The sequence below is a fragment of the Diorhabda carinulata genome, chromosome 3 (genome assembly GCF_026250575.1).
Source record: "Diorhabda carinulata isolate Delta chromosome 3, icDioCari1.1, whole genome shotgun sequence".
Lineage (NCBI taxonomy): Eukaryota > Metazoa > Arthropoda > Insecta > Coleoptera > Chrysomelidae > Diorhabda > Diorhabda carinulata.
The window spans coordinates 19,029,709-19,101,797 of NC_079462.1; the positions used below are offsets into that span (position 1 = coordinate 19,029,709).

At 32.5% G+C, this 72,089-nt stretch overlaps 1 protein-coding gene, 1 long non-coding RNA gene and 1 pseudogene across 2 annotated transcripts; 1 reads left to right on the forward strand and 2 right to left on the reverse strand.

Annotated features, from left to right (window-relative positions):
* Positions 1–5,161: 5,161 nt before the first annotated feature.
* Positions 5,162–30,744, reverse strand: LOC130891347 (uncharacterized). The gene is made up of 3 exons (XR_009058886.1): positions 30,596–30,744; positions 17,433–17,609; positions 5,162–5,786 (listed from the first exon to the last, which is right to left on the reverse strand). It is a non-coding gene; the product is annotated as an uncharacterized LOC130891347 (long non-coding RNA).
* Positions 30,745–47,507: 16,763 nt separating this feature from the next.
* On the forward strand, positions 47,508–48,296 carry LOC130891583 (uncharacterized). Its single transcript, XM_057796411.1, has one exon. It carries the CDS (start codon positions 47,508–47,510, stop codon positions 48,294–48,296), a length of 789 nt encoding a protein of 262 aa, XP_057652394.1.
* Positions 48,297–55,388: 7,092 nt separating this feature from the next.
* On the reverse strand, positions 55,389–57,313 carry LOC130891584 (28 kDa heat- and acid-stable phosphoprotein-like; annotated as a pseudogene).
* Positions 57,314–72,089: the final 14,776 nt, after the last annotated feature.

The window sequence follows — 72,089 nt, forward strand, 5'->3', positions numbered from 1 at the left end:
GATTGCGATGAATTCAGGGAGTTCTGAAATTTATTCAATTAATCAAAATTGAGTTTTGTTGTCTATCTACTATCATTTTCCTAGCATAGAGTTCGCGTATGTCCACATTACTGCTTTCAAGCCTACGTTTGATGATGAAACCTAAGAACAAATAGCGGTATATATTGACTTTTCTCATAAATGTTTGTGAGAAGATTACAATTAAATTCATACTGAAAGAGTTAGAGTTACTCTTTATATTTTGTTGATTTATATAAATTAATAATATTTATCGGTAAAGTTTCTAGATACATTGTATCAGTTACTGAAGTTTGTAACTGAAATCGCTAGAGCTAGATCATTAAACGAACTACTACTTATAAATATATCGAAACGTAGTGGAAATTTCACTGGGTCTGATTTAATTGAACAATAATTTAAAGGAGTAACAAATGGCGTAAGGGAATCATAGTAGATAGTCCATATCCAACGTTTTGTGCTAAAATAAACAGCGCGAGAGAATAGTAATAGTCAAAGTTGGCCACAGTTACTTTATCAAGTAGGCTGCTAGAATTCACAGCGCTATCTACTACTTTGCGGTAGTTACGTAGACATCATAACCAGTGGCGTAACATAATCACGACGTTCGATAGATAGTGTTGGACGCGAACATATATAAAAAAGTGGTTACCTAATAACCAATCTTTCTTATCATAAGAAATAGAGACTAGCGTCTATAATAACTTTAGGAAAGATAGAAGCTAGTATCCAAACCGGAGGTGTACCTCATACTACTGAAGCTAGAGTAGCCTACAATAATGTGATTCAATAGTAAGTCATATGATTGCGCATATAAAAGATTCTTATAACGAATCTTGTTAATTTTTGTTCCCAATAATGTTTTGATAGTCTTTAAATATCTTCAACAAATTCTATACATATAGAACATGTCAGAAGAATTTTTTTCATACAGTTATCACAGATTCTTCCTTCCTAACTTCCATTTGATCCTATAATCTTTATCTTCTTATAAATATCTGACTGTTTTTATCATCGATAAATTTTCTTTTCGACTTCTCCGCGGCCATTTAATATTTCTACCTATATATATTTTTTATATCAATATTTCACGTTTCTTCTCAATACATCTCAGGATTAGGCCACTTGGCCACTCCTTCCTTTTGCATATGTTATTTGATATTTTCTGTTATTTCACTATATCACATCAGACATTGAATATGTGTGTGTGTGGGTTTGATAGATTCATCCATATTTGACTCTATTTTTATCTCAATTATTTCCGTATTTACGAACAATTACAGCCTTGTTATTTAGACAGTTCTGCCATTTTCTCTTGAAATAAATTTGCCCCATTAATGTCATGACCATTTGTAGTGAAGCTACGTGTTCTACTAAATATTCGTATTTGTACTCAAAATACTAAAAATGGATCTAAGCTTTATTCAAATATAGTGCCTCATGCTTATAAGTAAGATACATTTTTCTATATCATGACTGAAAACCTTATTACCTTGATCCCAAACGTCGAAGAGGTTAATTTAAGAACGTATTTGGAGGAAATTCTTTTATTCTTGATGTGAAATCAGCAGCTATACTGCAATTAAATTGTAGTTTCCAGCTTTTGCGTTAAGATTAATTAAAAACTTTATATCGTCATCTCAATTTGCAATTCTCTATTTCTTTATCAACATTATGATACCATTAGATCGATAATTTTTGGAGGCATCTAACAGAAAAATTCGTAAAGGCTGAAAAACCCAGCGCAATTAAAAAGTATAAAAATAAACCTTTGCAGCTTCAGACCGCCTTTTTGTTTAAAGCTATCCGCACCCCCTATTAACTTACTTGAACTGTTTTTCTTCAATTCTTTTTTAGAAATTGATATCTGGCCACCATTCAACACATTCAAAACTTTTTCGTCTTTAAGTTTTTTGTATATACTACATTTGGGGTTATGGATAGAGCAATCGACGATATAGCAATATCCAAATTCTATTAGGCTTAGAACAACTTTTTTGCATGCTTTTTTGCAGTTTTTGTTTCATTTCAGTACTAACTAAGGTTTATTAGTTTGTAGTCGATAATTTTGAAGTTAATTTGTTCTCATTTGCTGATTAAGTTTAATTATAAAAGGCAAGTAAATTGGAAGAGAATTTGGACTAGATTAGAGGAATAGCAATGATGCAGTCTTGACCAAAAGATCATTAAGGTCTCCATAAACCCGTCTACCTCCCTTGGTTGTATGTTTATTACTTGTTCCTTTTTTGAGAAATATGAGCCAAGGTGTTGCGTTTTCTTATGGACAACTTGACAATTGCAAAACGGATGTTCAGCTGTATATGTGGATTCCTTGCTGTAGCAAAAGGTATAATCGAAAACTTTTCTTCATGTTCCGCAGGTAATTCTTCGACGGATAATTTGTATAACTTCTTTTGGAGTACCCCAAATCCGCTGATTGCTTCAAATTTGATCAATCTTCTTTTTATAACCAATAATTAATGATAAAGCATTTTATTAACTCAAAAATGTTTCTCAAGTGATTGAAATACAACTAAGTAATGATGTGAAATATCTTCTAATGTTATAAAAAAATGATTGTTGTTTTTTATAACTATAGAACAATAGAGATTTATAGACGAAATATTGAAGATCAATTATCAATCGAGATCTGGTATTTACAGAGTATTTAACAATAATAAAGAAGAGAGTTAACAGGGACAATCGTAAGAACAGATGGAAAAATTGACGAAGAGGTAGCCAATAGAATAAATGAGACAATATCCACATATGTAGCGCTTTACAGAATATTTTTCAAACAAAAAAGAGACAACAAAACGTACAAAAATGAGAATCTACGAATCAGTACTTCCACCAATGCTGATCTGTGGTTGCGAGTCCTGGGACGCTAATCAACAAATTGAATCAAAAAATTAGAACACGTGAAATAAAGATACTGAGAATAATAGAGGGTATGAAGAAACTCGATAAGGAATGACATAATTAGACGTGAACAGTTGAGATGGTTTGGACACATAGTGAGAATGAAGAAAACAAAGAGAAGAGGATAGACAGAACCAGAAGGAAATATAATGGAGGAATAGGAAAAAACCTGTAAAAATGAGAACTGAATTGTAGACGAGCTAAACAGGAAATAAAATATAGAATTAAATGAAAAGAACTATCAATTCTATACCTAGAAGAGGTTGCGGAAAAGTAAGTAAGTATTAAATAACTAACAATAATAAAACTATAACATGAATTTCCCATTATTATATATTTTCCTTTTCGGGATAGTTGTAGCACACCACTGATGTAAAAGAGAACATTTTAATTAAGGTGATTAGGTACCGCTCTCAGAGACTTATGTATACAAATAAATTAACTTTAAAAGTGAATTAATTGCTTCTTGCGTTTAGGACGAGGCACGAAATTAACGTGTCTCGTTTGAAATTAGACTTGTTGAAATTTCTCATTATGTCTCTTCTTTGTTGTACTCTAGTTCGTCTGAGGTTTTCCTTTTTCTCGTAGAAATGAATTGTAAACTGTCGGGAGATTGAAATGAGGTTACTCTTTGCTTTCCAATTTCCGACAATCCTATTTCCCTATACAATTTAAATGACCTCATAAGACGAGAGCGGTAGGTTTTGTCAATTTTTTTTGTTAAAAATTTTAGGATATTTATTATTCAAATTAGTATTTCATGTGATTTAAAATGTGTTAATAGAATTTGGTAAATTATAGAGAGAGATGCTATATTGCCAAAAATTGTCACAATTTGTAGGCAAAAGCATGTAAAAATTAAAAAGCAAATATAAAAATAACTATATAAAGATACAAATACAATGAAATTTCAATATACAGAAGGAAACCACAATGAATAACAAAATAAAAGCTAATAGTAATAGGTAATAATTAGTATTTAAGTTCGTAACAAGATCAAACCAGTATGCAGCATGCCAGGAATTAAATATTATTATTAGAATAGAAGTCGTTTACAAAATAAAAGACACTTTTCAGTAAATTATTGCGAAATGCGGGAAAAGATTATATGGATTCGATTTCAATTAGCAAGTGATTGTGCATTTTTTTGCATTGTAAAATATTGATCACTTAACTAATTCTGAACGCCCTATTTCTAAGATCATTCACAATGGACCATGTTTCTTTAGAAACATTACGAGAATTGGCGAGTTTCTTATTATAATAAATATCTTTGGAAGGTTTTATTATCTTATGCTAAATTTTTCTGTATAGTTTCTCATAATTTTTGAAGAAGACATTATCGGAGAATTTCTTTAAGTAAGAGAAAGATCGCATACTGTTGGCAGATATACGTAAACCTTTAGTGAACCAGGGTTAATTTTCTTATGCTTATTTTCAATACGCCCGGGGAGAAAAGAATTGGATGCCAAACTAGTTAGTGTTTTATGAATCTAGAAAATTTGAAGTCCACATCACCAGAGAGCATGTTCCAGTCAGTTGTTTGATAACGATGATCGAAGTTTTGAATACTTTTTTCCGAAAAGATACGGCATAATTTGCGAGAAGCATTTTTAGTATTGGATTTCACCGAACATTTTGTTAACACTGCTTCATGTTCGGAGAGACCTGAATTAAAGACAGTACAGTACAGATAGTACAGTACAGACAGTACTACTCGACATAGTCTATAGTACAAGAACTGGTCTTAATTATTCTGGTTGGTGCATGCATATACATGACTATATCAAAAATTGACTGAAGACATTATTGACCAGCACACACACTGAAATGATTAATAATGAGATCGCCAAAAATAAGTAGTTTGCTTTTTAGATGTAAGGACTCCAGTAAGGTCAGTAGTTTGTGACAGAAAGTACGTACGTCAGCGTCAGGTGTTCTATAAATACAAACAATATAGAGGTCATAAGTCTTATGGTAGATGATAGAAATTTCGAATACTTTCTCAGATATTACGAGTATATCATTGAACTGTCTTATTTCGGAATAGTCGTTGTTTGGGGACATGATTATAGTATTTCCATGAGATAAATTAGTTCTATTGAATCTGACTACTGTGGTATAGTTTTTGACAAGATCAGTCCCATTATTATATACTAGGGTTGCTACTTAAGTTTGGTGGTAAACAATTAAAAACAAATATTTATAATTGGATGTGGCTTTATTGTTTTTAAAAATATTCTCTTCTGAGATCAATACAGTTTCGCATGCATTGGAATCAATTGTCGAAGCATTTTTTTCCATTCCTATTGAGGTACCTCCAAAATATGTGACTTGAACGCATCAACCACTTCTTCAGGAATATTCTATTTTTGATCTACCGGAATAAGAAGAAATCATTGGATGCCAAACAGCGGATCACCCATCAATTCAATGTTTTGACTGTTCAAAAACGTTTTTTTTTGAACTAATGTGTGAGAGCTTGCATTTTCATGGCGGAGAATCATTCGTCTCGTGCGATTGGTTTCCTTGATTTTTTTGATGACTTCTGACAATCAAATGCTGGTGTATCATTTAGAATTGATCTTTCTACGTTGACCTAATGGAACAGTAGCGACATGTCCAGTGCTTCGTGAGCGAACAACTTTTGTTGGATTTGGCTCATCTTGCAATATTGAACGTATGCGAGTGGAGTATCAGTTATAGCACTTCGTCGATTTTTTCTGGAACAACAGCCGATTTTGGACAACCTTCACGAAATTTATCCTGTAGCGAAGAGCGACAATGATTGGGACAATGATTCGGAAAATTAGCGAAGCACGGCTGCTCGAGATGGTATTTCAGCACTAAAAATAAAAAAGACTTGATTGGCACCAGTATGACATCACGTTCTGAGTACGTTCACCTTTGAAAATGTCAATCCTCATGCATGTCAGATTTGACATATTCACATCAGTATTGCCCTATCTCAAAACTTAAGTCCCCTTGTACCTAAGAATAGTCCGGTTAAAAATACGCTTATTTCTACAAATAATAGGACAGTCCACTTTAATTAACCCCTAACAATCTACTTTTGCAACATCCCAAATTACAGCAAGTGTGTAGCCACCTTATGAAAGCTTCCATCTTGGTGATATTGCCAAGATCAATGGTCATATTTTACGAAAATTGAGTATAGCATTTTACTGCTAGGTATTTTTTCTGTGTTATTGGATGTTTATTAATAATTTTTCTTAACTCAGTTAGTGGAGTATTTTTATATGTGCCTTTCTTTCGAGTGTAGAGTAGAATGTAGTGCTTTTTATAACAGAGGTTGTTTGAGAGTGACACTTGGAAATAAATTTTATGTTCATTTTCTTATGATACTTCTTTATTTTTATATATATTTTGAATTTTGTATAACCACGATCGTGCAAATTCCAAATTTCTAAAAAATAAAAAATCTTGAAATATAAAATTAACATCTATTAGTTGGGGATCATAGCAGAAGTTAATCTTGATTATGATAAAGTATTGCTTATAAAAGCTAGGGATCTTTTCATTTGTAATTTTCTTGATCTTAATTTTTGTCGAAAGCTTATATCCGTCATTGATTCTCAGAAAAAATCAAATATGTAGCATTATGACAAATACCTAGCAAATTAAACATTATTTCTTAATCACTTATGAAATGATTATGACAATTGGCAAGAGAGGATATCCTGTAGGTTTCTTCGTGAAAAAAGTATATGAACATTTTCTCAATTTCTATATTTTTGAAAATCTTGTGTACAGTTGCATTTCATATGCTGCAACTTCATAAATAATTAAATCTAAGCTGCTTGTCTGCTTTTTGGTTCTCCAGCCTTTCTCTTCCCTTGACAAAATTGTGCATAAGACCTTCCAGTGGAATTGTATTCGCCATGTTTCTTGATTTTAGTCCAGTTAATATGCCATTTCTCATTTTATGCTCACAATTTTTTTCCAAATTTAATCTACTACGTTTATATGAACGAAAACACATAATTTTGTCTTTTGTCTATATTTTACTATAAAATGAATAATGTCGTGTAATTTGGGCGTCAGTCTGATAAATTTGTGTAAGAATCCTAGCGTCAAGCAATTTGAGGCTATTTTCTAATGTTTCCGAAACGAATGCTTCCCAAATATGGATATAAGTAAATTAATTATTACTCTGGTGTATGAAATTTAGTGTCTCTATGTTAAGACGAATCCTGATTATAAAATGTGGACATGCTCTTCCAGCTTAACATCTCCACCTGCATCAACTACTGATGTGGCAGAAGACCTACCGAAGCTTTGACCCCTATACAGATATGCATTTGGTAACTTTAAGTATATCCAAATATATTTTTACCAATTTTCTGTATTGTACCGTGTAGATCATTTAAGAACAACGGAGGTCTGGTCACTTTAGGTGGACAAAGGTCAGCATACTTTTTAAAAATAACAAAATACATTTTTCCATTTCATGTATTGCATTTTGTTACTACGACTAGTACCCTTTATGCCTATGATCAATGCAACCTTGAAAAATTTTTTAATGTAGCGTAAAATTCTATAATTTTCACGTGTAATAAATGTTCTGGTTTTCTTCGGTTGATAACTGTTTAATTGTCGTATGAAAAGAGCACTCATATTCAAGCATATCTTTTCTGTGTTATATTATTATTTTTTGTGCTTCATATTTATTATAATAATAATGGATTGAAGGACAAGAGTCAGAGGGATTTGTAATGAACATAGAGTTACTGTTATACAAGAAATTTTAGAAATTTCTTTTGGAGTAATTATTCGTGGATATTTTGCACTATAGTTTCTCTACTCAAATCTAGTGTCAAATATTATACCTTAAAATTCAAGATTTTTTTGATAATCGATTCAAATAATCAGACTATTCTTATGTTATTTTATCGAAGGTTTCACTATTCATATTGTTTATCGAGGATTTGGACAAACCACGAAAGCAGAAATTCCAAACAAACACTTCAACGCTCAAAATTTAACATCAACTTTTCTCAATCTAATTTCCAGGACGTAACTAACCGCATTCTATTTACTTTGGTAAAACCAGGCGCACTGTATAAATAATGGTTGAAGCAATTAGTTAAATATTAGTCTGCATTACCGACGCGGCACTGGCAAATTAACTATTGAATTACTTATGACCAGCATTATTACTTGTTAGTCAGAACGGCCTTAGGTTAGAGAACTTAATGTTTAAAGAATGTGCCATTTCGTTCTTTAAGTAATTGGAGCATTTGTGTTCATTTAAAATAAATGTGATTAAACATTGAAAGAAAATATTTTGCATGTAGAGAAAAGAATATGGAGGGTTGGTTACGATGTTATACCTTCAGTCTCTGAAGACGGTAACATGGTTATCGAAACGCGAGTCAGACAGTGTAACAGTGTTGGTGTATCAGTATACTATCTATATATCTAAACCATTAGAAAACAACAAAGATTTTACAAATAAAAAGTACAAGTATTGTTTGACCTGGAAGTAGGAATAGTTGTTCGAAAGTAAACAACAACAACCTTGGATGAATAAATCAATAAGAATCTGGCTCTAGTCCTCATTAAATTTGGTGAATGAGCAATATTTTTCACTATTGATAAAAACAAAATTATTTGCTTAACCAAGAAAGTAATTTTGGTCAAATGTTTATGAAAATATATAAGCTAGGCAACATCTCTATGTATCTGTATTCGTTTGGGGTGAAATGACTGCTTTTGTTTACTAAATATTGAGAAGGCATTTTGAATAGATTTGTTGAAATGAAATATTTTTGAATATCCAGATATTGTTTAATTGACATATTAGTGCTAAGACAATGGGTAAGACGTTATTTTTATAAAAAAGTGGATTATTTGAATCCTAACCTTTCATTCCATTGGTGAATATCAGTGGCGTAACTCGACCTTATTTGTTGATAAATCGATTAACTTCTTACAATATAAAATTGTAGATTTCGTACGAAGGTAGAGCAAAGACAAAAGTGGCTAGATGTATTGAAAGTACAGGAAAAATATTTACCGAATTATTTGTTGCTCTCATTTCAAAGCAGGCGATTTTCAGAGGAAAGAAAATCGTGACATAATTTTTTTGAAAAAGAATGTAATCATAACATCGGCAATAAAGAGATATATTATATTTAAAAATACAGTTTATGGCATTTTATGAAGTATTATTTTGATTTAATATATTCATTTTTGAATGTATTTATCAGCATTTTACAAATGGCAATTTTACATCTCCCAACTACATTTTAACGTCCAACGATACAAAGTATCCAACTTAAAGTCGAGTTCCCGCTTCTATAGGAAAGTCGGAGAGGGACGTGAGATTGGCGGATTGCTGATGTCAGCAACCGATTATGTGTGAAAGCTGTAATGTGCAATGTCCGCACAATTGCATATTTATTTGTATTGTAATGTTTTTGTTATACATTTAAACTGTTTTTAACGATGGGGAGTTTCTTATTTTGATCACTAAGACATTCATTTATTTACTGACTGACTTGCTGATAAACAATTGCCTATTTATACCAAACCAATTTCTCGACAGTTGGGTTCTAAAATGTAAGCAAACGTACAGGGTTTTCTAGAAACTGATTCTATAAAAACGGTCATAACATACTATAAATAAGTTATAACAAAATTCAAATATTTGAGGCGCGCTCATAAAATTTTTGATTCTATCAACTTATCGAACTGGACCGGCTTCACCGTCCATGTCGTAGACAAGTTCGCGACAGTATGTTTTGATGAAATATTGATTTGAACCAATCGTTTTTCTATAGTTTTGTTACAACTTCGTTGATTTTTGATAAATAATGAACATTGTTGTATTTACATTGTTAGTACAATCATTTTTTAAAATGCCTAAAAATCTTTACAGATATTTGACTACCTTTTGCATAAAAGAGCAAGATTCCTTAGATATGAAGTTAATATTAAAATCTTATACTGTTTCAAGAAATCCTCATCATTTACCAATTTACACGGAAACATAATCTTAAGATAACATATCCACTGATAAATATACTCCTTCAAAGAGGGGTATAAGCGGGATAATTACAAAGCCAATTCATTTTTTTGACAGCTTGGAAATATTGAAGTAAACTAGATTTTTGAAGTAGTAAATAGTTGGAAAGTTCTGCGTTAGTGGTCAATAAAAAATTCAATTAGACACACTGAACTGAATGAGCTTTAAGGCCGTGCAACATCATAAGGAATGCAGAATCTAGCGAAAGACAGTGAATCCTTTTCCAAATACATAGAACTGTAGATATTCAGTTTTTGTTGAACGTTTATATGAAACTAACAGTTTTCACAAATATTTTTTTGGTTTCATCATTGCCGAATAGAATTATTGATATATTATTAAAATAAAATTTAACCAGCAAATGTTTTTTACTTTCAACAATTTAACCATTTGTTTCTTATAGTTTCAAAGATTCCAGTTACCTATATTCTTATTTTTTGTGCGAATAAGCCATGATGATGTTTTCATTAATCATATTTTGACAAATCTTTGAAGGAAAGTATTGTATGGTTAGTCTTGGTCTCGCAGACCTAAAACTGATCTTTTTCATGTTTTTTGCTTTTTCTACAAGACCAAGATCAAGACCGCAAGACCAAGGCCAGTCTTTCTCAGCATTTGCAATGTAAAAAATCTCACGGTCAATTCCGTTAAATCAAAGATTTAACAAACCTACTTCATTAAATTTATTTTTATACCCTAATAGATGTTCACTTGCTGAACATGTATCAAAGCCATTCTATGGAGTATCATTTGCCAGTGTAATTCCCACAGAAAATATATATCAAAAAAGAAACAATATATATATATATATATATATATATATATATATATAAATATTTTGAAAATTGTTTTTTGAAATATATGAGTTTAATGAATAATGCAAGGTATTTCTTTTTTTTCAAATTTTTAATATAACAAAAAAATTGCCTATCTACGCCACTTATTGCAGCTAACTAACCATACCGAGTTTATCCTAATTACGTCCGATAATTAGCGTCGCGACGCTTTTCTACCGGCGTCTCGGGTGCGCCGCAGCGCAGCGATGTTGTTTTGTTTCTGCTACCAACGCCTACTAGTATCCTAGCAACGACAACGTGAGCATCGCATTCGCTAACTAGATGTTTTATGGATTTTCGACCGTCGGCTTTTTGGATCATCATCAGGGTATTTTTTGTGTCCTGATAATTATATCGGTGTAGCTCAGAAGCGTTTCCAAAAGGGGGCATTCGTTTAATAGACGTGAAAGCTTTGATTTAATAATTGGGAGATTATGATTTATCGAGGAAGTAAGGTATGGTGTACTTCTATTAAATTGAAGGGCTTAACATAATTGTTGGCTCGAATTACATGGAACTTAATTGAGCTGGAAAAATTGTTATAAAATTAACGTATTTGTTATGGATAGAAACATTTTTTCGCACTATACATTGCCCACTGTATATACATAAATATTTAAATATAATTAGCAAACTGAAAATTTATGGAATGGAAAAGAAATACAGAAATAAAATAGAACCGATATGCTGCAAGCTGTATGTTAAATCAGTCGAAGTCAAGTGGAAGTGATAGATTTGGATAAAATGGGAGAAACAGATAAATAAAGCTAATAGAATTTGAGGGATCAGAAATAGATGAATAATGATTACATGGGCATGAGATGGGCATGGTAGGGAGAAACTCTAAGAAGCCATTGGTGGAGAGGGAGCGAAGCAAGACGGTTCGAGAAACATTAAGGTGAATGATAAGGATTCTGAATAGAAAAATAAATTAAACAGGCAACGAATGTACCATACAGAAATTATGAGTCTTAGACGCATCTTTGGCTGAATGCCGAACAATTGAGATAGAGATTGAGCGACAATCCGCAAGACATATTTCGCTAAATCACAACGCCTTGGTAGCAAAAAATTCAAAGGAAAGATAGCGTAGCGCATTTATGAAACCAAACTAGAACTCTTTAAGATTTTTTTCGCATTTGATCGCAATTCCAGTCGGTAGTATTGTGGGTATTTTTTCGTAATTGCCGCTGAGGCAGAACGAAGGAGAAATGAAATTGATGTTCTTAACACAATCGTCAACACTATTAAAAAAAAAATAATATTAATATTAAGACATCTTTCGCTTAATCATAACGCCTTTGTAACAAAAAATTTAATGCAAAGATAGCGTCTCTAGTACCGAGTGCAATTATGAAACCAAACCGGAACTTTTCAAGATTTTCTTCGTATTTCATGTCGATTCTGTTCTCTTGTCTTCTGAGTATTATTTTTGGAATTGCTGTTGGGGTAGAATGAAAGAGAAATGAAATTGATGTTCTTAACACAATCGTCAACACTATTAAAAAAAAATAATATTAATATTAAGACATCTTGCGCTAAATCACAACGTCTTTGTAACAAAAAATTTGATGCAAAGATAGCGTCTCTGGTACCGAGTGCAATTATTGAACCAACCCGGAACTTTTCAAGATTTTCTTCGTATTTCGTGTCGATTCCGTCTTCTTGTCTTCTGAGTATTATTTTCGGAATTGCAGCTGGGGTAAAACGAAGGAGAAATGAAAATGATTCACAATCGTCAACGCTATTAAAAAAAATCTTGATTTTATTCTGGAATGCAGAGAGAAAATTATATGCATCAGCAATCCTCAACTCCTATAATTGAAATTCTTGTTTTTTTGAATCGTGTCACACTCGTGACAAATGTTGACATTATATTCTATCGTTTCTTCAAGCTCTATCTTACAGGTTATAATAGAAAAGTGGGTCACAAATTAAACCATGAATAAAACTATAGGACAGATGTAAATTGATTGTCAAGGTAATCCCTCGCCTACGTATCTGTATCTGTAGCTATGGAACAATATGTTATTGGTTTCTTGGCACGTATACCTCAAATTTGAAATAAACAATTCCCTGTCAATTTGCTTACGTTTATTGCTAGTACTACTTTCGAGTGAAGTAAATAATAGAGAAATCTATCGGTGTCAGTTAGAGTAAAAAAGGCTAACAAAAATTATTTGTAGAGCGTTTGTAACAAATATGCCACCATATTGTCTTCAGGTTCAATACATGTCGTACCTAAAATCGGTTTTTTGCCGCTAAAGTCTTTTTATCTTTCCGATATATCACCGATTTTAGTACAATGCGACTTTAGGATCTTCCCGAAAATAAACATTGTATAAAAGTTTATTTCATATTTATTTCCAATAAAATAATTCACTGCATTTTTTTAATACACTTCGTTATTTACGAACATTTATTAACACCATAATAAAAAATAATCGTCAATATTGCTTACAGTACAGCAAGTTAATTTTCTCTGTCTGTTCAAACCAGAAAGATAATAAACCAAGATCAGGAACTCACAAAAATCGCTCAATTTAGCAAAAAAATTTCCCTCGATTTGATTTCAACCGCAAACACACGTACACGCAGAATTTTCCTCGGCGATAATAAGAGCAAATCAAGCGAAAAAGCCATCCTCTTTATCCACAAAAATAAGTTAAAAACTTCTTCAAGCTGAGCAAACCGATATTTAAACATACAAAGACGTAACTTTTATAAATTTCTTTTTATAAAAAGGGATCCACAAAATGGATAAATAGAATATAAATTCTACTTGTTAGAATATGTTATTTCATAATTTTTTCTATAAATAATTCATTCTGTTACCTTAAACACTGACAGGAAATAAAAAAAGGAAAACTAGACATGAGGACTGGAAATAAATGAAATTAAGACCAAGTACATAATAAGCACAAGGAAAAAAATAACATAGAAATAAGTCAGTATAGATTTGAAAGACTGAAGAGTGGAGGCGCCATAGTAAATAAAGGAAATGAAAGATAGGAATAGATAAAGAATAGTATAAAAGCTTGAATACTAGGACCAAAGCGTAAGATGAGAATGTGAGTAACCAACTGAAAGTGATAATGGAAGAAAGCCGTGTTCATTGTCTCACATCAAGAAAAAAATATAAGAGCTCCATATAACATCCCTCTCCTAATGCGAAGCTGTTATGTCAGCATTTTATAAATTTTGTCATATTATGGTATCTTTGAATAATTTGTCTCATTATTTGAATTTCTTTTAAAAAAAAGATGGTTGAACTATGTTATGATCATCTTGAATGCCACATCGCCCTATCATTTTCTGCTGTGTTGAGTATGGACCTCTCTGCATAACGTTTTGGCTCCATATATTGATTTGGGTAAAAATAATTTTGGTTCCTATTTATATATCATATTGTATATTTGTAGTGATGCTTATTAATTGAAGACATGGTTTGAAGTATTTGGTAGTTTACAGTGTATAGTACATTCTAAATTACCAATATGTCTTTGGTGCTTTGCCAACGGATATTCCATAATTCTAATTTCATCACAATTTGCGTTACTATAATATAAACAAGATCATATAGCAGAAGAATTTTTTGGTAAAATATTTGGAATATTCAGTTGGAATTAATAATTCTTATTCAGATTTTCTTAAACCATATTATAACCAAGAACAGAATTAATAGTAGAAATTTCTAGATTCCCCTGGAAACTACTTCCTTGAAGGAGGTGAAGATTCTCTCCTCCATCCAATTTAAAGCAGTTTTCCAACTCAAACAATAAAATTTGTTCCACACCAAATTTCGTCAGGTATTAGAGAAAATAAAGAAATAATGAAGTGTCCGTATTCCCTCGTATAAACTTTGCTTATTTTCTCGACCAGAATAAAATTTTAACAAGTAATTTTTTAGTTTGAGAAAGTTTGTTTAGGTGTTTGAATTTTAATGAATTAGCTTGAAACCTGTAATTGGTTTAATTGAAAATATTGAATGTGAAAATAAATTTGATTTAATGCAACTACAAAAATTGAATATCTGTCCATATTATTATTAGCAGCGATTTAAAACGAAAACGAAAAAATATAGTTTTGATTAGAATAATCTAAATGGGTATAGACAAGCAAAGACGTGTTTTTAGTACATTTTTTAAATTTGTGAATTACATGGGTTTAAAAGTACCTAATGGAAAGAAGCAACGAACTTTTTAATGTTTAGTTAATGAAGGAAAAATTGCAGATGTATAATATGTGAGAAGTGTCGGGTTTATGCTCACGCAGATTTTAACATAGGATGGATTGAACCCGTTAGTATTAATGTATTGGCAACTGGAGCTAACTGGAAAAAGTGGATTCCATAGTTATGGGATCCAATAGATCCTTTGGGTGGCAGTGTCCGTTGAATTTTACATATATACATGGCTTTGATTTACATTTAAAAAAGATCCAAACAAATGTATTGTATATAAGAAGAGGTGTGACCGAAAAATACAGCGATTGATTTTTATAGCAGCAATCACTTACACTACATTTATTTCAACTAATATGTCTTATACTCTCATGTTTTAAAATAGAAAGTGACAAATTTGAACTCATTATTTTGAAAACAAGGTCAGAAAACATGTTCACTAAATATTGAAATCTCTCTATAATTATGGTTCTAAGATGAAAAGACTTTTCATGAATAGTTCACCTTGACATAAATAGGCGAGTCAAGTGAAGTTGAACGTCAAGTACATATTTTTTTTATTGTGGGACATTGTGCAATCAGAATTCATTCCATGAGGAGCAATTGAAAATGAATTTTCAATTTTACAAAAAGATACTGAAACAGATGCTAAGAAACAGATCTGAAAATGAGTGAGACGCTTTTTCTTCATCATAACAGATACACAGGCAGAAGTTATTTCAGATTCACTAGATTTAGGATGCTTAAATCTTCTTATGTGTTCACATACGTCCTACTCACTGGATTCAACACGTACAACATCTGGTTCTTGATGAATATAAAAGATCTGTTAAAAGGGAAGCGTTTTGAGACCATACTTCTTGTAGGCTATAACAGAGCAGATTATTAAATTGAAAAAAGCTTACCAGAAATGTTTCTAGTAATGCATTTTGTACTCAACATATACAGACCAAAAATTGAAGTCAACATTTGTTTACAAACAGAAATAACTTATACAGTGATATATGTAGAAACTAAAAACCTTCTTCTTCTTCTACTTCTTGGAGATCTGTCGATCTGTTAATTCTGAAGCTGCCTCTGCATCTTTTCCTGAGAGGTGGATTGCCAACTATCTTTCCATCTTTTAGGTGGTCTCCCGGGAGGCCTTGAGCCGGGCGGGCTGTTTTCTAGGACTATTCTCGGAAGTCTGTTCTCGTCCATCCGTCTTACATGGTTGTACTACTGCCTCTTACGTAGTCTTACCCATCTCACAATGTCTTGTATAAACTAAAAACCATATCTAATAAATTAGAATATGATTCCCAAGTGTTCATCAATGTTCCATTTTTGAAAATTACCTTTGAATAAATCCTAAATATCAGTCTATACAGTGAGATTCAAATGAAATTACATCCAAATACGATATATGCATACGGTGATCATTCATTATTCTATGATATAAACCCGGTAAGTATTAAACTTTATATTTATAAATGTTTCTTTCTCGTATGTTAATGAATACGGAAGTGAATATTATTATAAAAGATGAAGATATATGTGTTGAGAATTACCAGATATTTCTTTTACTCGAAGCAAACCAAACTATTTCTTCTAGATAAATTGTCGAAAGCGATTACGAAAACAACCAATTTCTTTATAAAAAAGTCAGTCTCCTTTGAATATTGATAACCCGGCTTAAGACTTGTAAAATAGAATTGATATGGAATGTTTGACGTCTTCTTTTCAGTACCTTTTTCAAAAGTATAAGGGGTTTAAAAGTACCGAATGGAAAGGAGCAACGAACTTTTTAATGTTTAGTAAATGAAGGACAAAAATGCAAGTATACAATGAAATATATGAGCATAAATTTTATGCTCACGCAGCTTTTAATGCAGTATGGTTTGCGTTAGTTAATGTACTGCCTTAGTAATAAATTTAACGACCTTGCACTCGCACGAAAAAAAACCAAAAATTTTTAGATACTAGTTCTAAAGTTGAATTGTATAAATAAGAATGGACAATGAACAACAAAATGGTGCACTTTCTTCATAGTAGTGCTTTTGGTTAATCTTGTAAAGAAATACAAAGTAGAATTTTAAAAAAAGTGATACGATAACTTGTAGGGAAAAGGAAAAAAATAGGATGAGTTGGCAAGGAAATTTAATTATGAAAATAATTAAAACGGTCATACTTTCGAAAGAACCACAACTAATTTGAGAAATAAGTGAGGCAATTTGAAGATTTGCTCTATAATGAATAACTTTTTGATATATCAGCGCATCGACAATGTTGATAATTTCTTCATCGTCATCGTCGCGTTCATCATATTTAAAGTGCTAATCTTTAATCATTATATCAGAACCTTTATATTGTAAACATGTAAACCATCTGAAAAAGTTACATTCCGATTCTCGGTTTCATGTTAAATTGATGTACAACCTACCCTTAGAGCGCTGGTGACGTTTAAAGTTTCTTAGTAAACGCCATCCATAAAACTTGAGAAAATCGTTTTAGGTTCAAACTTCATTTGTAAAATTGGGCCTCAATCAACTTCTGAAGATTCTCAACTCTTTTCGAGTGATCTTGAGACAAATCCAGGAAATTGTCGTAAGTCGCTTCACTGAAAAAAAAAATACGTCATCCGTTTTTCGAGCAATCAGAAGTCATGAATTAAATCAGTGTAAAACAACTAATTTCTACGGATAAAACATTTCAGGAGAATCCGCTACAAAAAAAAAAGGAGAAAACTTAACAAACTAGCAAAAAGCTCAGCCCCACCTTCGAGCTCTCAAACTTTCATAATTCTCACAGTTTATTATAATCGTGAGAAAAATAAAACCCAATTTTGACGATAAAAAAACAATTATGTGATCAATCATCTACTGCGGTTGGCCAACAACAGTCAGTCAGTCATTTTAAATTTAAATCAAACGAAACTACACTGCAAAAAGTTTGATAAAAACGTAACTAATCGATGTAATCGTGAATTAATGATGACGTTGAAGCCAGAAACTATTATTGAACAAATATTATATTGAGGGGAAGTTTTTTGAGATGGTATATTATTATGTAAACGTTTTTCTGCCTCAATCTATCTCTTTTGTTCATAATTATAACGTATTACGTGAATGAAGGGTTTGACGAGGCCTTTGAAGGATGGCAAGTGTTAGTAATTGTATTTTGTATTATAGAAAATCTACTCTTTAATTTTTATCTGCTACTTCATATATTTGGTCAGTTACGATAACATTCGCTAAATGTCGAGTTATGTACTGGACTCCTTGTAGTATCTATTTTGAATCTGCAGTATATGCTTCAACATTTGTAACATCTGATTATGAGCAGATTATATATAACAAGTTTATCAGATTTTTTTTCATCGTTGTTACACAAATTTTTCATTATCATTTGGTGTTAGTAAAATTGTTAAAGTTGAAAAATAGTGATGAGTCCCTATTGGACGACAAAGAATTGGTTTCTGTTATAATATCAGAAGAATACAAAGAACTCTTTGTTTAAATAGAAAAGAACTGAAATGATTAACCAGTAATAACAAGAATTGGATAGTAGCAAGTATTGAAATAATTTAATAATATGCGAAAGAAATGAAGAAAATTGAAAGTAAAACAGGTAATAAAAAAATTTTATTGAGTGGCAACAAAAACTTATAACTTGGAAGATGCAAGAGTAAATCAAAGAATGCTGGTTAATCTTTTATGCATTTTTTCTTGTAAATATATAGCAAATTTGATATAGTATGTGTATGAGTGCAGTATTTATCCATTATAATCTGGTATTGTACGAAACACTGTACTGTACATATTCCAAAAAACATCAACTTGAGTTATAAGCTTTGTTGGTGGGTCAAATTAGGAATCAGTTTAGGGCCGATTGCATGCGCGATCGGTCTTAAAATAAATCGGAATTTGGTACACGAACAAAACTATAGCTATTATTCATTCATCGAATACAATACATAGTCTACAAATATCAGGGAAAGAACCCAATATGTTATTAATTTTTGTCATTATTAAACTATAATTAATAATGTTACTATATTTATTAAAAGTGAGAATTTATCTTTCCCGTCATCTTATTATGGTAGTTGAGCTAGTAGTATGTTACCATTTTGTGTAGCATAGTTATTCCTGTGAATCACTTCCACAATTTTGCTTCCTCGTTTTGACTTGTTACCGTTGATGTAACTTTCGACATATTCGGTTGATTTCAAGCTGTGATACAAATGACAGATGTCAAATTACCAATTTTCTAATTTCAAAATAGATAGTTTGATGTGGTATGAGGTGGTCACTCTGAAAGTTATTTTCTACAAATTTTATGAATAATCTAGGTGTCTTTGTTTGCGTGACAGGGATACAGACTATGAAATTTCCGTTGTAATCTTCTATTATATCTCAAATTTTCATGGAATATAACTTGTATGTCTGGTGAACTCCCATTTTTTATTTTCGCCAGTGTAGTCTGAGTTTTTTGGTTGATGGACGTTTTAGAAATGCTTGTAGCTCCATATAATTTCCAACTAGACCCTCGACTTCAATCTTCTTAACTCTTTTACTTCCTTCGGTCCTTTGCTACTTCTCCATTCAATCATTACCACCTCATCTATGACCCGCTTGACTTCCTGTTGCTATTTGACGGCCCTCTTCTTCTTTTCCTTCCTCCTCTTTTCTTCAGCACTACTCTCACAATTCTCTGCTGTGGTAATCTGTCAATGTGACCTAACCATTTATTTTAAGGTTTTTGTATATCACCATGAGCTCTCTCACGTCTTCTCTGTCATTTTGACACCACCATATATTTTTCTTATCCACATTTCCAGTTTATTCTAATCTTCGTCATCTTGCGTGTTTATGATGCATATAAAACCAGCTGTCTCAAAATTGTTTCATTCGCTCTAATTTTTACTACTCTTGAAAAGTTTTTTGCTCCCAGTATTTTTGATAGCGATCCTGTTACGTTTCGGAATTCTTGTATTCTTATTTTCTTCTAGGTTTGTAGATATTCTGGTTACTCCTAGATAACCGAGTAGATTAACTTTTTCAAAATTATTCTCTTTTCCAGTTGTTATCCATTTCGTATTTTTGCTTTCATCTGTGACTTCAAAGCGCATCTCCATGTATTTTGTTTTATCTTCATTTATTTGTAAGTCAAAAAAATCTAACAATTTACTAATACCCCTTTCCGTTTCTCTTTTCGACCTTGTTAGTAACACTATGTTATCGGCATATGCAATGTTTTGTTGAGATATATTAAATATTGATAGATTCATAGATTCATAACGATGCTTTTTTCACCATAAATTCATACGATAATTGTCCCATAAAAATTCTATTGCTGGTATTGACTCATTTTTATGAGATTTTACAATTTTTTCGGGATTTCTACTTTTTTTTTTTAATTGGCTCATACATCTTTTTGTCTGTGTGAGATCGTTTAAAATCAATGAAATGAATATGTATCCCCATATTTTGTTCCTAGTTGCTGTTTTGTGTCAATTGTTGTTCGCCTGTTCTAAAACCTCCTGGTATTCCCCAACTAACTTCTCTTCATACTTCCTCGACGTTTTTCGTATTACTTTGGCGCTTCTTTCATAGACTGTATTTAGTAAAGCGGTCCCTCCATAATTTTCATACCTGGTCTTTTCCCCTTCCTTATAAATTCTCCAAAAAATGTCTTCAAGTTGAAAAAATTTCTACACATAACCAAACAAAAATAAATGAAAATATCCATTTCCTACTGTTGACAATACATTAACATACAGGGTGTTTCTAAATTCATGCGAAAAAATTCAGGCAAAATTTTCTGAGCCCACTCCTTTCATAGATATCACCTTTAAATAGTGGTGACTGAAGTTGAATTATTATTATTTTTCCTAAACGTGTACGGCAATCTATGACACGTAGGCATTCATGTATTTTGGCTAGAGATGGTCATTTTCAGAAGTTATTATGAATCGTATTACGTTCTAGATCTTTACTGTTTTCCACTCAATTTATTGAAAAAATTATTAATTATAGTGTTATTCTTGTCTGCTGCTATTGGTTTTGGAAAAAAAAACAAAACAAAACATATTTTTGAATAGAACAAGGATTTTAAGTAATAATAATAATACTTTTATTCTATAAAACTTCATCTCGAAAAAAGTTACAGAATTGCAAGTTTCTAGTATTACTGAAATTTTAGGAAAAAAAAATGAAAATTAAATTTTAGTCACCATCTTTCAATGGTGTTATCTCGAAAAGGGGTTTTGTTATAGGAAAGACCCATCTTATTTTCATACGCACAACCACTTTCTGAATGTTGTCGTATGGATTTGGAATCACCCCGTATATTCAGAAAATAACCTCAATAAAATATACTGTATCGGTCTCTAAAAAAAATTGTATCTTCTTTATCTGTCCGTGCGAGATTTAGGAAACAATCACCGTAAAATGGGGAGAAAATGAAGCAATTGAAAGGCAATTTATCATCGTCAAGGCAGGCCGCAGTTGACAAAAGAAGGATACGTTCTTGCATGTGTGTTTTGTTTAGAACTGTGTTCGCCTGTTTGAGGCTGATATCAGGGGTCGACAACGACATTAGCGTTTGTTTATATTTCATCTATTAAATCTGAGTAATGTCATAAAAGAATCCATAAGTTAAACGTTTTTATTTTATGTTCTAAAATATCAACAGACTATTAAGAATAAGAGATAATTATAGACAATAATGATTAGAGGTTACGGCACTTAAACGTCAATATGTCTAATAATGACAATTTTATTGAAGCTATTGTTACAAATGTTGTTGGAATTGTTTTCTATCTTAAAAGAAATTTTTGAAGATAGTAGATGAATACAATCCCTAGACTATCTCAAAAAACGATCTTCATCATTTTTACGACCGATAACCATATTTGCCTTTTTTGAAGCAAGTTCAATCTTTCTAATTAACTTTTTTGCCTTATTTTCATTTCAGTAATGTAGTGAGAAATTCAAGCTTCATTTACAGTTATGAATTAATTAAAAAGACTGATTTTGCTTAATCCGCGTCAATAAGAACAGGAAAATCATAGTGCAGAGTCTTCGTATAGTGTTTAACTCCTCTTTCAGTTGCGCATTTGAAAAATCTGTGCAACTATTATCAAACCAAATGTCCGTGAATGGAATATCCTCCCATTTGTTTGAGCAAAATATCAATACTAAATTTTCCAATTAAGTACATGCAATGATTACATGTGGGATTATTCACTATGGTTAGTAACCATTTCTGATATCTTCATTTGTATCATTTGTATATTTATTTGGCTTGTCTCAATATTTTTTAATGAAATATTTGTAATTACTTCGAAGAAAACTGAGGTTTTTGCACTCCTAACTCCTAAGTATTTTGCTACAGAAAATAGCTGAAAAGTTTAGTTACTTTCAGAATGACATCTTTGAAAAGGACACGTATATTCGAAGAAGAAAACTATAAAAGTCCAACAAAAGCAAAGCAACATATTGTTGAATAATTTATTTACTACTGGATTTGATCTACAAAGTTTTGGCCAGAATAATAAGAAACAAACTGGAACAAATTAATAATCAAAAAGTCGTTAAATATCAAGGAGGCTTTAGGGAGGGACAAAGCGCAATAATCAAGACGAAAATCTAGAACTACATCTACTGTCATAGATTATAAACCAGCTTGGGATACAAGTCAAAGAGGTATGAAGCTTAAGAGTTTTTAAGTGTCACCAGAAAACTAATAAAAATATTGAAGCTGAATTTTGAGTAGAACTGAGATCAAAGTATTATCTAAAAGAAGACTATCAGAAAATTTTTAAGGAAAAAGAGTGCTGAAGCATTTACCTTTTAATCTTACATTGGAGGCAATCGTAAGGAAAGCGTAAATACAGACACGAGGTTTGATCTATCACTGGAAGCAACAAATTTTATCAAATGCAGACGATAGATATTGTATGACTAGCCAGATCTCGGGGGGAATTGGAAAAAGTCTATAATAGACTGGAAAAGATTTAGCCTCAGGGTAAATGACGAAAAGGCTGATTACGTGGTAATGCAACAGTAAAGTAAGAATCAAGAAGAAAGCAAACCGTTCAGGACGGATAACGAGGAATATCATTTTAAAAAATTCTTCGACTATATAGGCGTGATTACTACTAATACAGATGATGAGACAGAAGAGCTAGAAAATCAGATAGCAAAGGTTAGTAGAATAATGAGGTCCTTGAATAATATTCTTAAAGCAAAAGCAATCTCAAAAGTAATAAAGATGAGATTGGGCAAAACAATAATTAGGCCGACTGTACTGTATGTGTGTGAGTCCTAGACTCTAACCCAGAAAAGTGCTGAACAAATAGAAATGTAGGAGAGGAAACTACTCCAAAACATATTGGGTGGTGTGAATATGAACAATAAATCATGGAGAAGAAGAACAAATGCTGAAATGAAAAAATATATAACGAGTCAGGTGGTTGGGATATTTGTACAGATTGTATGCAAACGGAATTTCTAGGAGTGCACAAATGGAGGGAGAAGGAATTAGAAAAAGAAAATATGAGTTGAAAAATAAATGAATAGGACAAGCATTATCAGACTTGAGAAGTGTATCAATGACTGAGTGCAGAGAAGGAACAGAGGACAGAAATGGATAGAGAATTATGGTAAAAAGAGTTGAGAAATAAGAGCAAAACAGAGCTTAATGGTTTTGAAATATATAATTTGTAATTTTTCTATTTTAAACTGACGATATCTTTTTAAAACTAGTAAGATATACAAACTTTTACTTATAGGGAGAAAATTTTCCTGACAAAAGTCATAGTACTTATAAATCCTATTGTACTGCAAGCTTGTTGTATGGAACAGGTGTTCTTACAGTGAAATTCAAGTACCTGATACGATGTGCTGGTTTTGATAACCGAAGAAAAAGAAAAAATTGAGCGTTACATTATAAATAATTATCTAAACATTCCCATGAAAATCAGTAATTGTTTTCTATAACTGATATAATTATTGACATGCTGTCACACCTAAAAGTTCATACAAAATATATTGCAAACGGCGATATCCTAAGAACGCCTCTATCTTTCTCTAGCTCAAATGCTAATCTTCTTTAATCATTTTGCACCAGCATCGATGTTTCTCGTAATGACAACCGATTTTGGCTACTTTCTCGATATTCATCACTAACGGAAGCACGACCATGACGAAATTCTACAAACCAGTTATCCGTGCTTTATTACCAGTGTGATTCTATGCAAGAAGCTCCCAAACTTTTTTTCCTCGTAAACCATTCTCAGAATACTTATTACTAGTTTTAGTTTATACAGTCACACCATATTACCGACTCGTCAGAAAATCAGATCTAACTGTGAAAATTCTAGTACACTCCTGTACCTTGAACCCTTGGGTTTACATCTGGACCATTTTGGGAATCACTGTTCTATGCAATGTTGTTGAGGCTTTTTTTAAGCATCCAGCGTAAGCTTTCAATGGTGATTCTCATTTTTGCACAAACTTCTTTTAAACGTTTACTGTCAACAACTTCTAAATTGCTACTGGCTTCCTACCGCCACCTATTGTTCCATTGTAAAAACATAAAATGCAACCTTAGTACTTGTGGCTCTAATGCATATTCTCTGTAGTCTATATAACAACAGTAAATAATTTTCTACCTGATATTCTAATTTTTCTTAATATATCAAATTTATCATTACATTTTCTAATATTACCGTCTCATCATGTTTTTATTTGTTTCTATTTAATTATACTACTACTGTTATATGAAAGTTTGAGTGAATTGCATACATTTATCGTCCTTGGTATATTTCAATATCTGAGAGTTATAGAATCCACCTCACATTAATTTTGATATTCTTGCCGTGAAAGTTACTCGTAACTTCCCTATTTCAAACCATTTTCTCTCCCCCAAATATATATTCAGCTTTTCCGGCTCAGTTTACCTTTGGACTCCATTTCAATTCCACTTAATTTTGTTAGCGGAGTTGTGTAAATATTTGCTTCGGTTTGTACTCAGATAGATGGCGCTCGCTCATGCCAGAGAATGCATCGTCTAACTACCGCTGTTGCTACTCTCAAATATCTTGCTCTTCTTCTAATTGGCCTTCATCTCTCTTTTAATACGGCATCCAAGAATTTTAATGGTAAGACAAATCGGTTAATGGAAGAAAAAACATTATCAGGTTATCGGATAACTTATCAAGAATATTTTATTTGATATGGCCAATGAAAGTTCTATAATTTTATTTTGGAAGTTATGAATACTTTGAGTATTTTTTTTAAATAATAGATTATAGATGAATAAATTTATAACGTTGTATCGGTAGTGCGTAGTTAATGCACATTTTTCTGAAGAGAGTAATTCATTGTCTGTTAAAACGTTTCAAAATGAGCGAAATTATCTTTTCCACTATAGAATCATGAAAATGCTAAGAAGTTTGTGTTGTTAATGATGAGGATGTATAGTTGAACGTTAATGGAAATTTGGTTTTGACAAAATTGTTTCGCATCGGTCGATTCAACTCGACTCGACTCAATTGAGGAAAGGAATATGGAAATAAGAGAGACTACAAAATAAATGTAACATTGCAGTTCCCTGTCGATACATAAAAAATGTTACCAAACAATCTGCATATAATTTTAGAGATTGGGAAATTTTGAAATTTTGATTTGGATATGATTGTAGTGTTTCAAGTGGGGTTCAGACAAAGTAGAGCTACTATAGACCAAGTGTTCACCCTAAAAAAGTACAAAGTGTAACAAGTGCCGCTTTTTTTAACCTTCGATTGTTCCGTGCAGACGCTACTCGGGAAGAAGAAAGCAGGCATGCGCTGTAGGGGACTGCGAAGCTCTCGCATTACACACTTCGCCATTGTTGACACTCAGGCGTCATTCGGCGTTGTGCTACGCCCACGTAACATGTCCGCCATTATTGATGCTTCCACGCCAAGTGTGAATTGCGAAGTGTGATTCGTTTTCTACAGGCTGAAGGTCATAGTGCTGCAGAAATCTATCGGAGAATGAGTCATGTGTATGGGGAAAACTTCATGAGTGTTTGTGTTGTGTGTGAATGGTGTCGAAAGTTTAAGGATGGTCGTGCATGATGAAGGGGGCAAAGGACGTAAATCTGTCGTTTCAGATGACTTGATTCAACGAGTTGACAGAATGGTTAAAGAAAATCGCAGATTCACCATTACTACTTCCATCTTTTTCCTGAACTGAGCACGTGGTTTGATGGGAAGCGCTTTCAAACCAATGAGGACCTCAAACCAACGTCAAGGACTAATTGAATTCATTGGTGGCAATTTTTCTTGAAGAGGATATTGAAAAGCTTGTCCACAAATATGACAAATGTCTCAATCTCTTCGGAGAATATATCTAAAACTAACCGTAAGTGTAAGTGTTCTATACAAAATTGTCTTTTATTTATAGCCTATCAGAGGTTGAAAAAAAACGGCACTGGTAGTTATGAGCAGAGCCTATAATTAATTGCACATGTTCTTCATTGATTTAAAGCAAGCGTACGATACAGTTGGTAGATCTAAATTGGATGAAGCAATGAAATACCTTGGACTACCAGTAAAAATAATGAAGTTAGTAAGTTTGACTTTGGAAAAACTACAAAAGAGGTAACGGTAGATGGTTTAATGTCAGAACTTTTTATGTGGATAGAGGATTGAGACAAAGTGGCCCACTCTCGTTGTTTACCATAATAGCCATTATATGGAAAAGGCAAATAAATACTACAGTTATTATATATAGATGTAGTACTTTGAACTAGAAGAAAAATAGAAAGGCGCAACATCCTAACTAGGTTAGAAGTAAGGAACATGGACTACTTTTTAAATGAGCAGTAAGTGGATTATATGGTTATGAAATGGAATTCACAAAAACCAAACAAGCCACTTATCAGTAAAAGTGGACAATGGAAAATATTACTGTTTTGAATATGTCTTTGGATATCTGGGGATACCAATTATATACAAAAATACAGAAATTCAAGAGGTGGACGAAGAATTGCAAAGGGCAGCAATGCAGCAGTAGATATTAAATCAGCGTTGATGTTCAAAATATTATTAAAATCACTGACGCTGCTCGGAGCAAGTGGATCACATCGAGGGAGTCTAAAACCTGAACTTTGCTCTCAAACCGACACGTAGCGACGGAAATAAAGTTTATATTATGGAAAGGGGCTGTGAATAAACTGGAGGAGAGAAAAATATGTGAAAACATTTTTAAAGGAATTCAATCTGCTGAAGGCGTCTGGAGATAAGAACGAATAAAGAAATAATGATCGTTTACATCCATAATCAATTGCCCATGTTTTAAGGACACAACGAGTCTTATGCGTTTAGGTTTGAATTTTCAATTCAGTAGACATAATTTGGTTTTATATCTTATTTACTTTCAATTTGCTATATCTGAAAAATGTTAATTTATATTTCAATTGAAATTAGGCAGGTAAGTTGATTTTCATCGATTTACAGCAACTTGATTTTGGACGATTCATTGCTATTGTATTTCTGTTTATTTCTTAAGGTTTCTTCTTTTCAAAGAAAGAAATTCAAAATTACCTATCAATAAATCAATGGAAATTATTTCAATTAATTAGAATTTTTTTTTGACGATTCAAATATTAGGGATTGATGAGCGCGGTAAGGAAATGATGATCATATTTATTTTTTATGAAATCGTATTATTTATATTTTAAATAGATTCAAAATTTGACTAGGTTATATTAACTTAAAAATTATGATATAAACCAAAATGGTTATTAACTTCAATAAGCAAAAATGTACGAATACTGAGTCGATCTAGTCTGAAAGTCATTACCTCATAAATCATCATCACTTCACTTTTATCCAAAATGAGGAAATGACGGTGAGAGAGTGACGAAACAAATCATAACCTAAAAAAATCTTGCAACATAACCCTCTAAAAACATACTTAACTACGCAATCAAAATTGAAATATTATAATCACGTTGTTTATTCATCACTTTGGAGGAATTATTAAATAATATGTAATCTTCAAAACATTACAATGAAATCTTCTTCTAACAATCACTCTAACAAACTTGAAGTCAATTCGCTATTCCGAACAAGTGACCTAACTACCAACTGTCAAAAACTACTGCGAGTATTTCCAAAGTCCTAAAAAATATTCCTACTTATCGACTGTTAGTAATAGTGTGAGCGAATGATTATTTTTTATGGGACAAATATTAACGTGATATAAGTATTTTATGCCTTGTACTATATATTTATTATTACTAACAAATGCCCGTACAATTCCAAAGTTATTACCAACATTTTTAGTCTTTCGAAAAAAAAAACATACTAAGTCAGTTAGGTTTATTCTAAAAACTGCTAGGACAGGAGTTTCAAGATTTCAAGAGAATTACCCAGGTACACATTTTGTACTAAAAAAATGAAGAATTATGTCACCAACATGTGACATATGTTTTATCATGCTAGATATCGATATCTTAGATTCCTCCTCAAACAAAAATTGAGGTTGATAAACTATTTCAAAATTAAAAAAAAAAAAATAAATCATTTGCATGATAATTAATTTGTTCCATAAATAAGCCGCGTTCTGTAGTTTACAATAAAATAAATTCAAATTATATTGTTATTGAAAGCCGCAACACACAATCCAAATAACTGTTTACAGGATCGTTTACTTCAAACGTACCAGATGTGCTGCATATATTAAAATTCTAGATATCGGCACCCCGTTTGCGTAATAAAACCGATCATATGAAAGATAATCTCATATTTATAAGGCAATTTAAATTCGAGAAAACAATAGGCATAACTACAGTTCGAGATCATTTAACAACGAATTTATAGTTTGAATAAAGTGATGGGTGGTGCTATGGTAATAACCTATGTGATGTGAAGGGTGAGAAATACACCCCTATTAAACCCAATGGCGAAAGAACAATGTATCTGAGATAAGTATATTATGAAGGGGTGAAATTGTATTCACTTAAAATATGATATTTTTCGAAAAAAATATAATTGATTTTTTGATAATACTCATGTGAAATATAATAATCACAGCTATTTTTTGAATAGTTTTTATTTAAAATACGTCTTCATTAGTATGTTCGTACGTTTGAGTGTTGGTAACTTTTAAAGGGATTGAAGAATTGAAGAATTTTTAAATAGCCTAGTGCCATAAATTAAGCCGGGCATAGTTCCAGAAGAATTTGGGCAAGCTTACTAGCAAATTCTCTCGCTTCAAAGCAAGTCCAAATTATGGAAGTCACTGAAGTTGATGAAATTAATTGTAATCAGCCAAGTAGGATTACTTTCGGGGGATATGAGCTGTATAATGATAACAAAGAATACTATGTGGCTCCAGCTCTCATTTTAAGTGGTATTCAAATACCAATGCTCTAAATTTCATGTTTAACATTAGTATAAATAACTAATTTACCACAAATTAAAAAATGTAGGATGAAAGAATGAAAATAACGTGCCTGTAAGTTATTGTTACTGTACCTACTTCTTAGTTTTAGTTCTTCAATAATAGTATATTATATTATAAGGATTAAAAGTGCATATTTTTTTATATTATATGGTGTATAGCTCCTCCAATTCCTAATACTATAATAACCTTTATCATCAAATATAAATTATCAGGTGCCATATCCAGGAACTGATTCACTTCCTCTTTTGTAAAAACCCTATACTTTTTAGGTATATATCCATCACTTTGTCTTTTTAACAATGCTCGTAATTTTGAATATTTACTAATATCCACACCATTTTTGATATCCAGCGTGGATCGCAACATTGAATACTGTGACCAAAGAGTAGATGGCTTGACGGTCTATACACTATAAGAACACTCTCCGCATAGTTTTGCACATTTTTTTCTTTACACCAATCTATGAATCGCTGATATGCAAGATATACGTCTACTTGACAATCGATATTTACCAACAATACCAGATATCCTTGACTACCGACTTGCTATCGCTGTTATAATTAATAGGTGTTCAAATTTATTACCAAATTATTAAGGATTTTTGAATAAAACTAAAGTTATTTTAATTTTGACTTGGTTGGAGAAAAAATAGTATATATCATACGGACTAAAAGTGCCTATTTTTACTCGCAATTTTGCATTCACTCGGCTGCTCTGCGCTTCGCCTCGCAACTGCAAATATTGGTCGTAAAAAAATATGCACTTTTAATCCTTATAATATAATATACTATTTGAGGAAGGCAGAAAAATCATATGTATAACATGGGAGTAAAGTGCCTTTACTTCCCTTGAATGAAATGAAATAATCGTTCAAGTGCATTTACTTCCCTTGAATGATTATTTCATCTCGGGAGGAAAAGTAGCACAGCACTCTACTCCCTTGTTATACAAATAGCTATTTTAATGTTCCAAATAAGAGTAGAGTGCTTAATACAATATATCGTTTCAATGTAAAAAGATAATATGATAATGGTTCTATTTATATTATTTAAATAATATTTAGTATTGTTCATTTACCATCTACGACAAATTAACGACAATTAAGTTTACCAAGTAATAAAAATATCGATATATCTCTCACCTGGTAGGTATTCAATTGAATAAAATTGAGTTTTCCAACACAAAACTTCATATAAATCACTGGCTAGACCTTCGTTTCGAATGGTCCATATTTTTATAGCCAAAAATTAAAATTCGTTACTTCGTAAAAACATGTAATTGTTTACACAATAAAGCACTATTTAGTTTGGACATAAAATAATATCGAATAGCGAGTAGACAATGGCGTATAAAATTACATTGTTAACCAGCAGTTATTAAAAATAGAAATATGGAGTACAATACACTACTGTGATAAATAATGCATTCTCGAATCTATTCAATTTTAATGAAACGCTTTTATTTTTCATTAATGTATATATTTCATCAATCATATAATAACTGATTCTAATTTTGAATGATGCATTCAATCTAATACTATATTTGCAACTAACAGTATATACTTACTTACTAGTGCCTATCTACCTTTTCATCGATTCTTTCTCTCAAAATTCCTTTTCTATTTCTGTCGGTCTTTCATTTGGGGTAGTGTAGTTTCTTCCCTCGTTTCTTAGTTGCATTGTTGTTTTCCTCTATCCAGGTCTTCCTATATTTCTAGCTCATATTATTCTGGCTTATAATATTCTTCTAGTAAACCTTTTCTCACTCATCCTTTTTACGTGTCATCATTTCTTATTTCCATTGTTTCAATAAATATGATTTTATCGCTTTCCTGCATTTGTTATTCTTTCCTTTCTTCCCTTGTCTTATTTTCCATCTGCTGCTATCATTGAGCCGATATTGTTACTAACTATACTGTACAGAATCGTTTAATGCAGATTGAAGCTTTAAATAGCAACTTCGCATAAATAGTTGGTCGTCCTATATGTCTTCTCTCTGGAGGTCCCCATTCCAGTATTCATTTTGGTCACCTTTGCTCTGGTATGCTTTGAACGTGATCATATCATGGCAGTGCTCTGTTTTCTTGTTAGCACCTTTTGTATTTGTATTGTTATCAGAATAGTTATGACTTTTGAATACAAATTTAATTTACTATCCCAATCTAATAATTTGTGGCGCCGTTTTTGAAATTTTTCCACGTACTGGAAAGCGTCACCTTAATTTGTTCCCTTTTGACGGACTTTTTTTAGTACACTGGGATGGTTCTGCTCCTAACCTCTATGCTTAATAGTTAATAGTTATAATTATTTTAGTAGCAATAAAAGAACTGATCGTGTCGAAAGGAGGACATTTTTAACATTTATGAAACAGTTATGAAGTTATTTTTATTGTATTTTTTTCTCAGGATACACTCTATTTGTTGTAGTTTCAAATGGTTATTCCAAACAAAAGCTACTTGCTGTGTTGTACATTGATAAAGTATGGAGTTTATTGTTAAAATTCTTATGTTCTAAAGTGTGTTTAGTAATATTAAATCTCAACAGAAAACTACATTTAACATCAAACAATGTTATGATGTTAAATGAATCATACTTTTAGATTTAAACAAATGCACCATGAATTCTATGAAAATGTCATTTTAGAGTGCCGTGGAATGTAGAAAAGAAATAGTCCTCCACTTTTCTCGTACATCTTCGGTAGGAGGTAGATGCTATATTTCAACAAATTTCAATGAAAATCCATATGATTGGATATGGAGAGAAATAGTCTTGGAGGGAAAAGAAAAATCAATTTTTATATTTTGACTTAAGCAACCCGCATTTCAGAGTATCGATATATTTCATTGTTCGGCACTAAATCATTATACTTTAGGCTCAGACTCATCCTATAGATTAGAATATTGTTCATGAAAAAACATAATGTATAATTTTAAATAGTACTAACAATATAATCTGCAAAAACTGTTACACAGATTTGAAACAGTTGCAGGAAAATTCAATATGATCATATCGAAACAAAAGACACAATCCTTGACAATAGCGGGAGAACCAAGAAGATGCAAACTGGCAATTTATAATAAAAGTGTAGAGCAGGTTATGTCTTTTAAATATTTAGGGGTTAACAACACGAGCAATAGGAACTTGAAACAAGAAGTCAAAACGCAAACAACAGCAGCATCTAGTATATCAGGATTCCTTCGAACCGCGATATGGAGGAATAAATTTTTAAGTATCGAAAGCAAAACACAGATATATAAAACATGTGTCAGACCAGTAATGACATACGCCATAGAAACGAGGGCGGAGACTGCAACTACTAAGCGGATTCTTAGAACGACCGAGATGAAGACATTACGCTCAATCACAGGGAAAACTCTAAGAGACAGAATAAGGAGCAATGAAATTAGAAGAATGTGTGACGTTCCGGATATAGTGAGATGGGCCAGAACTAGAAGAAGAGCATGGAGAGATCATGTCAATAGAATGAACAACGATCGACTGGCGAAAATCGCAAAGGAAGAGAGATCCAATACAAGTAGACCGCCTGGAAGACCACCAAAGCGCTGGTATGAGAGCTGGTCCTCGCAGTCACAATTTAGGCTGCCTCTTTGAAAACACAAGACATAGTCTTAAAATAAGAAGAAGAAGAAGAAGAAGAAGAAGAAGAAGAAGAAGAAGAAGAAGAAGAAGAAGAAGAAGAAGAAGAAGAAGAAGAAGACTAACAATATAGAAATTTGAAAAGAAAATTTATTCCGTGTGATAATGCAGAAACATTTCATAAATCACTTGGATAGGAACAAGGTGATAAATTAAAAAAATTGCAAGGACTAAAAGTAATTTCAATATAAAAATGTGGTATGCTTTGGAATCATCAACAATTCTAATAAAAAAAATTCGTCAGAAAGTTTATACAAATTTACATTCTAGTAGCTGCTACAAACCCGTATGTCATCACAACTTATCAAGTATTTCACATTTTTTAAAAATTAGTCGTGAGTTAGCTGAAAGTGGAGAATCTTCCGTCGTTTCTCTTCGTATCCACTATACTTTCATAAGGACTACTATAGTTTAAGTTGAGACAATGATAACAACGGTTTTCAGAATATTGACTTTTAGGACAATTAACACGAAATAATTTGTTAGTTTGTTTACTGGAGATATTTTTTTTGATAGGATTAACAATACCTCCGTCAAAATTTCAACTTCATTTAAAATATGGCGAGAGCGCGGACACTCAACTTTAATTTCTTACTTTCTTGGACTATATTGTAGTATTTTCAGCAAACCATAAATTTTTATTCAAACATCGGAAATGAGTCCATTGCCAACAAATAAATCTTATATTTGTAGAAGGGAAATAGGAAAAAAGCTCTAAAGAAAATCGCCAGCTAGAGCTGCATCCACCTCAAACTATGAGTACCTAATATATAGCTATCGCTTATTGAGCTTATTATCCGAATTCTTAAGGATATGTATATTTTTAGCAATGAAAAGAAAAAATATAACGGTTCTAAACATATAAACAACCAACATTCAGAAATAATACGAAATGATCCGATGATCATTTTCTTTCGCTTTGAAATACATAGCATGTGAAAACTTTTGTTACATTTTGACACTCGAAATTTTATTGTTGCAATTCCATCAAAACCTAAAAGACCAATTTTGCACAAGTCTTCAATTTAAAGTATAGGGTGAAAGTATAGGCAGTAAACAATATACAAAAGGCTAATAGATTTGGAGAATACTTTGAAACAACTTTCCAACAACATGAAAGGGAAGATTATTTAAATTGAAATAATATTATACCAGAGCTTCTCGCTGCTGCAATTTTGAAACTAACTATTCTTATTAAAGCAATTGTTAATTATAGTAATTTACTTAATCCCTGGACATTAGTTTGGATTTAGAAAAAGCCACTCCAATGCTGACTAGATCGATTACATATGTAATAGAAAAATTGCTAAAATGTAAGCATTTGATAAGGTTTTGCCCTCTGTATTTTATACACCAGTCATATTTTACAATTAAATCTTTTGCTGATGATACTGTTATAATCACAATAGGCAAAGATTACGATATATTGAATCCAATTGTTGGGCTATACCACAAAAAATAAGCTGGAAATTATCGAGCTATACCATAACAGAGTTCTAAGGAAGCATTAGTAATGCTCTTTGGTTATATAGAAACAGTCACCTTCACAAGAACTTGGAAATGGACACCGCAAAAAATTTGCGAAGAGCCTTGAGGAAAAGCTCTTATACTTTATCAATGCCAAGACAGGCAATCCAGTTTCTGGACAAAGTGAGCCTGACCAGATGACTCAAGAGAACTTTGCTGTATGAAACCTGTGTATATTGCTAAATTGGTGTAGGTTATTGGAAATAAAGAATATTCATGAGCAAAAATATACTTGTATAGAGTTAAGTTGGCATAAGATTGATTGGTTGTAATACTAGGTAAATACTGTTACGAACAAGCTTGCAAAATGGGTCCTTAGACCGGCCTTTTCAAGATACAATGGAGTTTTAAAATTCGGTTAATTCGCGCGGAGCCTTTGATCATTTTTTTATTATAGAAGGCGGATTATTTACAGTATTGCTTTTGAATAATTTCTAGGAAAGTTTTTTTATTCATTTCTTTTGGTAGTTTTTGCTCTAGAACTTTTTAGAATTTTATTTAGGTATATAAATGATTTGTGGAAACACAGTCAGTTAGTTAGTTGAAGAAAGAGTCGTTGTGAAAAGAACGAAGAGTGTAAATAAATACGAGAAACGTTACAATATCTTTTGAAAATAGTTAATTTTCATTAAAGAATTGTATATGTACAAAGAAGATCCCAGAAGTACCTTGGAAAAAAATATATTTATTTTTCAACATTATCTCCTTTTAGCTCCATACACTTTTTCCATTGATATTCAATGTTAGATACCCTTTTCATATAAGAATTGTCAAGCTCCTCAAAATAGTCATTAACTGCTGACATCACCTCTTCATTGTTGGAAAATATTTAACCACAGAGCCATTTTTTCAAGTCTGGGAACAGAAATGATCCGAAGGGGCGAAATCTAGCGCATAGAGTGCATTAGGTAGCTATTTAAACGTTAATTAATTAATTTTGGAAATTGCAATAACGAATGTGTGAGTTGTCGCATTGTCTTAATGAAACAATACTTACTTCTTAGCCAAATGCGGCTCGATTTGCTTGATTTCTTTGCTCAAACGCTGCAATAAGTTTGCATAATACTCGCCGTTATTAGTTTTTTCCTTTTTCAAGATAGTCAATGGAAATTATCCCACGCGCAGCCCAAAAAACCGACGCTATGACCTGGTGTGCAGATAGAACGGTCTTTGCCTTCTTTGGATCCGGTTCTATCTTTTCAGTCCATTGTTTGGATTGTTCTCCAATTTGGGTGTGAAGTTATGGACCCACGTTCCACCCCTTGTTATGAAACGACGCAAAAAGTCGGCTTTATTTCTATGAAACATCGACAAACACTCGATGGAAAAATCTTCACGACACTGTTTTTTACCATCGTGGTTAATCGCGGTACCCATTTTGCGCACAGCTTTGTCAGTTTTTCAGTTAATATGTGATGTACCGCTCTTTTTGAAATGTCAGATACCTCGCGCAGTTTCACACGACGATCATCCAGTACCGCTTTGTGGATTTTCTTCAACATTTCGGGAGTCGTCATATCATTTGGTCGACCACTGCGATGCTGGTCTTCGCAGGTTGTACGGCTTTGTTTAAACTCTGCTATCCAATATTTCACCATTGGAGCAGTCTTACCCAAAGTAGAATCTAGTTCAGCTTTTGTGTTGGTTGAGCTAACTTCAAATAAAACTATTGTACCACATAACGATGATCAATTCAAATTCACTGCAAAAAGTTCACTATTGATAGCTGCCAAACAAATACTAGACAACGTGGCGTGTTCAAACATGAAACATACGCTGTATAGATTGTGTAATTTATTATATAGTGTTATTTTTCAAGCAACTATCGCCATCTTTGGGTCAGGTCAATTTTTTCTGAGACCATCCTTGTATATAAGTACATATGATTTTATGAAACATATTATTCAGTCATATTTCTTGATTTTGATATTAGATATTTCAAACATAAAATTTTAAAATAAAGTCAGTTCTAGTAAGATAAACTCTTTTTCGTCAAAACAATGTGAACTCAAGGATTCTAATCCCAAATTCAATAAAAATAAAGAGTCTCCAAACAGTAATATTAAAAAGAATTGCGTCTTCTAGATAAGTACAATAATAAATAGAGGCAAAAGAATTGTCTCCTTAGCCAAATCTCTCTTTCCTTGTCTCACTCTTTAAAATGGCTATATCGATCGTTCCTTTACAACAAAGACGTGACATTTTATTCCGAAAGGGGAACTTAATAATTGAAATTTAGCAATAATATGCTCCAGTTAAAGTAATACATTAACAATATTATTTCATTCTTCTTGAACTGATCAATGATACAACGACGACATGGTACCTCCGAAAGTCTATTTTTAAAAATTGAGATTTTTTTTAACAAAAAAACTTTGATGACCTTCTCTTTTGAGGTGATAATATGATTTGTCAAAAAATAACTATGTCACGTGGTAGTCATTCGAAATCACCTACTGACAATGTCGCTTTGAGCCATAGACGACATCGTTCATTGAAGTAGTTTGTGATTTGTTCTACTGCAACTGCAACTCAGATATATTTGTCTCATAAATCTAGAATTGTTCACACCCGTATTCTTCTTAAGAAATCTTTCCAGTTCATGGATTTCCTAGGCTAAGTGCATCGAAACAGACGTTTGCTAAAATGTGGCAGTGTCATATAAAGTTTTCCCTCTAATCCATACAAACTACATAAGGATTCCTTTATCAACTCAACCAATTTTATCGCCTACTGAGGCCGTGTTAATAGACTTTTGATCGTATTTCTCTCTTCACCAATCACGTCGGCAACGACTTCACTCATTTTTGACCTGGTGAATTCCTCCACCATAACACCATAACCTAGAGTTCCTAGTTATATTGTACTAAAATTATTTTATTGCCACTTAGTTGTTGTTTTTGCAACGAACGATATTGACGTAGTTTCTTTCACCATTTGTTTTTTTTTTCACCGTTTGGCTGTCTCTTAAGATAACAATTGAACGTAGCTTTTTAAGAAGAAAGTAGATTGTATGAGTCTGACTCTCTTCCAGTCTTGGTATAATAAATCTTAATTTGTTGTTATATCTTCTGATTAATTTCTCTTATTTAAGATTAATCAGGTCCTCAAAAACTCAGTAAGACATCAACTACAGCTGTAAGAGTAGTTCTTTGAATACATGGACAAGTTCGTTCTTATGTAGGTAGGCTAAATTTTTTAATGATTTATTGAAGTTGAACCAGAAATTATATTTTCTATAAAATAATTTTACTTTCTTAGACTGAAATAACGATTTTGAATTAACATTTATTTATCTAAGTATGTTAACTCCATTGAAAGATGTATTTTTCAATTTTCAATTTTGTATTTCGAATTTTTTCAAAATCTTCCAGTGAGCTTTTTGATTGTTCAATTTTTTAAATTAAATATCTTAAATATTATATCTCGTCTTTCTTTGTAGGACGGATGCAACAAGAAATCAATCTTAGAGGACATGGTTTTGTGAATAGTTATCTAAGGAGATATTTATATTTGGTTTCTGGATAGATCAGACCAGATGTACAAGGGTAGACCGGAAAAGAAGTGGTTAGAAGCAATTATAATGGGTTGAAGAAGGATATGAAGAGATAACTGACGAAAATTGAAGCTACTAGTAGAGAATATAGATTCATAGAAACTTGGACTTTTAAAGCATGTATAAAGGATCGTTATGTAAATTGAAAATTACATTTGATTTATTTCCAGTAATTATTATTGAAATAAACGTTACGGCAGTAAAGCTTAATTTTTAGAATAATCCCGATGAATTGATTATCCACTCGCTTAACTAAAATTACAATATTGCATAACTTTCTTAATTTGGATTTCGGTATTTTTATTCGTAACAATTCCTCTATCTACACCAATGGACGGAGTTTATCCTAATAGGATTTCCTAGTAGTTGATTACCATTTCAATAGAGGGATTTGTCATTTTCAATTAAAGTGGAGTCCTGGATCTCACAGTTAGTCTCTGCGAATGGTGCTTTTAGCGACTAAACCAAAGGTCCTGCTTGCGATTCCTTTCACGGAAAATACTTAGATTCATATCAAGACTGAAAAAGTGTTAATTCCGCCAAATGTTGTTGTATTTCGTTACTTTGAATACGTAATAATAAATAATCCATATCTGTTATTCGATTTTCTTGGTTTACATTTTTATTACTCAATTCAATATTTGCAATAGATATCTTTTGTTCATTTATTAAATTTTCTGAATATAATTCTCTTAATCTAAATGTTAGATCTAATTCGATAAATAACTTCTTTTTCATAGATATATATTTTTGACTTGTTGCCATCTCTCTGTAAAGATATTCAAAATCATCAATTTTGCTTCATCTTCAATATTTTGTAACACTTTTAATTTATAGTCTATTTCTAACAAGAAAGCATTTGCTTTACTACAAACTAAATTTTATGTTATTTGATATTTCGAATCTACATATGAAATAACCTAATAAGACATATTTGAAATATATTTGTAAATATTAGGTTAATAAAATAGAAAGACGGAGCAATGACAATTCAAAGTCATTGAAACTAAAAAAGATCTAAATCGATGACGACGAAGAAAATTATATATTTTGTTCCGAATCTTGGTCCTGCGGTCTTTATTAAACTATATTCAATATCCAGTGTATTTAAACAGCTCCGAGATCTTAGCAACCCACGTGCGGGATTTCGATTGACTGACTAATCATACCATCTGAAAGGTCAGAAATTGGTCATAAAAGATCAGTTGATCTTATTAATTGCTCAGCGCTAGAAAATTTTAAATTAACTGTTGAAGTTTTTCAATATTATTGAGAAATTTTGTCACCTCCTTCACGAAAAAAAATAAAAAATTCCATCTGTGTGCAAACAAGAAGCATTCATTGATAAATGTTCAGGCTATTGGTTAGTTGAAAATAATATTGCAAAAATTAAATAAGCCGTCATTGTCGTACGTGAAGTGTCAAAGTGCTTTAATGGGATTTAGGAGAAAATAGTTAACAAGTTTACTTTATAATAAATATATATAAACATGAAGTTTTCAAATTAGAGATTATTTACATAAAAAATTACCATAAAAATTAATTTCTAAAATACATTGATTTTAATTTGAGACTTTCAACTCTAGCTTTGTACTTATATATATTTATATATATATTTTCATCTTTTGTAATCTCTTCTTCTATTGGCTTTGTAAAATCATTGTTTTTTCCTTTCCTTTATTTCGCCTTTTGTCATATGAATGATTGGAAAGTGGGAAAGAGAAACAGAACAAGTTATGTTATCACATCATTGAGTAGTATATAGATTGAAGTATAAATATAAAGCTATATTTGAAAAACTTGATTTATAATAAATGTATTTTAGAAATTAATTTTCAAGGTAATTTTTCATGTACATAAAATATTTCATGTTTATATATAACGATTATTTTATATTATTATTTGACCTTCACGCAATTAAAAAAATATTCTATTTCTTTTTCCACTATTATATTTCCACCCCTCCGTTTGGTTCATAGTAAAGAGCAGTGCCCAAGTATTCACTGCTCTGATACAATGAACCAGCCCAAATCATGCGCGTTATGACAATGGCAAATTATTTATTTTTGTAATATTAAATTAAACTGACCAAATATTTATATAAACTGACCAATTATCAAGGAAGGCTTTTCGATCGCGCATAGTGGAGTATTTTATTTACGAATGAAGTGCTAAAATTTCTTAATGATCTAGAAAAAAATCAACCCTTAATAAAAAATTTCTCAACTCTGATAATCAATTGGACCAACTGACCTTTTATGACAAATTTCTGACCTTTTAGGTGGTATAATTGGTCAATCGAAATTCTGCATATGGCGTGTTATGATCGCGTATCTGATTTAAATCCTCACCATTTATTGCTGGTTTCATTCCAAACTTCAGTACATATTATATAAATGAAGCAGAGGTTTTTTTCGAAAATAGATAAATTAAAGTAGCGTAACACAGATGAGACTGATTATTGGATAGATATCTTTAAATGAATGTTTCACATTGTTTGACGAAAGTAAAATCGAATCTTGTTAGGTTTTGCAATTACATACAACTTAATTGCACACTCCATGTAAAAATTATAAGACAATATTGCTTTGAGGTACTACCGGAAAATATGTTGGTTATGTGGTGGTGCTCTATCTCCCTGAAACCATATGGAGTTTTAGACCAAGAGTAACCAATTTCAGGTTGTCATTTTAAAAGACACGAAACTTTCCACAGTAAATCCTCTATACATACTTATACTTCTGGCAGCCCTGTGTGGCCGGGGTAGACTACCATAAAATTTGAAGGAGGGTAAAAAATAAGATTTATTTTAGTTATATCAATTATGAATGATCTAAAGAATATCTGCGTCAAAGGTACAGAAAAATCTTTCTAAAGAGCGTTGTTTCAACAAGATTAAGAAAAATCTATTGTAGATATTATATCATTTCAAATCTACGTCTAATGAAGTCTACAAATGCCCAATAAGCTCTCTCAATCTAATCCGTGGGTTTCTATATTACTGTCTTACTTGCACTCGCTCGGACACGTTTTTTGCTCTGGCAGATTTGATTAGTTTTGCCTATTGGTACGAACCTTAAGTGAAAATGTGCACCCATCAGAAAACAACGTTTTCTATTTGGTTAATATTGTTATCCAACATATCCATCAATCACTCACAGAAGTAAGTTCTCCCATCAAAATCGTCTTCCATAAGTTCCTGAGTAGGTGTTATTTCATAGGGAAGCATTTTATGTTCACTATATATTATTTATCTGCCTTACATGACAAACTCGCGAAACTGCTTCTCTATTCTACTAATGGTTTTTTGTGATTTACCCTCTAAATCAGCAAACTTTTCATGAAATAACAATTCTTGTAGTGTTAAGGTTTTATCTTCACTACTAACCATTTGTAAAGCTGTGAATTTCCGTTTCGCTAACCATTTTTCAGAATTTTAGTTAACGAATATCAAACTAAATTTATAATACTACTGACAACTTTTAATTATAAAACCACAAAATTACAAAAAGCTGAGGTGTTGTAAATAAACTAACCCACCACGAAAATTCTATGAAATATTTCCAATTAATACAATGTATGCGTCTGTCCGTCTGGCCACAGGAAGCATGAAGCGAGCTCGGCTTTTTTGCATTTAATTCCTGTACATCTGTAGATGTGCTGAAACGAAAGAAATTTTAGCATTACATCAATCAAGTTAACCAAAATCTGATTTTTCCCATAGAAAAATTTTTTAACCTTATATATATAGATAAGCTATAGATAAATACAAAAATTTTTGAGATCACGATAATGTCATACTTCGTGGAGATTTTAATTAAGTTCTTTCAACAACCACCCGATTTAAACATTTTTTGAAAGCAACGTAAACGTCGATTTAGTATCGTCAAGAGAAGTTATAACAAATGCAAGTCTTCGCAAAATTAAGTTCTTGGAAAATTTAAACTGAGAATTGTTAATTGAATTGAAAATTCCTTTTATAAATTGATATTTTTTTAATATTTACTGATTGCTTGGAATTATTTTAACCTCACCTAACCAACTTATAATTTTCTTCAAACAAATTGCTGGTTGAAGGATAATGAGGTAGCGATCGCATATTCACGTTAAATAATATCAATTTCTAATTTAAATTTTTCATAATTGCGTACAGTACCCAAACAAAATGAATTTACTTTATTTTATTTTTAAAAAATGAAGGACTGAACTTCGATTTGAAATATTTATCGTGCATTTTCTTATGTTCAATATAATAATTTTGTGAATCTGAGTCGTGATTTCTTGTTGGTCGATAAATTCAGTAGTTTCTCCATCGAGATAAGAAATAAAATCGATTAAGAGATTAAATAACTTGGCTAATGATTAATCGTCTATGGCAATTGTAGTGACAAATGCCTAGTGGGTGGTGGAAGTGGTAAAAAACGAGGGAACTGAGACGGCTGTGAGTGGAGAGCGGGGCAAGGAACGGCTTCACAACGCGATTGCCACGCGACCCGTGTAACAGAGCGGAACTAAACTAAATTGAGATCGTATTAGAGCAGGAGAGGTCTTATTGCGCATATAATAGACGCTGTTTGTGCAGTTTAACCACTTCCCGAAGAGAGGCGTCCGAATTAGCATTTTAGGCGTTCAATTTCGGATTTCTCCGATTCTGTTTGTGTTCGAGTATATAACGCTGAGTCCCTCTTTCCCTCTCTGACGCACTCCAACGAAATGGGAATTTCGATTTTGAACAAATCTCTCATTCATGATTTAGAGAAAGTTAGATTATGTAAATGTGAACCTAATTCGTCCTTAAGCTAGCGATTTTCTAAAAAAAATCGTGCAAGTGGACCTTAAGATTAATTTGATGTAGAAAGACCACTTTTCAACAATCAAAGCGTGAGACAAACAGCCAAACCAATAGATTCGTCTAAATAGTATTCTAGATAATACGAGAAATAATAAAAAAGCTTCAGGGGTCACATCAAACCAATGTGCACAAATAATCATAACAAGAAGAGCATAGTTGAATCCGTAGTAAAACAATCTGTGTAAGCAATATTAATAAAATGGGGAGGCATTCGGTCGTAATTGCCTGGGTAACCAATTTGAAGTCCCTTTGCTCGTCTTCTTTTTAGGCTCTCCAGTATTGGTACTACTTTTATTCTATTTAGTTGCCCAAATTGAGAAGAAATCTTAATTAATTAGTCATCCATATGATTATACATGACAAGTGTCATCTAGAAAATTTTAACCTCGCAACCAATCGTACAAAGCTCAATTAGAATATATTTGATTGATCATGAAATGGTCGACTTTAGTCAGTACGTATATTGAATCATTGCGTCATTTAAAGAAAAAGTTTTTATCTGAAATCAATATTTTAAAAGTTAAGAACAGCAAGAAAATTGGCTAGAGGTTCTGAACATTTGGCCAACAATATAGAACAAATATTCTTCCATTCCATCGATGAAATCATTTTTCGTGATTCTTCTACGTCCAAGAATTAAGAACAGCTTCAACGCCCTAGCCCAGCTAGCTCATTGAGCCCCTTTTAATATTTTAAAATCATATTTGCAGAGCAATTGATCTCTGTAGCCATAACGATTCCTTACTGCTCACAAATTTAGCTAAGAACTGCACTGCCTGCCTGGGAAGTTTCGTGTATCGTGATATATATTTGCCAAAGTTGGTACGACAATTTTTTTTAATACCTCCAAATTTTTTATTGACGATAATTTTGTTTAATCCATTCAAACTGTTTTTTATTTTATTATTGATCAATATTATATTTTAAATGCAAAAAAATTCTCATTGAAGTTTATGGCGAAGCACCAAGGAAAGAGGAGAATGTGCCTGGATGCTGTAGGCTTGACACAAAAAGTTCATGAGAAAATTCGCGCATAGCTCTAAATTCAGATATTCATCTGTTTCTAAAAATTAAGCATTTCTTGCTTCACTTGCTCAGGGTAGCGTTAGTGAAGAATTGAGAACTCCATATTCTACTTGCTCTCCTCGATTGGTATCCTAAGTATTTGCATATGAAGCTTCTTCAGCTACGAAGCTATAGAATAAAGTGAAACAATTGTTAACACTTTAAAAAAAATATCCCTAAAGATATAGCAAAATAAATAATCTAAACCGGAAAATAAATGATACCAATGATACGTTCTATTCTATGGGTATCACATAGTAACTACAAAGGATAAACAAGCGGTGCGCAAAATTGAAGCAGGTGCGTGCAAAAAGCGGGGTTAAGCAGCGTGCTCTTGGACGTTTAATGTTCTACGGTAAAGACTACGGTTCCCATGTCTCGTATTAGCGAATCACTGTATACCTATTGTTGCGAATAAGCTTGCGATATGGGTCATTAGGCCGGCCTTGTCCATCTACAATGGAATTTTAAAATTCGGCGAATTCGCGCGGCGCCTTTCATTTGGTTTTTATAAATGGCGGACGCTGCTTTGAGGAACTTTTAAGGTGGTATATAAATAAGTTTATATATAAATGTAAATAAATACGAAAAACGTTGCAGTATTTATCGATTCTTTGGTAACAATTTTTCAAATCGTTTCAGGACTCGTTCGGATTAACTCACTAACACGATCAACACTGAGACTGAGAGTGAAAACTCAGCACCCCCAAAGACAGTTTCGAGTCTGCTATTAAAGCATGAAAGACTCAGTTCCTCCAGTTGCAATTTCCTTATCATCAGTATAACCGTTTGGCTGGAGGTTCAAACACAGCTACCACAGAGATGTGGAAACTCAGCTATCTCAATGGTGTGTCTTCGAGAACTGCATATGCTTCTCGAAGACAGCTACCAATCCGCTGGACCTGCGTGCATTCCTGTTGGGATAATAAATCTACTTATAAATGTTTATTTCGTTCCTTGGTCCGCTTTTTGCATCGATGAGGATGGCGGTTCGACATTCCTTATGGACCTTATGGACCTTGTAAATATTAGTTTCAGGGAAGAACGACATATTACATTCAAGCCGGGCTATTTTTTCAAGTATACTCGCTAATATCTTTCCTTCCACTTTACGGAAAAAAAGTAACTTCTTAATAAATGGAACAATGTTCCTATTTTAGTTTTTAATACAATTTCCGTTTAATACTGTTTTTCTTAGTTGTTATTTTCACTAATCCCCGTATTTACCTTAACAATATGTCATTAATTATAGGTAAAGTGTAAAAAACTTTAGAAAAAGCCATAGTTCTTAATTATAAATTTGTACGAAATTGGTATGCGTCGGGTTATATTTGTATCACGAAGAGTTTAATGTTTTATATGAAAATCGTTGTTCTTACAATTCAATGTTGAATGAATCAACAATTTTCGTTATTGAAATCATATTGAATCCTTAAAACAATAATATAAACAATAATATAACTATTGCGGTACATATATTTTCCTTTGACTAAGATCAGTAATTGATGTCGACCTCTCTCCCCCAATAACCAAACACATTTATATCACTTGTTCAGATGGATCAGTCGCTGTTGCAGTGGGACTCCTAGACAAATCCCGTGAGATTTCGACTCGTTTGGGGTTTACAATTTTGTTGTGAACAACCTTCTGAATCGTAGTAATACATGAACAAGTTGAAAATTGAAAAAAGTATTTTATTTATTTTGGTATAAATCGAATTTGAAGAGATGTTTGGTATTCATTTATTCTGTATTCGGTTAACTATACAGGTTGGTTAGCAACTTATTGCCGAAATTTCGAAACTTGTAAAAATTATTGCGAAAGAATAAATAAATTATCTTCATATTCAGCCTGTGTTTCAATAATGAGAAACGATCATCAATTTAATATGTTGTTATTTGGTGATTCCGCTATAGACGATTCCCGAAACAATTTATTAGATCTTTTTTTTTATAAATAGGGCGAAGAAGTGGAAATCTGATGTTTTTTTATTTTTCTCTATATTGAATTTTGAGCGGAGCGGAGTGTTTGAAAATATTACCGTGCAAAGAGTTGGTATAATCTGAAAATCATACTTAGCAATAACGAAGTATAGATATAAGGAGTCTAAACGTAATGTTAAACGAATGGTCTCAATATAGGGGACAGGTTTTTTGCCGGTAGAGTGCGCGATTTTTCAAGAAGTACTCGTTTAAATTCTTACGCGGGAAGTCTTGTTGCTATTAATAGCTCTGTGAAAAAAATATTCTAAGAAACTAAATAGTTAAAATATTTTTAAAAATTACCAAATGTTGCCTATTTTTTTCAGTATTACGATAAACATAATTACTAAAAAAATTATTAAAAAAATATTGTCAAACATGTTATTTATTAAAATAGTAAAAGATAAAAACAAATAATAAATATTTATATAAACGTGATGAATAATTTTTATTATTAATATAATTTAGAATTTTTCAGAGATTTTTTACTTTTAATTCTTCTTTCTGTAGCACTCTTATTGAAACATTTGACAAGAAAATGTCCTCGCATCATTAAGAAATTATTAATGATCTTTCTTTCTTATACTTATCACAGCCAACAAAAAACGAGATATTTATTTTTGAAACACCATCTAATATGTCAAACATTGTGTCAATCTGTACTCATCGTATCGCCATTTATATCAGAGATAGTTGAAGCATCATTATTTGATAGCAAGCATGTGATTTTGGCTCAGCTTTCTTCCGCAAATGACTTTTTCATATTCATACACATATACACTGCCATCTCTCAAAATCAAAATCAGTTTTTAATTACATCCTCTGAATTAAAGTGTAATTCGTAAATAAAACTGGTTGTTTTTAATTCTTGTCCATCTACTACGCAATTCAACGTCCTTAAAAAAATATTCCACCAGATAAATATATTTTTCAAATATTGAAAAACTACATGAATTTTACAATTATTTGTTGATTGTTAATAACATAAATTTTGAATATTACTTTGAGGTTATACTCACTTTTGGTACTTTGATTAATAAGACAACCATGAACAGCACAACACCTTCCCATTGTTGTCTTAAAATTAATTTTAAATAGGCTTTAGAAAAAATCGGTCCACGACTGATACATTATTTATAACAAGGCAATTAGTAGAAAAGTCTCTTGAATATAACACTCCTTCATATCTCTGTTTCATAAACTTAACTAAAGCCTTTGGCAGAGTATAATTGAAGGATTTAATTAAGATATTGGAAAACAAAGAGATACCCGAAAAATATATAAGACTTATAAAAGATCTGAACACTAATACAACAGCGCAAATACGAACAAACCACACCCTAACACAGCATTTCGGAATAACGTCGGGCATCCGCCAAGGTAACAGCCTTAGCCCTCTACTATTTAATACTATTATGGACCAAGTGGTAGAGACCGTACAAAACTTGGGATTAGGATACCGCATGGGAACCTACAAAATTAACATCTTATGCTATGCCGATGACGCCGTACTCATTGCAGAATCAGAATACGACCCACAAATAATTTTACACGCCTTTAGCAAACGCGCAGAAAATTTAAATATGGAAATTTCAATAAGCAAGACAAAATGCATGACCATAGCTAAGGAACCTCTGCGCGGCAAGTTAACAATAGACAACACCACTATAGACCAAATCATGTATTTCGAATACTTAGGATGCAAAATAACAAGGACAGGATTCCTTGAAGATGAAGTGAGGAGACAAGTGAACAAAGCAGCTACAGTATCAAGACATCTTAAGCAACCAATTTGGAGAAATAAACACCTCAGAATACCATGCAAATCCAGAATCTACAAAACATGTGTGCGACCAATTATGACATACGGGGCAGAAACAGGAGCAGAAACGTCGGTAACAAAGAGGATACTAAGAACAACAGAAATGAAAACGCTAAGAACTATAACGGGTTACACACTGAATGACATACAAAGAAATACCGATATAAGGGAAAGATGCGAAACAGACGACATTGTCAGACGGGTGAGAAAAAGAAGAAGAGAATGGAACCAGCATGTTAACAGAATGACCACAGATAGAATAGCAAAAATCGTACGTAACAACATCCCACACGGAAGAAGACCTGTTGGACGACCACCAAAACGATGGCGGGACAGTTGGCAATCAACCTCACAGGAACTACTGCAGAGAAACCGGAACTGAACAGTCGCTACGCCTTCTACACGATGATTGATGATGATGATGAAATAAATAAATTAATATTTCATATTTAATTTAATTGATTTTAACTTTCGTGAGCTAGCGCATGTTTACATGTGTAATGAAATAATAATAATAATAACAATGGTACGTCCTGAATAGTTGCGCAGCCAGTGGCAGAAAAGAGAACTATGATTTGGGTTTATTTTTGTGTACATGAATACTATGAAAAACCTGATACCGTTTAGACTTCTTATATCTATACTTCGAGGAAGCAATACTGACGCGAAATAGCTATTGCTGAAAGTTAGAGATTACCCGTTAAAGAATAAGAAAGTTTACTTTTTTCACAGAAATTAAGAGCTAACTCTATGAAGCTCCGTCACAGTAAAGAGATACCTAAACTAAACTTATATGAGTAGCTTTGAAGATTATGATTGGTTGAATTCGCCATCTTAATATTACAATGCGGTGGAACTTTTTGCCATGCAACCATTTTGTGTGATTAATTACATATTTTATTGTTTTCATATGCCTTGACTATTAATATTTGCTCAATACTATTGATTATATATTTGATATATGTCTTTATATTATATTCTGAATGTTTTATAGAAATATCGGGTGAAATGGAAGAGCAACGCAGAGCCTCCTTCGCAGAAATATAGGCGAAAATAAAAGAAGATCCGGAGCTTTATGTTCAATATATCCTTCGTGAAAGGATTTGTAGAGAAATAATGAAAGAGAAAATGGAAATGTAGATGTAGATTTGGAAATATTGGCTACAGTCAGATACAAAGTAAAAATGCAGAATACAACAAATCAAACGAATATGTACTAGATTCAACAATTCTCGCATACTAGGTAAGACTGTGGCAAAATTAATTCACCAACCAGTCGCACCAAAGCGATGGAGGTTGTGAAAAAAGTGACGCCCCTGATGCAGCGCGTCTGAAGTTAACAGAATGAAAAAAAATGATTTTGGATTTTTGTGATCGTGGAAAAACAACTATTTGCATGAGCATCCGTGGAGTGTTTGATATTTCCAAAAAAACTCATTCCAAATTGTCTGTAGGCAAGAGTATTTCTTTATAATGAGAACAGCTCACATTCCACCCATTAACAATAATCCTCATAAACTTTGCGTACGTAAAACATATTCAAATTATAATGACAAATATTAACGTATCTGGAAAAGAAAAAATTAATACAAGCGAAAAAAGTGTATTAATTAGTATTAAATATTATTTGATTCCTCATTTTGTTCCTACATAGGGATCAGCATAAGTCAAGCAACAAATTTGCATTGATAGAAAGGAATGCAGTAGTACAATGAATTTACAAAATTACAAATGGGATTCATAAAACGGTTACTGTAAATGTTCAAACTGATGTTCATCTTGAATAATGCATTTACGACAACGTTTCTCAAGTAGAGGCAGGTCCGGCGAAGCATGTGAAGCTGTCCGCGAAGAGTTTCAAATACTTCTTCAATTGCAGTTAGGAGGTCCGGAAGGGTGCGTGGTCCTCTTCCAAAAAAGCGCAACAGGAATAAATCACAGGGTGTCAGTTCACATTTCCGTGCGGGCCACTCAACGAATTCTCGTCTGCCTATCCATTCTCCTAAATGAACATTAAGATACTCCCGTACACATAACGCACTTCCTTGAAGCGTGAACTTGTATTGGTTATTCATCCTAAAAAAGTGTCTAATCGACGGCACTTGTTATTATGATACAGACACAACTATTTGAAGCACGCACAGACTTTGTTTTAATCTATTATGAAGGCGTTGGCAGAGTTATTAGCATTGCCGGACTTATATCGACCTCTGTATTGACGTTTGTGTTCAATTAGACTGGTTGTACCCGCGATAATTTGATGTTGCATCCGCAATTTGGTAAAAAGTGAATAATTTATTGGTTATCTTTGTTTTTATCTTATGTTGAACGCTACTCAAACTTATGAAATATAAATGCAGATACTAAATGTATCACAATTAACAGATTTATAAGTTTTTTTGTCTTGGATCTGGAATGGTTGAACAAAATCTGTTGCACATGCAATAATAATTTGGACCTTCCTCCTGGCTCTTGAAAAATATTTTGAAATCCTTTTAAAGGAAAATTGTATCTAGTATAATGTTTGATTTAGCAGTCCTTTTAAGAGCATTGAAGGCTTTCTAAAATTATTTACACGTACATTAAAAATAAAAATTAAATGTTTTCATTAACAAACATTACTTTTTCACTATTATCTATTCATAAACTTGAATTTTTTTGCATATGACTTTGAGAATTATATCGGAGAGCAAACATATTGTCTTCATCATTCGAAAACATTCTTAATGACTCATAATAATGAGCGTTGATCAAAGCAAAAATTCTAATGCCCCGTTAACATTACAAAAACATTTACGTATGTCTTTTCTCGAATCGAAAGCCATTAGTCACACATGTGTAATAAGTTCAAGTGTTTTAGTTACGCACATCAGGAATGCATCTGGAAACAGAGAAGGATCTCAAAATTATGGAAAGTCTTCGCGGTTTTTCTTATCGTCTTAAAATATTAATAACAATAAAATGGACATCAAAATAGTGTGATATCATCTGGTGAAAATTATGTTTAATATATTGAAAACAGTAAAATAATAAGGACTGAAAAATTTTATTAGCTAATTTAGCTGTTTGATAATATAGAAATTTGGAATGAGAAATATCATATTTTCATTTTAATTCATTTACCACGTAATATATCTACATAGTTAATATAATTGATGAATCTAATTCTAGAAATTCATATATATTGAAGTACAATTACAGAATTAATAATCTTAGCAAATATTTAGTTCCTCAAATCGTTCAGTGTTAACAGTAGACGCGAACAGCTTCCTTAAGATAAGTCCGTAAGGGTAAATTCAGGAGATCTCAGTGGCTTGAAATGTCGAACATCATTTTCCTTACGAACTTTCTAGCGCCGAAAAAGGAATTCATTGAAAAATGCTCAACAGTAGCCTGTCGTTGGAGTGGAGATCTGCCTTGTTGGTAAAAGAAGCTTTATGAATATTATATTTCTGTAAAGAAAAAAGGTCCATACACTTTTGAGCAGGATAAAACAATAAACATGTTTATCTTCGGAGAGTTTTTAATATTACAATGTTGAGTGGGAATTTTGTTAGCCCCAGATGTGAACATCATATCTGTTAACTTTCCAACTAATGCTGGGTTTCAAGCAAGCGGAAAAGACAAAAACAAAACACGATCTCGGTCCGTTTGTGACAGTCCACACGAATTGTTCGCGAACTGTTTTAGAGCTTTTGGAGTGTTTTCTAAACTTGTTAGTCCACGAATGGGGTTTTTACGAACACAAACAGTTATCCGGTGAATGTAGGTGATTTTCAAGGGCCACGTGCTCTAGGAAAGTTTGTCAGCTTGGTTTAAGCGTCTTTGAAATCAGAACCAGTTTGTTTTGTTTCCGTTGTTGTGATTTAGTGGTAGTCAGATTTGGTGGATGAAGGTAACAAGTCTAAGTTCACCTCTGATAATTATATCACCTTCTCTAAGATCATGCAATAGTTTAGAAGTCACATTTCCTCCTTTTTGCATTGAAGATAACATAGTCCAGAACCAACGTTTACTTTTGTTCTTTTTTTATCATGATATATGTACCTAGCTGCTAGCAAAAATAAATTCTGGTCATCTGGTTTTCTCACATTTACAGAAATGAATAAAACTAAAACGAAACATCAACAGTTTTTATTGGTATCTGTTCGTGACTAGTCTAAGCACACAGTCCTTCGGGGACCCAACAGAGTTGAAACACTTTCAAAACAAAACTGATTGAAATTTGTGTTCAACTGAACTGTTCGTGTTTTGTTTTTGTCCTGCCCGCTTGGAGGATACGCGACATTAGATTATTTGCGATATAAACGTGTCACTCTTATCATTTATATCACACAATTTGAAACGCTTTTCTTTTTGGAGTTAAGAGACTGAACAAGTTGGGTTGTAGAGTGAACGTCGTCTTAGAACTATCCCTATGGACGGTTAGCATATTCCAAGTTTTCAACAAGCTCTATTGGTAGACTTATTTGGACTCCCAATAAAACTTTCTTCAATAGGTCACACACGTCTCTAGTATATTGAATTTGCTTTGACCAATGGTTAATGAATTCTGTTAATATAGAATTTGATACGAAATACCTGCTGCACTACAATTTGCAATTCATTTTTGGATGTAAGAAAATCTTGTGTTCCATAGTAACCATCTCACTCAGAACTGAGACTGGAACGATATAGTAGACTGATGCAGGGAGTAGGAAAAATCTGAACGATCTCCGCTGCATCAACGCTGAGCTGGCTTGTACTCAATATTGCAGATAGGCTTATATATGCGACAAAGTTATGTAATGTAATGGAAAAAATTTTGCAATTTTAAAATTTTAGAGAGGTACATTTTAAATATAAATCATTTATAATATCTACATTTCTGAATGAACTCATTTCACTGCGAATAGCACATGTTAGTAGCTAATAATTTCAGTCAACTGTACCGCTTCTTAATGAAACATAAACTTGTCAAAGAAACATCTCCAGTCACCATTCAAGAGAATTTCATCTTAACACCCTGAACGTATTCTAATTATGTTCTGAATTATTGGTTATTTTGAAGACACAGGAAGCATTTAAATATAAGGCAACCTATTCATTAGTGTTTATTTTTGAGGTTATAAGAAGCGACATCCTTTGGCGGTTAGTTTTTGGCGGAACTAAAGCGAAACATGTGACTTTGAAAACGCCGACAATTGTTTAAACAATCGAAAGCGAACGGGTCATTCGATTCTCCCCAGGACCGTATTGTATAATTTTAATGACGACAATTTATTAAAAAAATTGAGGTAGCTGATTTTTTGTTTTGATATATAATATATGAGCATAATTCCACCCTGAGTATTGGTATACAATGTAATATGTGAACAATGTGCGGCAGTTATCTCTCCCCAAACAAATAAGACCAAGCAAGCCAAACGATACAACCCCCCGGCTAGTACCCAAATTACCCTTCGTAAAATAATAAATATGTTAACACATAAACGATAACCGAAGTTAAATTAATAAAGATCCTTTTGAATCGTAAGCAGGACCGTATTGAGACAAAAATTGTTGACATTTCTTTTTTGCAAATGCATAATTCATACATACAACTCTAAGATATACGAGTATAGAATATATATGACTCCAAAATACATAGTTCATTTAAATTTAAAATTTTAAACACACAGGGGTATAGGGTGACTCAATAAATTCTAATTAAATCTAGGTAAGGCGGCTGACTCCACCCATTTGGTAGCTGCTGAAGTTAGTAATCGATATTCACGAGTTTATGATGATTTAATTGTTTTCGTAATAAAAAAGTTTTTATCATATTTTTAAAGAGGTTATATATTATCAAACATAAAATTAATTTGAATAAGTATTCTTATTTTTTTATTTGTTTATTATTATTATTGTATTGTATTATTATTGTAAAATACAAGTATTATTGTTAAAAAATAGTTACTAACCAAACGTCACTTCCAAATTTGACATTTCTAAGACACTACAAAGATAAGGATTATTTTTTATTGAATTCCAACAAATAAATAAGTACTTATATTATTTGGGAAGAATATTAACATTAATTGTACAGTTTGTATTATTACTTATATTTATTCCAGAAGTTGAAGCAACTACATCTAGTGTTTTAGAATAATAGTTATTACCTACATTCAAACCAGATACTATATCGCCAGAAATTGAGATGAAAATTTGCTACTTATTTTCGATAGAGTCTTCTATATATCCTTCCGCTACTGTCGTGGACTTCCATCCACCGTGACATTTAAGAATTGACATATCAGCCCCAGAAATAGCAAGTATCGTGGCAGAACTTCTCCGAAAACAGTGTCCCGTATATGTTTCAGGATTTGATAATCTAAGATACTTGGCAATCATACTAGGCATTTTCCCAATGGTATACACTCCAACAACTTGTGCGATGCACTTTCCGTTTACATATCTCAAGAATATACCACGATTATTAACAATATGTTTTGATCGAAGAGCTGCTTATTTACGATACATTTTTATGAAATCAATATTAGTAACAGTGAAAACACGCTTCTTATCCGTCTTGCTATCAGCAACGGTTACTATTAATACAACATTCTCTTCCTGAATATCTTCAATGACCATTTTTATCAACTTATCTCGTCGCAAGGCACCAAATATTCCCATTATCAAAACTACCTACAAAAATCAGAATAATAAATAAAAAAAATGTAAATGACATCTCTTAACACTTACCTTCAACAATAAGTATTTTTCATCATTAACTTCTTTTATGAATATATCAATTTGTTCACGCGTAAAAACTTTGGACTTTTTTGCTCGATGACCTTCTGCTTTTCTTGTTAGAAATGGTACTAATTTTGAAAACTGCTTGATGTCGAAATACCATGGAATAAATGTTCCACGAAGTTAAACTTCTTACGACATTTGATTTCTGCATCAAATAAGCCAATAAAATGTTTTCAGATATCGCCTTAACATTCTGTTTGTCACACCAATCTTTAAACTACCCGTAACATTTTTCGTACAGCCATTTAGATTTTTCGGGTATTGAAACGGAAAGCGCCGAATTTACAATGTTTTTCAGTTCAGGAGGAGTTGAAGGTACTGAAATATCTCTATAAGTATCAGAAATTTTGCGTTTTGTCAAGAACTGTCGAAATATTTTGTATATATTGAAACATATCATTTCCATAACACTCGGTGACATTGTTAAATAAATTGAACTGCTGTTGATTTTAGAAAAATAATACATTTATGTATAATTATCTAGTTTAATAATTTTAATAGTGTGTATGCCATGATCGCGAAACTTTTTAACGACCTCAAGATTATCTTGCCTCGGCCGCAAGCGGCCTCGATGATAACTGTTCTTTCGGTACGTTAAAAAGGCATTTCGGGGCGTAAGCATACAAAATATATTAATTTAAGGATAGTAATATAAACATTGCGTGAAAACAATAAGGATGTCTAATTTTACAAAAACTCACTTCTTTCCTAGAGCCTTCTTTACTTGAGCGGTTTTCTCTTTGACGGCATTTTTTTTCTCTCCTTTTTTGACTTTTTCTATTTCCTGTTTGATAATAGCTAGCCTGATCAAATGTGCTCTAGCTTGTTCAGTTTTCCCCCAGCGTGTATTTTTTGATAATGTGCCTTCTGTTTTTCAATTTCTTCCCTTTCGCGTCTAGATAAGTTGGGGCCTACTATCTAAATCAGCAGCATTAAGATTGGATATTTTTCTTGTTTTCTTTTGAAACCTATTCGGATTTTCTATTTCAATTAGATTTAATACATCCTTAGCTTTACCATCGTCTTCAACGCTGTCTTCTGTTTCACTGTCAGAATTCGATTATTAAATTGATAAACTTATTCAAGAAATCCAATAAATTACCAAAAACAAAATTTATCCTTGCCTGGGATAAATGGTAAAAGACCTAGAAACACCTTATAAAGAGTAGATGTTATTGAAATGAAATGAACTATCTGCGAACATGATATTACAAACTAATATAAATTAATAAAAACAGACTTTTATATTTTACTAATAATGTGAGGAATATGTCTGGAAAAAGCTGGATGCTTGCAGCTTTCAATCACGTCTGGAATACGCGGAAGAGCACGATTGAATTTATCGCTCGAGGTCTAGTTGTGATCGTTTGTGTTCGTAGTCTGGGTTTAGCAGCTGTAAAGTAGCAGCACCACTGCGTAACAGATCAACATGATATATTTGGAAATAATAAGAGACTATAAGGAAAACATTTGAGTGCTAGAGCTTCCTCTTTATAAGCTAGTTACGTTCTTTAAGTCGTCCTATAGAAACATTTAAATATTTCCCAGACTAGAAGTAGATACCTGATATATACAGTACTGCTAGAGACACCACTGTACCTGAAATCTGGGCCTATTGTTCCAATATTATTTTTAGTTTTGCATACGTTTACTTGAACACCATATCTGATCGCTAATTCATTTGCCATTAAAAAAATTTTAACAATCTATATTAAAAGCAGCCCGAGTGAACAAAGAAAAAACTATTATTTATTTTTGCTAAATAATCAGACATAAAACGATTGTATATGTTTTAGTAGTTGATCGGAATCACAAAAATCAACAAAATCCGTTTCTGTATTCAGTATCAGAAAGCTCACCAGGGCAAAACAGAAACGGGTCCTTTTGTTGAAAGACAAACCCCAGGAGGGTGGCCGGTCGTTCGACAAAATGATAGAGATTGATTAGGGGTGGAAATTGCGAAATAATTACCCCAGCACTCGCTGCCGTGTTTGCAGCCAAACCAAAAATGGATTAATTCATTTTTAATACAACTTGTGCAAACAATTTCTTTATTGGGTTGTTGTAACTGCTGGTGAATGTTTGCGCTGTTTTGTTTTGCGAGCTAGAAGGGCGGTAGCGGAAGGCTTTTTTAATTTATAATAGGTGACGGATTTTTAAAATTCGGCAGATTAATAACGTTTCGAGATGAAAAGAAAATTAAGGGCAGGGTGGTGTTTACACAATTAATTACTTTTTAGTATCGATTCAACACGTTTTAATTTAGACATTTGATTTTTTATTAAAAAGGAATTGTTTTTGTCTTTTGTATTGTATTATTATGTATCATTATTAATAATAACAAATTTGATTTTATCATGTACTTTCCAACTTAAGTGATGTTTTCAAACCTGTATACTTTTCACTAAGTGATAGAGGCCGGTGCTTATTATAATGTTATTTTTCGATGTTGTTGTTGTTCGATATAGTTCCGATGATATAATTATTTTAAATAATTTACGACATAGCCATTCTATTTATAAGAAAACAATTTTTCTTCAACAAAGCATAATTATCAAATCTATTTAAAATAAACTTACCTTCTTTTAAGTCCAAGCACTTAATATCCTTTGTACCTGGCATCTCTCTAGAGATTCTACAACAATTCTCCTCTTTAATTTCAACAATACTGTATGAAATTTTCAAAATGGAGTTAAGTGGGATGGCATTGAGGACAAAACCTCGAACGGAGTTGAGAGCAAGTCGCTTTGGCCGCGATTATAGACCAGTAATGAAACTATTTTACTAGAAAAATTAAATATAGTCAATTATGAAGCGGAAATTTTCAAGTTTAAACCAAAATTGATTTATCTTTATGTAGTTATATTGTGTTATGTTCAGAAGTATATTAAAGTTGATTTCTGGTTTTATGGTTCAACAATATAAATACTATAGTAGGTTTAAACTATTGAACAGTGAATTTAAAAGTTTTATAGTTTGTATTTCCTCCTCTACCATCTTTCACAGTTCAAGAGCAGCTGAGAATGCTTCGAATCTTATTCCTGATTTTTAAAAATTCAATTCAATATGAAATGTGAGGCAGATTTAATAAGCGAGTTGTAAGCGACTATCAATTACATCCCAAAAATTCAAAAGTGGAGGCACTCTGGGCCTCAAATCGAATTCCCTGAGTGGTCTCCTTATCTTACCATTGCTTATTAAGTACAAAATCTTAGCAAAGTGAAATAAATGTAGTAAATCTTCTCTAATTTCTTCCCTTTCATATGCCCTAGCAATCGTAGCACCAGCAACTAGTTCACTTTTATAGCCAGAGAAGTTTCCATGGGCAATAACATTAGGAACGCATCCTATGCTAATGCTTGTTTCAGCTAAATACTTCTGAACTATGTCCAGTAGAATTTTTGCTTTTTGAAAATATTTCTTCACAAACACATAAAGGCAAGAAGCTCTTGTTTTTTCTTCCCTATAAATTAATCTATCCATTGGTGAGAGCATATAGGTGCGAGCATTAGAATCGAGGATACAAGTCTAACAAAAGTCTAGCCTGTAGAGGTAGTGTAGTTAGTTAAAGTCAGGATAGGTGTTGTTCGAAATGCCTACGCTGCAATGCCAGGTGGACGATTGGTTCGGACAACACTTAGATCGAATACGTCTTGCTTGGGTTCGTGTAAATAAGAAATAGGAGGAGGTTTCATGAAACAATATGGAAGGTAAATATGTAGGCATATTGGTTTTGCCTGGAACGTGCTACAACGTTGATTGGAGATGATTAGGTTAATTGCACGCCGTTGTAAAGTATAGAAGATTATAAAAGAAATAGGTATATGTCTAGGATTCCGAAAAGAGGGCAACTTAGGATTTCCTGGTTTAGAAGTTGGTCAGTTAGGTGAGGAAGACATTGTTTTATTGAAGTAGTTGTTCGTGGAAATAGTCAAAGATATTATGTATTTTTAAATGCGCCAAGAGGAGTGCCCATGGCGAGGTTGCTATAAACCAATTGTAGTAGTTGATCGCGAATAAACAAACAGATACAGCGGGGGACGCTGTTAAAATTCGAACATTACTGGATTCTAAATATTGCAGAAAGGCCGACCATCAACATTCAGATATTTTTTAATTTCATTAGCTTTAAGACCCATTTTTTGTAAGTATCTAATTTTCTTTTCAATTACATTCGCTTAACAACTAAAAAAATAATTCATAAGAGCCATGGTTTTACCGTCCATGACGGCAACGCTTTGTCAAATTTTCGGCTACATATGCCACGCCGGTCGGCGCATATATCTAGTTTCAAATAAGCTACAGGCTTAGGATATGTACTTAAACAAATGTTTTTGGTATACAGCATTCCTTGTAGATTAGCACTTGCTTTATACAGCTAACAAAAGTATTCAAATAATTTTATGTCATGTAGAAATGTTGGACGTTATCAAAACTGAACAAGAATATTTTCTTTTAATCAAAATCTTGACCAAATAATAAATTAAATAATGTAATTTCATTGGAGACTATAGATTGTTGAATTATTATTTGACTTGAATCTTTCTTTGTGTTATCAGTAAAAGATTCTATTTCTCTTTATTCATTTACTATTTAAATAATTGATTTTTCCTGCATCTATGTCCGTGTCAGCATCAGAATTGAGTGTTTGTTAATTTTTTATCTATCACTATTCGATTCACACCAGCTTTAGAGATAAGATACTCTATTGATAAGTTGCAGTTTTCAGAAAAATGCATCTTTTGCTTATACATTTTTTAGAATATTAAACAGCTGTAAATATCGGTATTTTTTTGAGTTTATGAATTCATTCGCTTACTGGTCTAAATAGATATCGCGGAAAATTTTCTCCATGTTCTATCCATGCTGTCGCATGATTTCTCCATGGTTACCGGGACAATGGTGTTTATTTGTCCTGTGAGACCGCTAACAACGTGGAGAGAGCCTGATAAGGAAGAGATGATATTGTATACAGAATAACTACACCCTCCCGTACCCCTTATTCTTCCCTATCAGGTCGTGTACTCTTTCAGGGGTGGATTTACTGGAAAATCGTGTTTTGTACCGCTCAAAACTTGCAAATAATTGACATTTTTAATCAAATAGAAATCAAATCGAAAGTGTTATAAATATAACGAACAAAACCGGTTATTCCCATGTGCAAGAAAAAGTAAATACTTTTGTTATATAAATTTAATTGATATTTAAATACGAAATAAAAATATTACTATTAATTATCTATTTATTTTGAAACATAATGTCTTAAGTTTCTTATCATTTTAGCGGGTCAAGCATGCTGATTATCTAATTTCACATCATTTTTTGTACCATTTTTAAGTCCGTTACTGAATTTGAGCTTTCGATTGGCTCATGTTTTTAGCTTTTGTTTTGGGCTTTTTATTCGGAGTAACCGATGAGGATATTAAATGGTTGTGGTGTCTTTTTGATAGAGCCCCATTTTATATTGCCATTGTGAGAGGAAATTGCCTCTTTTCATATAACAAGCGTATTTCTTGATACTTAAATTTGATTTATCGTTCGATTCAGTCGATACGATTCCCTATATGCTACATATTGTTAGTATATAGCTCCTAAATATTGAAAGATGTGTTTAATAGAAATATTTCTTTTATTTATACACAAAAAATATCATTGAGGCCGAGGAAAATTAAGAATATAAAAATATTACTATTACTTATCTATTTATTTTGAAACATAATGTCTTAAGTTTCTTATCATTTTAGCGGGTCAAGCATGCTGATTTTCTTATTTCACATCATTTTTTATAGCATTTTTATCTAAACAAAATACTTTATTTATTAAATAACATTGACAGCGGAATTGGAAATAAACCTTAAATGCAATTACTCGCTTTTATAACTTTTCAATTGATCTGATCCAAAGAAGAACCGAAAAAACGGTTGAGAAGAATAGATAAATATGTGACTCACAAATTAGTCCAACACCATTGCTCGAGATATTTAAATAGCAGTTAGGCTTTCATTATCTTTTTGTGACAGGTTGAACAAATGCAAGTAGGGCAATTTGATAACCAAAAGAAATCAAAAAAATAAGGAACTTAAGGATAAAGATGGATGGATTCGCAGTATCGTATTGAATTTAAAAAGTAGTATTGGAATGTAAAACCAAGTTTTTTAACCTATTAATTCCCTAGGAGTCGTTAATGACTCCCTAGACTAAAAATGAATCCATTACGCCGAGTCATTTGCAGATGGCACTAAAAGTACCTTCGTCTAAAACTGTTATTCCAAAAGTGGTCCAGGTCTTCCACGGGAGACTCAACGGGGGTCTAAGTTGGGCGTGACAAAAAATGAAGTTCCACAATCGAAAGTAGGGGTCCAAGAAAATTTATCTAGTTTCGATAGTGAAAACTAAAATGTTGACTTGACTTCTTTTATTAATATGAATTAGTTAATTTTATTATCAAATAATTAACCATACCAAGCAATCAATTCTAAACTTTTTTTTAAAACCATTATTTCGTCATTGAAACTCAACCACAACGCAAGTTTCCATAGGTAATGGTAATTGGTAGTAATATAGATGCAAGGGGTCCACCGGATTCAGCATAATTTTGAAAGTGGTCTATGAAACAAAAACGTTTGGGAGCCGATGGTCTTTAAGAACCGTACTTGCTTCATCGGATTCTTACTCCCAATTGACTCGAGAAAGCGTAAAGTGTTTCTAGACGCTTCAAGTTTCCAGCGTAAATAAAAAAAAATAATGGCCCAAACTATTTTTTATAAGTAGCATTCCAATTATCAATTTCTTCATATATAAATATTTATTTTATAGGTGTTCTTGTCATTATCTTCATTTCATTTGATTTAAGTACGGCATATTTATTTGAATGAAAAACTGTTTTTGTTCGCTGGGTCGTTAAAGGAAGCCGACAATTTGGACATGGAAAGCGTTTCCTCACAACGGAACACAAATAACAAATTCATTATTTATAGCGCTGTTTGGAGCTGTTTAGACAGAAAAAAAGAATTTTTGGAATATATATGTTACTGTGATTGTCCAATATTAGTGATTGTAAAGATGCACCAGTGTATGTCGATAATCACCAATTTCTATGGTGTAACTAGAAAACAATTCTTAATTTTCACTTGAATCGGACATACACCGGTGAATGTTAACATACACGGAGGAGATACTGTGAACCTTAGATTCAATTAACCTAACCTAATCTAACCTAATCTAATCCTAACCTAATCTAACCTAACCTAACTTAACCTAACCTAATCTAACCTAACCTAACCTAATCCTTAACTAACCTAACTTATCTACCTATACCTAGTACAGGTAGGTTGTTTTTGATATCGAATAATAAATAACTTGCTTCTATTGTGGATTTTATTTATTCTAACAAGTTGTGAATTCATTAGTCATATACTGGCCCAAAACTTCTGTTTTCACACATCATTATTTCTCTATATCAATCAGGCAGGTATCGTAATTTCGGTCATAATGAACATTGACCAAGTCGTCGTGGTCTATGATAACAGTCACCGGTGAATGACCGAAAGGATAAATAACGGTCATTCACCAACTACCTTGGTGGATGTTAACAGGTACCAGAGTATCTTAACATATTCTGCATTTCGGAAATTCACAGTAACATCTACGAGGATGTATTGATATCTAGTTAGCCTAGACCAGTTCCATGCATGAACAAAATATTGCGTTACCATAGCAACGAAAAATAACTTATTAGAAGTGTCAGTGTAAAGTTTGACGTCAAAAAAGTAAACCAGAGTTTTGCAATAAATCAAAAGAAAAAAGATGTCCACCGAAATTGTGAAAATCGAAAAATTGGAGTATCGAGCCATTTATTTATTTATTTAAAAGGGTTAAGAGGTAAGCAGATTTACGAAGATATGCTTAATACCCTTGGTGATCAATGTCCTTCGTATGCGACCATAAAAAATTGGACTCCAAGCTTCAAAAGACGTAAATTTGGCTCCGTCCGACTATCATCCATTTCCTCAACTGAAAAAAAGTTTAAAAAGTCGTAAATTTTCTTCCAACGCGAAGGTAATGAAAGCTGTGGTGGTTAGGTTTGCAGAGCAAGAAGAAACTTTTTTTTAAAGGTCTAGAGACGTTGCAGGTAATAAAATATTTTGACTTTGAAATTTTGTTTGGTTCTATATTAGGCTAAGAATTTTTCAATATATCCTTGTATACACCACAATACACCTAAATCAAAACGGCAGACATCTGAGTGGATGTTATTCTGTGAAGTAAGTAGAAACGCAAGAATTACATGACAAAGTTATTGCGGTAGAAATTTGGCATGCTCTATATTGTTCATCTTTTAGTTCAAAATGTAAAAATAATAACTATTAACAATAATATTATTTGACCGATTGAAGAATGAATTCATAACGTCAAAAGAAATTTCATCATATTTAATAAAATGAAATGCAAATAGCCTCCTTCAGATCTGATTCTCTACAACTCTCGGTTAGCCTGGGAAACAAACTTCAATGTAAGAAATATCATTCGAATGATGAAGGCATTGCTAAAAAATAGTGGTTTAAGATTGAAAAATAATCTTACTATGTAAATGGCAGAGAAAGGTTAGAATAATTGTGTTAGGCTCAAGAGATAAATTTGGGCACTAAGAGCAGTACATCTCTTGCATTTGAATCATCATTAGCTTGATAATATACGTTGAGGCTCTTATTTAAATGCGGACAAATGAGCACTACGTACAAGTGGAGGATATATAAAGTTTATGTAAGGTAAGTAATGACATATTTATGATATATTTATAAGTAGATCCCAATCTATAACTGGGGTGAATATTCCAATAACCGTGAGGAGATATATACTGACTGACTGGTGGAGCAATGCAATCCTGAATGGAAATGGGAAAAAGATTTTCGACTGAATTTAGGTAGAAATGCAAAGATCAAAAATATTACGGAAACAGCCACATCGGTTCCCTATGACGATGACGCTAGACAATGAACAATTTGTTTGACAGGAAATACCAACATAGACGACCAACCAAGCAGAAGATTGAGAGGTTAAATTAGGCGAATTCAGTACTCACTTGCAATAAATTGGTGAGATATAGTCATTATTCTCGCATGTTTTCTCCATGTTTTTTTGTCTGTTGAAGTAACCTCATAGTGGTTTAAAATGAAGTAGTGTCCCCTTTACACAATACTAGCGGACCCGACGGACGTTGTCCAGTCCCACGTCTTAAATGTAAACTTCTGGAAATATCTGTAACAATTAGACCGTTTTAATAAAAATTTTCATCAGAAACTTATTACAATACCTAACGTCATTCATATATATTTATCACAATTGAACCAATCGATAACGTGTGAGTATGTGTATTAGTATGTTTTTGGAGATGTTGAATGTAGAAGCTGTGTTGAATAAAAACTTGAAGTTGTGTTAATTGAAGGTGAAAAGGTTGAATCTTAAACTATTCTGTAACTGGTATTCATTCTTAGAGTTAATTATATACAAATACTAAAATTATCGTAATGCCATTGGCCGATGGAAGCAAGAATTAAATTTACAGATTTTGCGCAAAAACAACTTTGATTGAGATTTGTTTCCAGCTAATAGCGTTTTCAAAGTTTCTGGTGGCGGATTTAGTGATGTCAGTGAAATTTTTCCAGATGCGCAACATAAACTGGCCGATTCACCTTTGTATTTGAAAGCATGACAGTATTGACATTCTTTTTCAATACTACCAATGATGATTAGCGAATGTAATTAATAGTCTATTTCAGGGTCATATTCAAACGCAAGGCGATTAAACGATGTTCGTGCCAGTGCTCGATGATTTTGCATCCGCTGTCGCTCATTTACTCTGTGAGCGTCGGTCACTCTTTGACGCGCCTCTCGTTGCCTTAATGTATTAGCACGAAGACATTGATTGCGTTGCTCTGAATTCTCATTTGCAAGTGAGTTTCCTATTTGTTCTCTTACGTTGACATTAGTTGTCGAGTGCTCTTCTACTGTTCTGCTCAGTCGGTGGTTATGGACCATTTGCGCATTATGAGAACGTCGACCAATATTTTTTGCCCTTACGCGAAGACGTGGCATTTTTTTATAGAAATAAAATACTATGAAGAATAAACAAGAACAAATGTAGGTAACTTCTACAAGTGAAAGTTTACAGGGCTAAACAAATATTGTAATTATAATTTCATTTCTTAGTTTTGTATATTCACTATTTCCAGTACAGTATAATTCAAAATGAGAGATAATTTTGAAATTGTATCTCTGAAATCTATAAATTACAAAAAGAATTGTAGGTTAGTAGAAACAGTCGAAACAGTAACAAATTTCACAATAAATAGTTTTAAGTAATATCCGTAAGAAGAAAGTAATGGATGTACCAAAAAGTAACAAATGTGTTCAGCCGAAGTGTCCTTTATGAATCATTCAGATAAGTATCGTGTAGAGTAGCATAGCAGTATGAATGTTTAGACACTATACACCATACACATGAATCTATAGTCTCCATAGTTTAGACTATACTTATGCGAACTTAGAATCTGATCTCAGCGTCATCTACCAGGCGCAAGTGAAACTCAAATATAACTTTGAATATCTGACACGACTGCAGCGCAGTCTGCCGGAAATCTATGGAAAACGTTCTAACAACAACAATTTAAAAATAATCGATAAAACATTATCTAGTTGATCGAATTGTGAATCTAAACCATTCTCGAAACCCTTTGAATACACACAAAAAATTTCATCAAAATCGATCCATCCGTTTAGAAGGAGTTCAATTACAAACACACGTATAGAAAATTTATATATATAAAGATTTAATCAATTTCATATTTTATTTTCAAAACAAAAAATTCCCACAAATTCCCACTGTTGTGAAGCTGCCGTTCGCATACATTACTTTCTAAATTAGAATTGCAATTAAATATTGCAACATAAGTCAAAAAATTATTTATTTTAGACAAATCCGCCTAAAAGTAAGAATTATAATTTGTTATTCATCATTGTTTGGTATAGTTTAATCAAATCAATTTTTGTTAATCGCACATAACAGAAAGTACACGTGCCATTAAAATTTTCTGTTAATACCTACCTGTAGATTTAACATTTTGAAGGTTGCAACATAGTATGAGCAGGCAATAAAAGACCCCTAAGCATTTAGTCTAGATGCTCGAATGGATAATAATTGGAACGCGGTTGGTTACATCTTCAGTGATCCGAATGAAAATAACGACGACGGCGCTGATGCACCTCGACTCGGTAGTCGTCGATGGATCACACACAGGTGTGCCAATTTAACTAGTATCTAATGTTCGTAAACCGTGGTTTAATGAGACAGGTGTACTTGTTCATCAAGTTCGAAATAGTGGAATAATAAGAAACGATAATAAAGTTTCTGTTTTCAATAATGTATGGTATAAAGAATATGTGGAAAAGAAATGATACAATAATCTGATTGTAATAAAAAAAATGAGCAACTATTCTAAATCTTGATGAATATAGAAATAAATCTTCTTGAAGAGGACATACAATATATGACCACATATACTAGGAAGACACAGTTAAAATACTCGGTGCAGCAGATAAGATTATAAGAGATGTGATAAATTTAGTAATGAGAAAGATATTGAAGGTAGAGATATGGTTACAAATGACATAAAAGTTAAACAGTTTAAGTGTATGGTATGAATAAATATAACGATTGATTGAATTGGGAGGGGAAGTTGATAAGAATATTAAAGATAAAGTTTGTGAAGAAGACTGGAAGAAATAAGGAGGACGTATCAAATCTATCCATGTATATGTGAATTCTTTTCTTATAAGCGTAATTTTCTACCAGTAGTAGATTTGTTTTCATTTCTCTTTCAATAAAGCACTTTGCATTAGTATTACATTTAGACACAATAGAAAGCAATCATTTATTGATGTAAATTCAAAATGGGGTTTTATATCTGAATGTGTATTATAAGTTAAGATATTCCTGACTTTTTCTCTATCGTAATTATTAGATACTAACCTCTTCACTACTTAATTAGTCCATTAATGATTTTCAAGTGAACCGAACTATAGAAATCTCTCTAATAACGTTTCCTTTTATGCTTTGGCTGGTTGACTGGCTAACTAGATTGATGTGTGGAAGCAAAGGATGCAGCAATTGTTCTGGAAACCTATGTGTCTGCTTGACAGGACAAACGAGATGTGAAAGTTTTTGTAGGTTTGTACCTATATAAATGACTTCGGACCAATAAATCGCAGGTCTGTATCTAGGAAGAGCCAAGAAAATTATTCAGTATCGAATTTTCAATAAGCGTAATAAAGTATGTTAAATTATTCATAGACATCTAGACATCTTGTATTTACCAGTTGACTATGTATGTGTGTATGTATGAATTTTGAGGCATCATATACACTGCGACCCAAGGGTCGTTGTGTATTGTTTCTCCTTTTCTTGCTGTGATAATGGAGAACCCATTGTTTACAGCTGATCCGTTTATCACACTCCTTCTAAAAAGTCTAGATCTATAAAAATTTCATCAATTTGCAGCGAATTCAAGACAGTGTGACAAATTTCCTATTCTCAGAAAAGGGTTAGCAGTAATGGTCATAATCAAACACTCAATATACAATATGGTTAGAGCACCATCGACTATTAATCTGCTATATTCCACACTCGGTGGTAGCTGTTTCCTCTTTCTGGTAGTCGACCGTATACTTGGCCTCCACCGTATACTTCGACGGAAAGTTTGAAGAGATTGTCTACAATGACAAAACATCACATAAAACAATAACCTATCATGTTTTTGTTATATTGTCCCTTTTTATTTTATGGCACTATCCCAGATGAATGGAAATCGAGTACATCCCTACCAATTCACAAAAAAGGAGAAAAAAGAGATCCGAATAATTTTAGGAATATAACTGTGCTCTGTTTGGTTTTTAAACTTTTTACTTAGATATTGACAAATAGAATAAGGAATAAGGTACCAACCTCCGCAGAACAACAAGAATTCAGGTCTAATAGATCAACAGTGGACACAATATTTATGTTTGTCTGTTTTGTTGACTTCACCAAAGCATTTGATAGAATACGCCTGGGAGACGTGATTAGGAGTCTTGAAAAAAACATCATAGACTATAAGTACCAACGAGTCATTAAAGAACTTTATACCGGAACCAGAAGAACTGAGGTAGGACTCTCTAAAGAAGTTCAAATTAATACTGGTGTTTGGCAGGGAGACATTCTTAGCCCAACCCTATTCAACATCATAATGAATCAAATGATCGAAGAAGTCAACAAAGTTAATGCAGGATACCGAATGGGTCACCGCTCCCTAAAGGTATTGTTTTATGCAGACGATGGTATTGCGTAGCAGAAAATGAAGACGACTTACAACGTCTACTGCATGTATAAGACGAAAATTTCTGTCGAAAAATTTAATATTAGCATATCAGTAAACAAGACACAATCAATGTTAATATCAAAAAATCCTATTAGATGCAAATTAGCAGTCGATAGCGGAATATTACAGCAGGTATCAAGATTTAATTACCTGGGAGCGAATATATCTAGTGAAAGAAACCTGGCAGAGGAGGCACGAACAAAAACGATGAAAGCATCAAAAGTCAGCGAATGTCTGAGAGATATAGTGTGGGGAAACAAAGCGATGAGCTAGCAGAGCAAGACCAGTATCTATAAAACGTGTATGGGACCAATTCTAACATATGCCTCAGAAACCAGAGCCGAGACATCAACAACAAAAAGAATAAAGAAAACCACAGTGAAAAATACTGCGAACCATCTAGGGTGTCACCCTCTGGGACCGAATAAGGAGTGATGACATAAGATGGGTCAGGGCACGAAAAAGATTCTGGAGGGATCACGTAGAAAGAATGCCAGAAGACAGATGAGCAGAGTGGGCTAAAACTCAGAGACTGAACACACGCAGACTTGTAGGCAGACCACCAAAGAGGTGGTACGAAAGCTGGAGTTCAGCTTCTCAGCAAGATCCAGGAAGAGGGTAAAACGTATAGGATTGAACAGGGCCAGGTCCTATTGAAAGAGGAAGTAGAAGAAGAAGACCTGGATGGGTAAAAAATAAGAAACATACAATAACACTGAAAATTATGATGTATTTTTTTACAATGTGATGTATTTTTCTAGTTACTACCTATATGAGAATTTAGGTGCCTCTATTTCATCTTTATTTCTAATGGAAAGACTAAAATGAGCTTCACGAACTAGACAAAGTTTTATACTTGCTTATAAACTAAATATTTTAGCTCTTTACCGAAGCTAGCAGTCCTTTACCTTCTCCTATTTTATTATCAGTTTTCAGTATTGCTCGGGAGCAAAATCATTCTCGAGGAGTAGATGTTACATCTCTACTAATTTTCCATGTAAAATGTCCAAAAGCAAACTTTATCAGATCAGAGACTCTGGTTACTTCTGTAGACAATCAGAAAATATACATTACACTAGCTGATCCGTTAAACGTTGTCTTGTTATCTACATTATTTCTAGGAATTATTTTTTTCGGAAATATTTTTAAAAATAATTAACACTGCAAGTAGGTGGTGATATAATTAGAATTGAAAGAGAAATGAATCGATAAGTAAGTCGTGAAATGGTTCAGGTGATTTTTGCGTTAACTTCTCCTGATGAGTACCACATCTCGACTGACTCATTTTTGACTTTAAGTGCACAACAATGCGGGTATTCCTTGACCAATTATTACCACTTATGCTCGAAGTGATTTTTGGCGTTATTTATCAATTGCTCTACGCCTGTTAACTACGAATCTGCTCGCTTCTATTCTTTCTAATTGTTGATTTTCATTCAAGTAGCTGTGCAATACACACTCGTACATCTACATTGTTTTGTTGGATTTGTTGGATTCTAGATTTGATTATTCGATGACTCAAATTGGTTCCTTTGCGTCTTTCTGGAATTGCTGACTGTACGTAGATCATATAAATAAATCAAATTAAAATACCTATTGGTGAAAAACAGTGACTCAATCTTGTATTCGTTTGCTTATTATTTGACTTACCTTTCACAATAATAAAACACATATATTTATTAAACACGTACATGTGTCTGTTTTTATTTCCAAAAAAAATTAAGTACAATATGTACAGGTACGGCAATCGCCATTATTGGCATAAATAAAACCACACAAAATGGCTGAAAACTCTATAGTGAGTAAAACAGGAGACTGACTTCCTTCTCATCCCTACTTCGTGATGTTTTACTGGATGAGGCGATAACTGATCGATTGATAGTTGATCAGTTATCGACCGGCGAAGCTGGGAAAACTTGAGAAAAAAACATAATCAAAGTAAATTGAATTCATAAACTCTGAATAAGAATTTATTGTACTACAATTATTATATTTGATTGTCATCTTGCAACCCTATTGCGAATCTGTGGATAAAATAAAAAATAATAATAAAAATCGCGATGGAAAAATAGGGATTGATCGTAGAAGGGTGAAAAATTTAGAGTAATATGAATTTTTTTCATTGTAAGTCATGACAAAATAAAATAACAATCTCATGCCTCTTTATAAAAAGTAAAAAACCTACAGTTTTACAGCCCCTACCACTTAATATAAAACTAGATAAAACCGATTATGAGATATTGAATACGCATATAAATTTTCACAAAAATCTATCAATCCATTTCGGAGGAGTATGGTAACAAACATTGTGACACGAGAATTTTATACAGAGTGAAAACTTCTCTATTTCAATATATATTCTGAATTATAACAGTGGGGGTTCTTAATAACACAAGTAAACAAAACGAATTTTTTTCGTTTGTTATCTTATATACAGAGTAAGTTTTATGTATGGAACGCCTCAATTATCTCAGAAACGGCTTGTACGATTTCTATAAATTTTTGTGTAGAATCGTATTATGGCGGTATTCACATTGTTGTCAGATCTTTCCTTTTTCTGGAAAAATAATAATATTTCAAATGGATCACCCTGCATATTTATCGCTTTTCAAAAAGTTAAAATTATACATTTAGTTGGCTACGACTGCTACAATAATATATTTGACGTTTCAATAAATTTTTTTTTTTTTATTACAAAATTCGCATCAACCGTATACTGGTTATTAGCGATTTAGTAAAGGTTAAGTATTTAATCTATGAAAAATTGTTAAATCAATTTTATAATAGAGATCTGTTTAAGGTAATTTTTAAGGTAAGTAATGTTGTATTTTGGTCCTAAAATTTCACGTATTGTTCCAAGTGGTAGATTTGATGATGATCTTTCTGAGTTAAGAGATGGACATTCTGCGATTATGTGTTTTATAGTTAATTTGCAATTGCAGTTGCTACATTTTGGTTCGGGTTTTGCATCAAATAGGTAGCTGTGCGTCAGTCGCGTATGGCCTAGACGCAGACGTGTTAGAAGAACTTCATCTCTGCGATTTTTCGGTAGTATTGACCATGGTTTTATTGAGTCTTTCACTTCACGAAGTTTGTGTGTGGATGTTGACCATTTGATCTCCCATTTATTATATACTTTACGCTTTAAGATTGTTTTAATATCGGTAGTAGTTAAAAAGTTCACGCACTCCGCACTATCACTAATTACAGCTTCCTTAGCCGTCAGGTCTGCCTCTTCGTTTCCTTTTATTCCAATGTGTGAGGGGATCCAACAGAATACTATTTTTTTGTTTTTGTCTTGTATGTATTGCAGGTGTTGCTTGATTTTGATTACTAATGGATTTGTGGTGTGAATTTTTTGAAGACGTTGGATTGAGCTAAGAGAGTCTGTGAGTATGACATGATTTGGCTCGTTTGATGAAGCGGCGAAGTGGGTAGCTCGATATATTGCGTATAATTCAGCAGTGAAAGTGGATAGGGTTTGAGGAGCTTTTATCATATATTTGAAGGTTGGTGTAATGATTGCGATCCCCGTACCGTCTTGAGATGTTGGTGTAAATATGTACAAAATTTTTGTACTCATTGAGTATGTTATTTAAGTGTCCTTCGATTAGCTTATGGTTGGTGTGGTGTTTGTCGAAAGAGGTGAGATGGGTAATGAATTTCGTGTTTCCTATTGTCCGTGGTGGAGTTTGAGAAGATTCGATAGGAAGGCATTCAGGAATAAAGAAATTTAATTCGCTTAGATATGATCGAATTCTAGCCTAGAAAGGTTTGGGGGTTCTGGGTTTATTTGAAAAAAGATTTGGGAAGTTCTTGGAGAAGCAGTTTTGGAGGGTCGGATTGGATTTTAGTTTGGCTGCATATGTAAGGCTCAAATATATTCTTCTGTCTCCCAAGGATGGTTCCCCTGATTCGCAGTACAGACTTTCCACTGGTGTTGTTTTGAATGCACCTGTTATCAAGCGTAAGGCTGAGTTGTGAAA

Bases quoted from the DNA above. Each gene is read 5' to 3' on its own strand.
- LOC130891583 (XM_057796411.1), top strand. From the start codon at position 47,508: ATGGACCAAGTGGTAGAGACCGTACAAAACTTGGGATTAGGATACCGC.